At 48.6% G+C, this 71,477-nt stretch overlaps 2 protein-coding genes across 2 annotated transcripts; both read right to left on the reverse strand.

Moving 5' to 3' along the window:
- Positions 1-3,377: 3,377 nt before the first annotated feature.
- THBD (thrombomodulin) lies at positions 3,378-9,314 on the reverse strand. The gene has a single exon (XM_081552335.1). It carries the CDS (start codon positions 6,922-6,924, stop codon positions 5,188-5,190), a length of 1,737 nt encoding a protein of 578 aa, XP_081408461.1. The 5' UTR covers positions 6,925-9,314; the 3' UTR covers positions 3,378-5,187.
- A 20,770-nt stretch (positions 9,315-30,084) lies between these two features.
- Positions 30,085-33,172, reverse strand: CD93 (CD93 molecule). Its single transcript, XM_081552337.1, has 2 exons — positions 31,090-33,172; positions 30,085-30,849 (listed from the first exon to the last, which is right to left on the reverse strand). The coding sequence occupies exons 1-2, from the start codon at positions 33,015-33,017 to the stop codon at positions 30,825-30,827; spliced, it is 1,953 nt and encodes a 650-aa protein (XP_081408463.1). The 5' UTR covers positions 33,018-33,172; the 3' UTR covers positions 30,085-30,824.
- Positions 33,173-71,477: the final 38,305 nt, after the last annotated feature.

Here is a 71,477-nt window from a genome sequence, read left to right on the forward strand (position 1 = left end):
GGCCTTAGGCTCTTCTTTACCTACAGAGAGGAGGACAGCAACCAGGGGACCTGGGGCGGCCGGAATGCCCCTCACGGGATGAGGACACTGCCTTCGCTGAGAGGAGGGAGGTGGCAGCAAGAGCTGGTCTGAGTGACCACTTCAGCCAGAGATTAAGTCCCAGAGGCCTGTGACTCCCTGGTTGGGTGCTGGGTGCCCAGGTTCACAGCCCCGTGTTGGCTCCCTGTAGCAGACAGATGGCTGGAGGGGCTGGGTCCCTCCGTGACCATCATGGACACAGGGCCGGTCCCTTGCTTTGAACTGAAGGTCCTTTCCTCTTCGGCAGGTTCCCCTTTGGTGTGACTAGATGTGGCAGTTGGGGTGGGAGAAGCTTCAGGCTGTGGTCGCCCCTCCTCTGTGGCTTCCCTGGGAGCACAGAGGAGGGGGGAAGGAGGGGACCTGCTCCCTCATTCTTTGAGGGGCCTGTGGGCAGGGAAAGTGGAGCTCTGAGATGGAGTTACACCTGAGGACATGCTTCATCTCTGCTGTGTCACCCTCCCCACCTGCTGCTCTGCCCCATGCCTGAGATCCCAGCAGGATACGTGTCTGGGGGGCAGTGGCCCTTCCAAGTGACCACACGGCACCTGGAAAGAACCCTTGCCACATGCTGGAAAGCTTGCACTTGCCCTCAAGGCACTCCAGATCTCAACACTTCTTTTTCTTTCCCCACTTACACACCCATCATGGTGCATATGTTACGTTACGGGGCACCGATCCGGGCCAGCTCCCCTTGTCCAGTCCTCATACAAACTCCAGGCGGCCATGCCAACACCTTATTTACAGCTTGAGGGTTATTTTTGGCTGGCCCTTGTGGTTTGTGGGATTTCAGTTCTTCAGCCACGGGACTAAACCCAGGCCATGGCAGTGAAAGCACTGAGTCCCAACCACTAGGCCACCAGGGAACTCCCAGCCTTGAAGGCTGTGTGGTGCCTGTGGCCATGTGACTGCTGTGTCAGGCTGTGACTCACATCCAAGAGTGCATGACACCCGCACTCCTTGTCGGCCATGAAGGATGCTTAGAATGCAGACTGTGCGTGTGTTGCCAGTGGGGACATGTAACTAAGTCTAGAAGTAGCTGTGGTCTTCTCAAATGATTTCAGTGGGTAAATGGATCACCCGACGGCTCTTAACGAGACTGACTCCTTGAGTGGCGCATTTGCACAGAGAATAGAATTTAACATGTGGACGCTGACCTACGGCCCCCTTCCACTTTTCTCTCTGCATCCCACCTCTGCAGCCTTGTCGTGGACCCCCTCCTCCTCGCCCACCTTACGCCACACCCTCTGCCAAGACTCTTCCAGCACAAGGTCTTTGTGCCTGTTGTGCCCACCACCCAGACTGCTCTGCCCTGCGCTCTGCCTGGGACCAACCCTGCTCCTCAATCAGCCCAGCCAGCGTGTGTCTGCTGGCCCAGTGGACTCTCCAGCCCTGTCTCTCTGGGCTCCTCTTCCCCGCTCCCACCGCAGTTTCAGAGGCAAATACAGTTTTGCAGCAGTTGGGAGGGGTTCATTGGTTGTATGATGTCTCCCCCACAGGAACTCGAGCTTCTCAAGGCAGGGGGTTGGTCACTGTGTCAGCCACCCACCCCGCAAGACACAGAGCACATGCTCATTATAAATATTTGCTGAACTGACCCAAAGGGTTTGGTCTGAGAAAAAAAAAAGCCACGTGAGCCGTCAGATCAAATTCTGACTCCTCCAGCCTGGCCTCCTTCCCCAGGCCCCGTGAGCCATGGAACACTACCCACAAACACACACCACATACCCTGCTGAGTCCGGGAGGCCTGGATGTCAACCACGTGAACAGAAGGCAGGGCTTACGGCCCATTTCACAAGGGCCACCCACTCTGGTCTGAAGTGCTGAGGACTTGGTTTTAGGGTTAACTGACTTGCTCATAAGGGGTCTTTTTAGAGAGAGGCTGAGGTTTGACAACCTCAAGTTCAGATGAAGCCTGTAGGTGGGGAGGTGCTTCTCCCACGGGACAGAAAGTGAAGGGCCTCAGCAAGGTTGACACCCGCCCCACCAGTGTCCTCGGGTCCAAGATGCCCCGGTGACGGTTCTCGCCTCTGAGTCTTGAGCGCTCGCTTTGGTTATCTTGTGTTCTTGAAAAAATATCCCTCTATGGAGGAAGACATCCTAAAGCAATGAGCCTTTTTTTAAAAAGAAAGACATTTATATGATATTTATTTGGCCACCCTGGGTGGCATTTAAGATCTTAATTCCCCGAACAGTGATGGGACCCACGCTCCCTGCAGAGGAAGCACGGAGTCTTCCTTGGACTGCCAAGGAATGCCAAGCAATGAGCCTTTCAAAATCAGTTTGACAGCTCCTTGGAAGCAGATCCTTTGGAAAAAATAGAAAGCCGGGTAGTGAGGACAATAGATAAGGTGTCACTCTCCCCTCCCCACCCCTAGCACGATTCATTGGCACCTGCTTTGCCCCCAACTCATGGAGTTCTTTCTTCATATGTACCTATTACTGAATCTGGTTTTTTGCTAGGCTTCCAACTACTGAGAGCAACTGCTGCTCTGGTCATCTCAGGAAGGTACTCGCCTGGGACCACCCAACCCTCACCACCATCCCCCACCCCACCCCCACACACACCCCAAAGCCATCTCCTTCATCTAGAACAGTGTGTTGAAATTTTGCATTTCCATGACACCAATTACTCAGATTAAAACTGAGAAATTCAGCAGGATACAAATGTGTAAAAATATTTGGATATTTGACTAAATCCAACTTTCTTCCAACTTCTGCTTTCTGAAAACTTTCAAACACTGCATATAAAATTCAGCTAGTTTCACCATCCCAGGAAGAGGGACCCAAAATATACATGTATTAAAAAGACAGTGTTTGTAATCTCCAAGAGAAATGAGGATGATTTCATACTGCATGAGACCTTGGTTTCTGAGCCACAGGGTGACTTTTGTGTTTGAATATCTCTGAGCCCAGATAATGCTGAACCATTTGTTGAGGGACACAGGGCCAAGATTCTGGAGATGCCCCAAGAAGGACTGCTTCTTTAACTCAGCCCAACAAATACTCCTATAATGTATTCTAAAACACATAGGCATAAGTCCTGTGTATGAAGTTGTCATGGTTACAGAAGAAAAATAAATATTTGTGCACACAGACATAACACGAAGTCCTTCTACAGTGAAAACAATCTCCTCTGGAAAGACCTTCGAAAGTCAGCGATGAGCCAGAAGTGGATGGAGCTAGTAATGGAGTAGGGAGCAGCCTTTAAACGCACCTCTTGGTATCTGCATTTTTCATAAGCCTTGTTTCATAAGCATAAAATTAAGGGGCTGTGGGAGTGAGGTGAACCGACACAAAAATCAAGAGCACTGTTATTTATTTTCTACAAGTGACATCATAAGCAGGAGTTTTGCCTGTGTTCTAGTTTATCTCCAATAAATAAATAACTATGTACAAATGTGCTGAGTTTACAAAACAATAGAGGAAAACCTTTGAATTACAAAAGATACATTTACATGATACATTTTTTTCCATACACTAAGCACTTCATTCCTAGCTTACTTGAACCATAGACCCTGTGTAGCAATGTCTAAAGGTGTGTACCTAGGCTCTTCTACCAGAAAGCAAAGCTATAAAAGGAAAATTCCTCAGTTAATTCCTCAGTTTCTTGAATATAGGGCCTGACTTGGCCTGCTACTTATTACTCATATTTAATCTGTTCCAGAACGTTGGCAGCTGTCTGGAACAGCTCTCCTCAAATATACGGAGCAGACAGCCCCCTGCTGAACTTGTTAAAATGCAGATTCTTGTGCAGTAGGTGGGATGGCGCCTGAGGGGATTTCTAACCAGCTTGCTGGGGCAGCTCCCCCCTCTCAGACTGTGTTCCAAATGGCTGGGCTCAGAAAACTCTCCTCCAAAGTGGGAGAAATCCTAGAGGGCCTGATCAAGAAGAGGCCCTAAGCAGCCATGCTGCAGCCTCCATCCCCAAGTTCCCAAATTCAAAAAACCAGTAGAGCTGGTTTTATTTGGGCCCACAAATGACAAGGACCATGAGAGTCCAAATGGCCACTGGCATGAATTCTGTAGCTGAAACTTTCTTACATTGTCTCCTGGGATGGGCTTCCATCTCCTTTCAATTCAGAGCAACCATTTTCAATATTTTCACAAATAACTGATAATAATCATAGGAAAAGACACTGCATAAGAAGCTTAAGGACGACTACTTTCCAAATCAAAACAGCAACAACAATAGTAAAATTCAGGTTCATTGTTTGAAAATAAAAATGAAAATCTTGGGTTGAATTCCTAAGTCAGTCCAGCAACATGAGTCTAATAAATGCCCTTTATATTTTAACCTTTCTTAAAATGCTATTGCTCTGGAAGCCTGAAATCTCAGGATAAATTAGCAACTCTGGTGAAAGAACAGATTCTCAACCGTTCTTATTTCTAGTGTTTTTCTTTCTGTTTCACATAGCAGTTCTGCCCAGGCAGACAGCTAAGAGCAGAAAAATAGGGTCCAATAGAGACAGGGTGGCTCAGGTAGGTCAGCTGAGTTCCTGGGAGGGGAAAGTTGGGAGAAATGAAAAGGATGAAATGCGGCTTAGCTTCATGAACACAAGAGGGCTGGAAAAACTTCACCAAGATAGTGTAAGGATCCCATAACAAATGGGAGCACACACATAAATAGATAGATCAGGAGGGAGAGGGGAGGGGAGGAAGGCGGGAGAGATACAAAGCAGGTGTTGGAGACACACCGTGTAGGGAAAAAAGCAGAAGAACAAAAAAAATGTTTAAAAAATAAATATTGGGGTCATTATCCTTGACTCAGTGTCACTCATTAGTCCCCTGGAATGACGTCTGCCCCCAGGCTGCCAACCAAGAACACACACCCCCCCACCCTATGCCCCTTGATGAGGGCACAGGACACTTTGCAACCTGTCACAATGAAGCTGTCATCCCTGTTCGCTTGTTTGATGACATCATGGAAGTGGCTGGGGCCGAACTTCCCACACCCCCCTTCCTCTCCTCCATAGCCAAGTGCAGAAGCAGTGAAAGAAGAGGGGCAAGGGGTCTTCTATTCTGATGCCAGCTAAGGTGCTTGGGGCGGGGGAGTGGGAGAGAAAGGCTGCTGGATGGGGAGGTAGGGAGGAAGTCCGGGTACCAGGCTTCTCAGAGTTTCTGAGGTGTCCGCTCAGTCTTCACCTGCTGCAGCACCAGTTCCTTAGTGGGGACCCCACACTTGTACTCCAGCTCCTCCCGCGAGGTGCCCTGCTTCTTGCGCAGGTGGCAAAGGAGGGCCAGAAGCGCCACCACCAGAGACAGGCTTGCGATGGAGATGCCCACGAGCACCCCGGAGTGCAGGGGGCCAGCAGGTGCCGGCGAGGGGCGTGCGGTGGCACCCGGAGTCAGGCTGACTGGGGGCTCCCCAGAGCCGACGTAGTCCTCCTGGCTGCCCTGGTCCTTGTTCACCTGGATGGGGTCGCAGTCGGTGCCAACCTGGCCAGAGAGGGCCGAGTCAGGCCCACAGATGCACATGTAAGTGCCGGGGAGGTTGTGGCACCGGCCAGGGCAGATGTCGTTGTCACATTCGTTGATGTCCGTGCACACGGAGCCCTCGTCTAGGATATAGCCATCGGGGCACCGGCAGATGGTCGGGTTGTGGGGGTCGCAGTCAGCCGGGCACGAAGTCTGGTTGCAGAACATCTGGCACTTGTGCGGGGCGCCGGGGACGGGCGCAAAGCCCTCGGCACAGATGCACTGGTGTTCGGACCGGCCCACCGGCTGGCACTGGTACTCGCATTTATTGCTAAAGCACGGGTCCACGGGCTCCACGCATTCGCCGTCCACCAGGTCAAAGCCAGGGAAGCAGTGGCACTGGAAGCCGCCCTCAGTGTTGACGCAGCTGTGCGGGCACGGACTGGGCACCTGCGCGCAGTCGTCCACGTCCTCACATCGGTGCTGGTCGGCGGCCAGCTGGTAGCCCGCCTCGCAGATGCACGTGTAGTTGCCGAGTCCGTGGAGGTGGCAGAAGTGCTCGCAGAGTTGGTGGCACGGGTGCTCGGCCGGCGGCCCGCAGGAGCGCCCATCCGCCTGCAGGGCGGTGTCCGCCGGGCACAGGCAGTTCGAGGCCCCGGCGCTCGCCTTGCACGCGTGCTGGCAGCCGCCGCGCTCGACGCCGCAGGCCCAGGCGCCCGGGGCTTCCCTGCTCCAGCGCCCCTCAGTCTCTCCCGGCGGCGCCGCGCACTCCAGCTCCACCCCGAGGGGCGCCACGGCGGCCGTGCTGCCCAACGGCAGCGCCTGAAAGTCCGCGCCGCGGGCTCCGAAAGGGGTGCCGTAGGTGATGGAAAGGCCCGCGGCCGCCGTGGCGCCAGGCTCCACAGCCAACGGCCGGCAGGAGGCGGCGAAGTGGAACTCGCAGAGGAAGCCGTCGGCCTCCGCGTCGCACGGCCGCTCCTCCCAGGCGGGCTCTCCCGGTGCCAGCGCCCCAGCCGCCGCCGAGACGGCGACGCACAGCGGACCGCAGAGGCGCGCCCCGTCGTCGCGAGGCCGCGCCCACCTGCTGAAGCTGGTGCGGTTGTCGCCCGTCACCCACTGGAAGCCGCGCAAGGGCCCGGAGTGCTCTGGGTCTTCGCAGCCCTGCGGGCGCTGCAGGCCGATCCAGAGGCGCGGACCGTCGCCACTCAGGAGCAGGGAGATGACATCTTCGGCCACCGAAGAGCGCACGGTCATCAGGTGGCCCTGCAGGCTCTCGCAGACTCGGCTGGCGGCGAGGAAAGTCGCGGGGCCCCGGAAGACGGCGAAGCAGTCGAGATCGACGCACTGGCCGCCGAGGGGCTGCGGCTCAGGGGGCGTCGGGAGCCCCAGACCGGCGGGGGCCAGCACGCCGAGGAGCAGGACGCGCAGCATAGTGTCCGCACGCCGTGCACAGGGGCCCGGCCGGGGTAGAGGGACGCGGGGAGCCCCCGGCGACAGCTGCTCGCGTCTGTCTCCGACCCGGCGCGTCCGGCTGTGGCGAGGCAGTCTCTGACAGGCCACCGGGCTCGGGCCCGAGTTTATAAGTGAGCGGCCCCCCTCCCTGGACGTTCGGGAAAAGGAAGGAAGTGCCTGGTGGGAAGGGCTGATGCTGCGTTCTCGGATTACTGGGTCCTCCGGACGCCCTGCGCCCGCCCTCGCGCCGGGGATCACCTCGCCCAGGGATGAGTAAATTCGGCCCTGCCTGCGAGGTCCTCGGGCGGGGCCAGCCGCGCAGGCTCCCGGGGGGCCCCCGCACCTCTGTCAAGGGGGACCCGCCCCGCCACCCGGCCCCACGCGCGCCGCCCTACGACGGGCCTAACACGCTACCCTCCTGAATCTCCTTGTCCTCTTTTCCTTCATCAGTGTGTTGTTACCAACTAATTCAAGGAAAGCCTGGATTGCGGAGCTCTTGGAAGAAGAGACTGGGAGAGAAGGTCTTAGAATTGGTGGTGGCGGGGGGGGGGGGGGCGCGGTTCCGTAATGCCTAGGACCTGCAGGGCTTCGGGAGAAGGTGCCTGCCACCCAGAGGGTTTGGAGAGGGGCTGCCTAGGGCTTGGCCTTGCGTGCGCGCGCGCGCGCGCGCGCGCACACACACACACACAACCAAAAACGCGCTCTCAAGGGGAGCTAGCCGACCGGATCCTCCAGGGCGCCTAGTTCAGGAGACTGAGGCGCTTGGAGACAGAGGGCGTGGCTGGGGCCACCCTGTGCCAAGGAGGAGGATTGGCCTAACACCCGGACCCTGGGGGACCTACGAGTCCCTGAGCGCAAGCTGCCACAGCCAAACCTCATCTCGTTGCGTAAGAAAGTCGCGGAGACACTGTCAGGGCCCAAGATCTCCTCACCTTTGGGAGGTGGCGGCAGGCGAATTCCTGCGGAGCCCCATAGAGGAGCGAGTTAGCTTGAGTGGCCTGAGTTTGTCCAGCATCTCAGAGGGGCAGTGCAACTCGCACCCCCAAAGGGACGCACGGGGTGCCCTCGCGGGAAGGGTCTGTCTGTTGGGGGCTTTTTCCCAACAGATCAGATGGATACAGGGGCGCACACAGACGCCACTTGGTCCGCAAAGGACACGGACGAGGGGCGATTCAGCGCGCGTGCGGGGTGGGGAGCGCTGGGAGGAGGAGACTGGAATCTGTCACTTTTGCGACCTTATCCGCTTACTCACTTGTCAGGAATGCGGAGGGATCAGTCCAAAGCCCAACGGAGAGTGGCAAATTTGTTTTTTGTTGTTTTTTTTTTAACACCCTGTGCCATCCTCTGCTGCGGTCACTCACAGCGACGTGCCAGGTGGCGGCGCTGTTGAACTCTAAACGAAGCCAAAGAAATTTGGCGACTCCGAAGTTGGGCTGAAAGGGTTCCTTATGCAGAGTACTCTCTCCGGGTAGGACTCGCAGATCCCCTTCTGACCCGGGGGTCGGGCCCCCCACGTCCAGCAGAGCCCAGAACTTGCTAAAGAGCGGGACAGCGTGGCGTCCTCACGTGCAGAAGACAGACACCTGCTGGCGGATGGACCGTACTCTCTGCAGTGACCAAGGGGGCGGGGCGAGGACACCCCGAAAGTGCAAGGGGGCGGGGGGAGGCACGCTTGACTATCCTACTACCCCCGCGCCCCACGCAAAGGGACACGGACCTTGAGGCTTCCTGGATTGGGCCAGACTGCACCTCTAGGAGGAGGAAGGAAAGACACCCACCTCATCCCGCTGCCGCCCCACCCCACTCCCAATCGGAGAGTCTCGCGGCCTAGGGTGCGTCCCGGCAGGCGCTGGCCGGACATCCCATTGGCTTCGGGACCAAGTCAGGGGCCACGACTCCGTGCACGGCCACCCTGGAGAGGTTGTCTCAGTGCAGCCGATCGGAGCAGGGCGGGGCTCCAGACACAGGCTGGAACTCGCTACTTTAGAGACCTCAAAGGTGGACGCCTGAGACAGGAAGGGAGGCAGGGCCAGCCACACCCTCTGTGCAGCTTTTACAAAGGATTTCAGGACTGTGTAGGAGGAAGCCTTAAACAAAGGGTGGGGCCCTCTGAGCCCGCGCCAGCCCTTAAAGGAGTTGAGGGACATTCCAGTGTCAGGTCCGGCCCCCACCCGGGTGGGTCACCTCTTGGATGTTCTAGGTGATTTGCCCATAAATAGCCAAAGAGCTTTATCAAGTGTGGGAGGCAGCTTTTTTTCTTAAGAGACATTAAAAAAACAAAACAAAAACAAAAACCAACGTTCTAATTTCAACATGAACACCTGTTCTTAGGCGTTTTAACCCCTAGGTCCCCTGATGCTTGGAACCCAATCCAGTATTCTTGCCTGGGAAAGCTCACGAACAGAGGAGCCTGGTGGGCTATAGCTACAGTCCATGGGGTTGCAAGAGTCAGACATGACTGAGTGACTAAACCACCAACCCCACCCCCTGGTGCAGATCCTACTTGGCACTGTTTCTCTCCGGAGCACGTGGACAGCTGTCCCTGCTCTGACTTAGAATTTAAGCCTCTGAGATGGGGAGATGGGTGGAAATATACAATTTCAGGTGCTCAGAGCTTCCAGGCTATGAGATGCAGGGCTGACTCCCAATCGTTGGTGATAAAAGCACCCCACCCATGGAAATGACTGTCACTAGCACTTGAGGACGTGGGGGAAGGAGGGATGTATAGCTTATGCAATACAATAGTCATAATACCCTGTGGTTATTTAAACTAAAACTTATTAAAGTTAGAAATTCAGTTTTTCAGTCTCCCTAGTTACTGCAAGCGCCCCACTATAGGGGCTAGTGACTATAAATTAGACGTTACTGCGAAGACACTTGATCATCACAGGAACTGCTTTTGGACCCTGCTGGTCCACACAAATGATCTCAAGAAAGATATTGGTGGGGTCACGTGAGTATCCCTTCTAGGATTCCAAGTACACTATCTTATAATCGTTGTTGTTTTCAAGATAATGGTTGTAAAAACTGTCATCAGAGTCTAGAAGGGAAATGTTAAGAAGAGTGTAGAAATTGTTTTTGCTTTTGTTTAGTTGCTAAGTCCTTTCTGACTCTTTGCAACCTCACAGACTGTAGCACAACAAGCTCCTCTATCCTCCACTATCTCTCAGAGTTTGCTCAGATTCATGTCCATTGAGTTGGTGATACTATCTAACCGTCTCAACCTTTACCGCACCCTTCTCCTTTTGCCTTCAGTCTTTCCCAGCATCAGGGTCTTTTCCAGTGAGTCAGCTCTTTACATCAGGTAACCAAAGTTTTGAAGCTTCAGCTTCACCAACAGTCTCTCCAATGAATAGTCAGGGTTGATTTCCTTTAAGATTGACTGATTTGATCTCCTTGGTACTTGACTAATGAATACATTGGGCTTATCTGATGACTCAGTGGTAAAAAATGCACTTGCCAGTGCTGGAGATTCAGGTTCAATCCCTGGGTCAGGAAAATTCCCTGGAGAAGGAAATGGCAACCCATTCCAATGTTCTTGCCTGGAAAATCCCATGGATGGAGGAGCCAGGCAGGCTACAGTCCATGGAGTTGCAAAAAGAGTCAGACACAACTTAGCGACTGAACAACAGTAAGTTAGTACATCAATATTATGTTTAACCTGGATGTTAACTATAATAATTTAGATATTAAGAAGAAAGACATTTAAAAGGTCAGAATATCATATGTATAGTTCAGTTCAGTCACTCAGTTGTGTCTGACTCTTTGACCCCATGAATTGCAGCACGCCAGGCCTCTCTGTCCATCACCAACTCCCGGAGTCCACCCAAACCCATGTCCATCAAGTCGGTTATGCCATCCAACCATCTCATCCTCTGTTGTCCCCTTCTCCTCCCGCCCCCAATCCTACCCAGCATTAGGGTCTTTTCCAATGAGTCAACTCTTCGCATGAGGTGGCCGAAGTATTGGAGTTTCAGCTTCAACATCAGACCTTCCAATGAACACCCAGGACTGATCTCCTTTAGGATGGATTGATTGGATCTCCTTGCAGTCCAAGGGACTCTCAAGAGTCTTCTCCAACACCACAGTTCAAAAGCATCAATTCTTTGGCGCTCAGCTTTCTTCACCGTCCAACTCTCACATCCATACATGACCACTGGAAAAACCATAGCCTTGACTAGACGGACTTTTGTTGGCAAAGTAATGTCTCTGCTTTTAAATATGCTATCTAGGTTGGCCATAACCTTCCTTCCAAGGAGTAAGCGTCTTTTAATTTCATAGCTACAATCACCATCAGCAGTGATTTTGGAGCCCCAAAAAATAAAGTCTGACACTGTTTCCACTGTTTCCCCATCTATTTCCCATGAAGTGATGGGACCAGATGCCATGATCTTAGTTTTCTGAACGTTGAGCTTTAAGCCAACTTTTTCACTCTCCTCTTTCACCTTTATCAAGAGGCTCTTTAGTTCTTCACTTTCTGCCATAAAGGTGGTGTCATCCGCATATCTGAGGTTATTGATATTTCTCCCGGCAATCTTGATTCCAGCTTGTGTTTCTTCCAGCCCAGCGTTTCTCATGGTGTACTCTGCATATAAGTTAAATAAGCAGGGTGACAATATACAGCCTTGACGGACTCCTTTTCCTATTTGGAACCAGTCTGTTGTTCCATGTCGAGTTCTAACTGTTGCTTCCTGACCTGCATACAGGTTTCTCAAGAGATAGGTCAGATGGTCTGGTATTCCCATCTCTTTCAGAATTTTCCACAGTTTATTGTGATCCACACAGTCAAACGCTTTGGCATAGTCAATAAAGCAGAAATAGATGTTTTTCTGGAACTCTCTTGCTTTTTCGATGATCCAGCAGATATTGGCAATTTGATCTCTGGTTCCTCTGCCTTTTCTAAAACCACCTTGAACATCTGGAAGTTCACTGTTCACATATTGCTGAAGCCTGGCTTGGAGAATTTTAAGCATTACTTTACTAGCATGTGAGATGAGTGCAATTGTGCAGTAGTTTGAGCATTCTTTGGCATTGCCTTTCTTTGGGATTGGAACGAAGACTGACCTCTTCCAGTCCTGTGGCCACTGCTGAGTTTTCCAAATTTGCTGGCATATGGAGTGCAGCACTTTCACAGCATCATCTTTGAGGATTTGAAATATCCCAACTGGAATTCCATCACCTCCACTAGCTTTGTTCGTAGTGATGCTTTCTAAGGACCACTTGACTTCACATTCCAGGATGTCTGGCTCTAGGTGAGTGATCACACCATCGTGATTATCTGGGTTGTGAAGATCTTTTTTGTACAGTTCTTCTGTGTATTCTTGCCACCTCTTCTTAATATCTTCTGCTTCTGTTAGGTCCATACCATTTCTGTCCTTTATCAAGCCTATCTTTGCATGAAATGTTCCTTTGGTATCTCTAATTTTCTTGAAGAGATTTCTACTCTTTCCCAATCTGTTGTTTTCCTCTATTTCTTTGCACTGATCACTGAGGAAGGCTTTCTTATCTCTCCTTGCTATTCTTTGGAACTCTGCATTCAGATGGGAATATCTTTCCTTTTCTCCTTTGCTTTTCGCTTCTCTTCTCTTCCCAGCTATCTGTAAGGCCTCCTCAGACAGCCATTTTGCTTTTTTGCATTTCTTTTCCATGGGGATTTTCTTGATCCCTGTCTCCTGTACAATGTCACGAACCTCTGTCCATAGTTCATCAGGCACTCTGTCTATCAGGTCTAGTCCCTTAAATCTATTTGTCACTTCCACTGTATACTCATAAGGGATTTGATCTAGGTCATACCTGAATGGTCTAGTGGTTTTCCCTACTTTCTTCAATTTAAGTCTGAATTTGGCAATAAGCAGTCCATGATCCGAGCCACAGTCTGCTCCCGGTCTTGTTTTTGCTGAGTATATAGAGCTTCTCCATCTTTGGCTGCAAAGAATATAATCAATCTGATTTCAATGTTGACCATCTGGTGATGTCCACGTGTAGAGTCTTCTCTTGTGTTGTTGGAATAGGGTGTTTGCTATTACCAGTGCATTCTCGTGGCAAAACTCTATTAGCCTTTGCCCTGCTTCATTCTGTACTCCAAGGCCAAATTTGCCTGTTATGCCAGGTGTTTCTTGACTTTCTACTTTTGCATTCCAGTCCTCTATAATGAAAAGGACATCTTTTTTGGGTGTTAGTTCTAGAAGGTCTTGTAGGTCTTCATAGAACCGTTCAACTTCAGCTTCTTCGGCGTTACTGGTCGGGGCATAGACTTGGATTACCGTGATATTGAATGATTTGCCTTGGAAACGAACAGAGATCATTCTGTCGTTTTTGAGATTGCATCCAAGTACTGCATTTTGGACTCTTTTGTTGACCATGATGGCTACTCCATTTCTTCTAAGGGATTCTTGCCCACAGTAGTAGATATAATGGTCATCTGAGTTAAATTCACCCATTCCAGTCCATCTTAGTTGGCTGATTCCTAGAAAGTCGACATTCACTCTTGCCATCTCCTGTTTGACCACTTCCAGTTTGCCTTGATTCATGGACCTAACATTCCAGGTTCCTATGCAATATTGCTCTTTACAGCATCGGACTTTGCGTCTATCACCAGTCACATCCACAGTTGGGTATCGTTTTTGCTTTGGCTCCATCCCATCATTCTTTCTGGAGTTATTTCTCCACTGATCTCCAGTAGCATATCGAGCACCTACTGACCTGGGGAGTTCATCTTTCATTGTCCTATCTTTTTGCCTTTTTATACTGTTCATGGGGTTCTCAAGGCAAGAATACTGAAGTGGTTTGCCATTCCCTTCTCCAGTGGACCACATTCTGTCAGACCTCTCCACCATGACCCATCCGTCTTGGGTGGCCCCACACGGCATGGCTTAGTTTCATTGAGATAGACAAGGCTGTGGTCCGTGTGATCAGACTAGCTAGTTTTCTGCAATTCTAGTTTCAGTGTGTCTGCCCTCTGATGCCCTCTCGCAACACTTACCGTCTTACTTTGGTTTCTCTTACCTTGGGCCTTGGGTAATTCCTCTCACCGCCGCCGCCGCCGGCCCCCAGCCCCCGGCCCAGCCTAGCCCCTGTCGGCAGCCGCCCCTGGCCCCCGGCCTGGCCTAGGCTCTGTCGGCCGCCACCCCAGGCCCCCGGCCCGGCCTAGCCCGTCGGCCACCTCATATGTATAAGCCATAATAATATTAAAATGAAGGCACAAAAATAAAGTCTCTGTGATGATGCAGCAACATATGATTCTAGAAGTGGAAATTAAATGCCTGGTGAGCAAATGTTATTCAATAAACAACAGCTTGGCACCTAGCAAGATGCAGATTTTACTAAATTTTTGCTGTCAGCCAGACTTTCCTCAAGAAGCAAGATGAAAATTGACAGTTCTTTACTGGCCTATTTTTATAAAAGAAAATATGTTGCATCTACCCAAACCCAATATTTGATAACATATTTGATGGTGAAAGACCGAAAGCTCTACCCCAGACAAAGATGCCTGTTTCTGCCATAGGGTGCTGGAGGTTCTAGCTAGATTCTGTCCCGGGCAGTTCTGCATGGAAATGAAATAAAAGGCATCCAGATTTAAAAGGAGGACATAAAATTATCTCTTTATTGATCATATTCCCTTGCTTACATGTAGAAAATCCTAAGAAAACTATCCAAAAACCATAAGATCTAATCAACAATTTCAGCCTTACAGGAAATAAAATCAACACCTAAAAACCATTCTCATTTCTATATAGTAACAATGCACAAATTTAAAATGAAATTAGAAAACAATTTCATTTACAATAGCATTAAAATTAATTACTTAGGAATAAATTTAACAGGAGTGCAAAATTCATACTCTGACAACTACAAACAATGTTTAAAGACATTTTAAAAGACCTAAATAAAGGAAAAGACATTTTATGTTTATGGATTGGAAGATTTAATATGGTTAAGCTGACAAAACTCCCCAAATTAATGTACAGAGTCAATACAATCTCTATTAAAATATCTGCTGATTTTTCTACAGAAATTGTCATGCTGATTCACAAGGAAATTCAAGGGGCTCTGAAAAACCAAAATAATCTTGGAGAAGAGAAACAAGACAGGAGGACTCACACTTTTTTATTTCAAATTTTACTGCAAAGCTGCAGTAATCAAAACAGTGTGGTGCTGGCATCAGAGAAGACCTAATCAATGTCTTTGGCACAGAATTGAGTCCAGAAATAAACCCTTTGAATATATACAGTTGGCCAATAAGCACATGAAAAGATGCTCAGTAAGAAAAATGTTTATATTTAATCAATTTGGTCAACTTTTACAACGGTGGCAAGACAGTTAAATGGAGGAAAGAACAGTCTTTTTTACTGTAGCCATCCTAGTGGGAGTGAACTGGTATCTCACTGTGGTTTGATTTACATTTCCTGCCAATGACATTGAACATCTATCTTCATGTGCTTATTGGCCATTTGTATGTCTTCTTTAGATGAATATCTATTCAGATTATTTTTTTAATTCTAATTTTTTAATTGAAGGATAATTGCTTTACAGAATTTTGTTGTTTTCTGTCAAACCTCAACCTCAATCAACCATAAGTGTACATATATCCCCTCCCTTTTGAACTTCCCTCCCATCTCCCTCCCCATCCCACTCCTCTAGGCTGATACAGAGCTCCTGTTTGAGTTTCCTGAGCCATATAGCAAATTCCTGTTGGCTATCTATTTTACATATGGTAATGTAAGTTTCCATGTTACTCTCTCCATACATCTCACCCTCTCCTCCCCTTTCCCCATGTCCATAAGTCTATTCTCTATGTCTGTTTCTCCATTACTGCCCTGTAAATAGATTCTTCTGTACCATTTTTCTAGATTCCGTATATATTTGTTAGAATACAGTATTTATCTTTTCCTTGCCGACTTACCTCACTCTGTATAATAGGTTCTAAGTTCATCCACTTCATTAGAAGTGACTCAAATGTGTTCCTTTTATGGCTGAGTAATATTCCATTGTGTATATGTATCACAATTTTCTTATCCATTCATCCAGATAAGGGGGATAAGGATAACTTCCTTATCGCCCTTACCCATTCCGTGGGGGTCTGAGAACAGACTTGCAGGATGCTTTGGTAACCTCCCCTCCGCTCCCCCCGGCCAGTGATGGAGTGAGACCATCTGGAGTTGGGCAGACAGGGTTCCTGGGGAGTGAAGGAGTCACAGAGAGCAGCTGTTAGGAAGGAGCTTTGCTCGGGGTCAGGGGCTAACAATACCAAATCCTTCCTTCAGAAATCCCACTCCGAGTCCAGGCCCAGGGGGTGCCCAGGGTTCCGTCAAGCTCTGCGGGAAGGGGGATGGGAGCGGTCCCCCACTGGGAGCTCCTGACCTCACTCACCTGCACCCAGAGCCAGCCCACCCACCAAGGGAGGGGGAAGCATTCAGCCACACCCAGACCGCTGAGAATGCTCTTCAGACTGGGAATAATTCTGAAGCCAGAGCTAAGAGAAGTGCTGGCAAAGGCTTCTCTTTAGAGTTTATTCTCCTTTGGAAGGGACTTTAGGGACATTCAGCAACACCCAGCCTTCTGAGGTCCCTTACAACATCCCTCCCAGGAAAGAGGACCTACCTACCTTGTGTTCCAACAGGTGATGAGGACAGAAGCTTCCTCCTTGGAGCTGGATGCCACTTTTATGCTTCTGGTAGCCAGCTGGCCACTGAAGAACTTGGAGTCAACAGATGCATGGGAAAATCCTGGCAGCATCATCCATGGTGCACAATTAAAACTCCAGCTGGTCCTACCACAGCCGGGATAAATACACACAGCTGGTAACAAGAAAATCCAGAACTTGAAATACGCCGCAGAGACACTTTATGGATGTTTTCTCGCAGTACTTGCTCTTCTGCTGTTTTCCTGTGGTCTTGAGCTTGGACAAGATTTTTGTATTTTATCTTCAAGTCATGTTTCATGGCGAGTTAAGCAGTCTCCGAGTCTGGGGAAAATCATGACTGAAAAAAATATCTATCTAGCTTCCTGTTTCTCAGAAAGTCTTTGCCGCTGTTTTCATTTCTTGTCCAGCATCTTTCCAAAGAGTTGAGAACGTCATTTAAATGAGTCAGTCCCCAGAGCTCAGTGGAAGTGACAAAAATGTGGACTGAACGTTCATGCATTGTCAGCTCTGGTCGACTGAGGAGCAGGTGGGGTCAGAAATAGCCAGAGGGAAAGGAAGGAATCTACTAGCCAAGCGACCACCTTGCTCCCCAACATGAGGTCCCAGACCAGCATCCTTGTCTGGGGACTGCTTCCAACGTGCCATCTCTGATGGGCCCACCCTGTGCTTCCTGAATCAGGATCTGCCTTTGACGAGAACCCTGCCTGGGGGCGTGGGGGGCACACACTACCCCCACCGAGTGGTTGTGCTGGAGAAGGACCTAGCCAGGCAGCAGAATGGCCTCACTGAGACCTTGCAATAAACCAGCCCCTTCCCTGCCCGCCCCCCACAGAGGTTCACTGACCCTCTCTAGTTTGTGGAAAGGAGCCCTGAGACCAGCAGCATCAGCATTACATCTTATCTCTGTAAACACCATTCATCACCTCAGACTTGCCAGAAAGGCAGATTCCTGAGCCTAGCACAGACCTCCTGAGTCAGAAACTCCAGGGCTTGGGCCCAGACATCTGGGTCTATTTGGTTCCTTCACTGTAATCGGATTACTGTTTCGTGCAGCTGACTACCTGCCCAGTTGGTGCAAACATGAATAAATTAAAGTGTAGCTTCCTAGATTGTCATCTCTCTGGTCTAATTTACTTAAACTTACAAGCTGATTTCTATTCTTAGTCAAATATCATCATTAAATAGTGCCTTGTATATGTTCACGAGGTCACATCCCTCAAACCAAAGGTCAACAAAAGGGACAGATAGTTAATATTTTATCACAATGGTGGGCACATAAGATGAACTTGAACAAGTCCAACTGCTCTTAGCTCTGTTTCTATGATAGCTAAGCTCCCTGAGGCTCAACATCTCTTCTCAAAATGAGGATAAGAGCTACATCCTAGGGTTAGATGACAAAATCTGGATCCTGAGATGAATCTTTGAGTCTGCTTCATGGACACTCAGGATGGGCAGGGGAATCAGGCAGATCCGTGGGGCAAGTATTGAGTATTTGTTCCATAAAACAGCTACTGCTATGTATGCTGCTGTCAGCAATCACACTTCTGTTTATACCAATATCCAAGTCTCACTGGCCAGAAGATTTTATGAAGATCCATGGCCCTCAAAACTTCAAGCTCATGAGGACATATGATCACCTTCAAGAATCTACACACCAAGGTCATACACAACTAATGGACTCCTCTTCAATATTAATCTAAAATTAACAGTGTCAACAATAAATAGAGAAACTGAGGCATGGGAAAAAATAAAATTACTTTGTCAAATCTCATTCGTTTAGACAAGACAGAGGAGCATGTGTTTGTCTTGCTGGATGAGGAAGGAAAGTGAGTCAGAAAATGTGAAAAGTCTGAATTAGAGGATGTTTAGGGCAACAAGGCAGACACTCTTAGTTGGCTGACTCCTCCCCCATCCACAACCCTTCACAACCTTGCTCTCTAATGACCCTCCCAGTGCTCAGCCTACAGCCAGTCATGTTGTTCAATTTTAGCCAACACAATATTTTTAAAAACTGCTTGGAGGGCTATCTGGAGGATCCTTCAAAAAAGACAAATATAGGATCTGTTTCTGGTAAAAAAAAAAAAAAAAAAATTTAATTAATTCTGGAAAAAATATGAAAAACAGCTATTTGAAGGCACTGAGTAGTGACCAGCTTCAGAAAGAAACTGGAGGGATTTATCCCTTCAAAGAAGGAAACCACTTTGGGTGAGATTCATATTTATTCACACTTTGTCCCAAGCACACTCTGAATTTACGAGGTGTGGGGCAACTAAGACGCCTTAAGAGAATGAAAGGACAAGCCATGGACTTGGAGAAAATCTTTGTAAAAAAAAGAAAATTGATAAAGGACTGGTACCTAAAATATACTAAGGAACTCGTAAAATTCAACTATAAGAAAACAACCCAATCTTAAAATGGACAAAAGACCTTAACAGACACCTCACCAAAGAAGATACACAGATGGCAAATAAGCATTTGAAAACAGGCTCCACTTCATGTCACCAGGGAAATCCAAATTAAACCAACAATAAGATACCGCTACACACCTATTGAAATAGTCAAAATCCAGAACATTGACAACACTAAACGTTGGGGAGGTTGTGGGGCAGCAGAAACGCTCACTCGTTGCTGACGGAAATACAAAATGGTTTGGTCACATTGGAGGACAATTTGGAAATTTCTTACAACACCAAACACACTCATACAGTATTCAGAATCTTAGGTATTCACACTAATGAATAAAAACTGATGTCCACACAAACACATGGATGTTTATAGTAATTTTATTGATAACTGTCAAAACTTGGAAGTAACCAAAATATCCTCCAGTAGGTAAATGGATAAATAAACTGAGGTGCATCCAGACAATGGAATATTATCAGAACTAAAAAGAAATGAGCTCTTGAGCCATTAAAAGACATGGAGGAAATTTAAATGTTTCCTATGCCAATCAGAAAATGCTACAGGCTGTATGACGCCAAATGTATGACATTCTAGAAAAGGCATCACTACTGTGAAATGTCAGTGGCTGCCAGGATTTGGGGAGAGGGGATGAGATGAACAGGTGGAGCACAAGGAAACTATTCTGCGTGATACATGCAATGGTGGATACAGTTTTCAAAACTCATAGAATGGGGACTTCCCTGGTGGTCCAGTGGCTAAGATTCTATATCTCTACAGCAAAGGGCCAGAGTTCAATCTCTGGTCAGGGAAACTAGATCCCACATGTTGCAACTAAGACCCAGTGCAGCCAAATCTATATCTATATCTATATATAAATATATAAATAAATAAATAAATATATATATATACACACACACACCCATGTGCAGGGCTTCCTTGGTGGCTCAGATAGTCAGGAGTCCACCTGCAATGCAAGAGACCCAGATTTGATCCCTGGGTGGGGAAGATCCCCTGGAGAAGGAAATGGCAACCCACTCTAGCATTCTTGCCTGGGAAATTCCATGGACAGAGGAGCCTGACAGACTACAGTCCATGGGGTTGCAAAAGGGTTGGACAGGACTGAGCAACTGAACAATATACAAGGTACAGTACAAAAGTGAACCCGAATGTAAACTATGGACTTTAGTTAATAATAATGTGTCAATATGGCTCACACATTGTACCCCATGTGCCACACCAAAGCCCAGTCTTAGTAATAAGAAATTGTAAAATGTTGAGAGGTTATAAGGGAACTCTCTGTACTTTCAACTCAATTCTTTTGCAAACCTAAAATTGCTCAAAAAATCTAATAATGAAAAAATAATACTTGATTAACCCAAAATAAAACAAGAAAAAGGCATCAGAAGAAAATAAAAGTGGGAAAGGTAGAAACCAAGTAACCCAAGAGGCTTGAACCTGATAGACTCTGATTTCATCAGTTTGAATTCCTAGAACAGGTGAAAGGACTGAATACGGATGGGAAGCGAAGCAGTGTTGATCTACAGGGTGGGAACAGACTGGGAGGAAGATAGGAGACCCATTGGGTAGCGGAAGGTCTTCCTGACTGAAGCACTAGTTATGGAGTTTGTACTCTTATCACAACTCAGCAAATTGTCAAGTTGGGATTGGTGCCTTTCTCTGCCTATAAATGAGAAAAGAAAGAACTGTCTTTGTCGGGGCATGTGGTAAGCATGAGGATGAAAGTCACAGGCTGGTGATGAAGGACCAAAAAGACAGAAGGCAGCCTGAGATTTCCCATCTCTGGAGCCTTCATCATATGAGAAAATAAACATTATGTTAATCAGGCTTTATTATGGGCAGACGAATTCACCACTGAATACTACAAGTTCACTTAACGTAAAAGCAGAAGGAGAATAAAGTACCCAGCATAGGTATTGAAAAATACTTATTCATTTGCATTCATGTGAGAATCATTTCTAGTTCCTGTCTATTCAACACAAATGGATGTAAACACTGAGATAAGCCCCTGAAGATGAATTTGGTAGGCTACACAGCTCAGCTAAAAATCTCATATGAACCTCATTTCCCCAAAAAAACTTTATTCATTCATTCATCCTGGTTTGTTTTCTTGTTTGTTAAGCTAATGCGTGAGTTGATTCCAGACCATGTGACTCCAACTTTTGAAATAACAAGGCCCAAATGAATCATCTTTTCCTATGCTCAAAAAAGAAAAAAAAATGCCTCATGTTGAAGATCACTTGGCGTGTAACTGAAGTTAACAGAGAGCATTTCATTTCAGCCACAAATCAGTAAGCACCAAATCCTGTCTCCAAGCATCAAAGCCATTCTGGGCATCTGGTCCCCTCTGAAAAAGCCTCTTAAAGAAAGGCCATGACATTACCGCTGACACCAGCGCATGCAGTACCCAGGAGCTTTTCCAAGGTTGTTTTTACTTATGAATTTAAATAACACGATGGTTTCTATAGTAAAAGATGCTTCCCTAAAAGGACAGGACCTGAAGACAAAGGATAGGGTTTGACTGTGGCATTGCTCAGAGGGAAATGCAGTTAGATAACTCGAAGGCCAGGGGATAAAAGAAGAAACGGGACACTATAAACTTGAAAAGAGAACACTTAGCAAGATGTTGGGTGGCGGTAGTCGGGGTGGACCACTTCTTCATGAGGTATGTGCCTCTTGTGATGGAGGCCAGGAAAATGGATGGGATCATGATTCCTGAGCTGCCCTGGAGGGAGGTAGAGAGAAGACTGGGAACAGAAGTTGTGTCCAGGTCCAGGCTCGTGAATAAACCTCCTGTGAATACCTGTGGCCAAGACTGTGAGCATCATGGTTTCATTGCCCTTGAGTAGATATCTAAGACCAGAATTGCCAGGTCATGTGTGTGTACGTTTAACTTTTTAAGAAACTAGCCTGCTGTCTTTGATAAAGCGGCACCTCTGGCATTCCCGTCACTGTGCACAAGGGGTGCAGTGGAGCAGTGGTCTCTGCCAGCAGGATGCAGCCACACCTCCGCCTCCGGGACACACAGAGGCGCCATTGTGACCAAGACAGAGGAAGGCCCCTGTGGGGTCAGTGAGGCTGCAGGCACAGCCCACCCTCAGATCACCGTGGGCCTCAGGTGCACAAGCTCTTATGTGTGTGTGTGTGTGTGTATGGTGTACATGCATGTGTGTGTGCCTGGGGGTTACACAGGCGCAAGAATACAGAGGTGCTCACTTGGACATAAGTTATTATTAGAAGCACCCATCATTGCTCAGTGTTCCACCTTCCTGTCTCACATAGGATGAAAGCCAGCCTGTCTCCTCGGGGGTCTGCTGGTTGACACCCTGAAAGTTAGCCAGAGATGGTGAGACCCAGCAATCCAGGTCTGGCTGTGGGGTTTCACAGCCCTACTTCACCACTTGTCAGCTGGGCAAATTTCCCAGTTTATCTGTCTCCACTTCCTTACCTATCAAGTGGGGAGAGTAATTCTGCCTGTTTCCCAATAAATCAGTTGCACTTTTTATCTAATAGTAGTAAAAGTTTGGTAAATTTTCCTGCCAGATTGCTTTAATAATGTGTCCCAAGAACTGAGATATTCAGGTGGCCTTCTGTTGGCCACATTTGAGACCCAGTTGTGTGTAAAACTGTGTGTGAGGCTCACCTTTCCCTTGAGTGCCTCCTAGCCTCACGAGAAGACAGACGCAGAGCCACTGAGCTGTCACACCAAGAACAAAGGGATGGGGGCCATTAAAGAAATCTGGAAAGAGAGCTCTCTCCTCAAGGTCCCAGCTGCCTCCTGAGGAAATCAGCTGTGACTTTTGGAGAAAGGAAGGGCTGTTTCTGCTCGCTGTGGGGGATGATGAGAACTGGTGGGGATTCACCCAGACCGTTCACCAGAGGCTGTGTCTATGCTCGGGTCAACTTCCATCCTCCCGTGTCTGCATCTCTGTACCTGAAGGCTTCCTCCATCCCAGAGTGGAGCCCCTCTGGAGGTACTAGGAATTACCCATCCCCCTGCAGCAGCCCCATCCACGATAGCTAGAAGTCGGTGTATCAATACCCAGGCTCCCTCGGCCCTCGGGTGGAATGACATTTCCTAATGTTTCCACGGTTGCATCACCTCCCCATGACCCTACTGCTAATGTCCATCCTTCCCATTAAACTACTTCACTGGAATCCTTGTCTCCAGGTCTGCTTCTGCAGCAAAAGGAGCCTGGAGACCAGATGGACAAGACAGCATTGGTCCAAGATGGGGGAGTGGCCTGGGGTAAGGAGCCAGTTAAAGACAAAGGCCATGGACAATATCAGAGATTCAAATAGGATCCGCATTGTCTCCCCCTGCCTGCCATTCTGCTCCAAGACCCCAAGGCAGCCAAGCATCAGACACAAAGTTATTGAGTGCCACTGTGTGCCAGGCTCAGAGAGCATCAGGGACCAGGGACCAGATACAACAACAAAAATTGCCCTAGAGGTGCTTACATATATGTAAGTACAGGCAATAAGTCAACAAATCTTAACCACAGGAAGAAATGATACACCATGTTAGAAGGTGACCAGTGCTTTGGGTAGGACAGGGGTCCCTGGGAGGGCTGGAGCGAAAGTGCGGTTTCACAGCCACCTCGAGAGACAAGAAGGGAGAGGAGCAGGGCAAAGTCAGGAGACTCGGGAAGGAGGCCCCTCCAAAATCACTTCTAGAATAAGAGAGTCAAGAGAGTGGCCAGGAGGGCCTACTCCCAATAATGAGACAAGAGAACCACCCCCACACAGATAGGGCAGAGCTCCTCCGGGGGGCCCCCAGACAAGCCGCAGCAGTCTCCCCAAAAACCCTGCTAGAAATGCAGTCTCAGGCTCCAACCCAGACTTGCCCACTCTGGGCAGAGGTCCTGTGGGAGCTCCAGGCTCCTGAGATGGAGAGAGTGTGCCCAGGGCAGGTCAGGACGGGAACACAGAGTGAGACAAACATAAAGAAGGCTGAAAACAACGATATTTTTAATAGAAATCGTTTGTATTCATAAAATGCCACAAATTAGCAAAGTGTATCAGTTTGGAGATTTAGACAGAATGTAATTGGAGGTGAAGATGTCCAGAAGGTTGTATTTCATATTGGTAAAGAAAGGAATAATGCCAAATGCACATCAATCACCCAATCGTGCAGCTTCGTTGGTGGCTCAGCTGGTAAAGAATCTGCCTGCAATGCAGGAAACCTGGGTTCAATCCCCACCCAGGTCGGGAAGACCCCCTGGAGGAGGGCATGGCAACCCACTCCAGTATTCTTGCCTGGGAAATTCCATGGACAGAGGAGCCTGGCAGTCTATAGTCCGTGGGGCCATAAGAGTCAGACACGACTGAGTGACTAAGCCACCCAGGAGAAGACAGAACTGATAGAAATACAAGGAGTGACAAAGCTGATCCCCGATCCTCATGGGAGATGATGAGAAAGAGGATGGACAAGCTGGTGTGGTAGGCATACAGGGCTGCATGCCCCCCCAGCCCCAGTGCACCCACAAAAACCTTAACCGTGACCATGAGGGTGGGTACTGGGACACACATGGCACCATGCTCTAGTTCAGAAATGACGGGTTTGACAAGGAAGTGAAACATTTAGGTTTGGGACTTAATCTTTTTGAGAAAGGAAGACTCTGGAGAAACAAGGTAAAAGGTACAATTATTTCCTTTCACCTCATAAGTCTTATTATTTTCACTGGATATTTGAACACAGAAGGAGCTCAAGAGAGCAGATGTCATGGACCCAGCTTAAGCCTTTATGATACCAGTGATGAGGGCAAGCGTGAAACGCAGAGGGGACAAGGTAACAGTGCTTTGCAGGGAAAGGTGACAAGAGCCTGATGAGGAGGGTCTTGGTCCTCCACGGGGGTCAGCAGGAAAGAGTCTGGCTGTTTCGCCATGTGACCCAGGAGGTAAGAGATGGCGTGGAGAGAAAACAGCCCTGCGCGGTCTCCAACTGCAAGCTGAGATGTGCTATTGGGGCCCAGTGACCTTCACTTTGACCTTTATCCAGGCATCCCCTACCCCTTTCCCTCCCTCTCTCTCCATCCTTTCTTCCCTCTCTGTTTATGCTCCATCCCTCCCATCCTTCCCTCCATGCAGCTGAAGTCTAAGGATTTTAACCACAAGGGAGGACCGGCATCAATGGTGACAAAACTCAAATAAAAAGCCCAGCAAATAGAACCCGAGGCAGCAGCTCTTGGGGAGCTCTGGCTGCCAGCTCCTGGAGGCTCAGGCAGAGCGTGCTCCCTGCTGTGAAGAGAAGAGCCTCAGGTCAAGTTCATGGGAGAGACTGTTGACCTCGGGCTTATCCTCCAACTTGACCTTTCACTCCTCCCCTCTTTCTTCCCTTTTCACCACTCCTGGTCTTTATTTCCTCTGAAAACAATGATCCAGGGTGTAAAAGAGATGAGACACTTTTCTCTTTTTAAGCAGCTGTAAAGTCACAATATACTTCAAGGAGAGACTGAGCTGAGGCTTTTTGGTTTGGGGTTTATTGTCTCTTCCTCCTCATACTGAATAGATTGAGGAGTCATCTGAGAACAGGATGGACTCTTTCAGTCCATGTTAAAGCCATGGAAGGTACATGATGTGTATGCGGCTCTTTCATGTTAATCTATGGGTTTTCTGTCACAGATGTACTTGTTTTGCACAATAGGTTTAATTCTGTATACATTTTTGTGTGTGTGAATGAATCATATTTGAAAGATTTGCTAGCATTTACATCACTCTAAGTCACTAAGAGGAATTGCTGCTAAAATGTGGCATTTTTGTTCATGGGCTTTTCCTATAAATCAGGAAACCCTGGCCTCAAGGTTTTTCAATATGAAACGGGATGTTAGGATTTTATGTATTTGTGTGTCTCTCTCTTTGTGTGAAAGCTGCTTTTGTGTGTGTGTGTGTGTGTGTGTGTGTATGTGTGTGTGTGTGTGTTGGGGAGGAGGCAGCCATGGTTCTTCATATTAAGATATTATTTCCAAATGGGTTTTGTTAGTGACTAGACAGCTCAAGAATCAGTTTTATTGAGCCCTGGTAATGACTGTTTGTCACAAGTGTCCAGGCCATTAGCATCACCGGAGAGCCCTTGATTCTCCATAAGCCCTGTTTTTACAAAGTCCACAATCTGGAAAGCAAGTCGACTGGGAATCAACCACCATCTGCTGCTCCAGCCTCCAGTCACGGTGAGGTTTATGTGGCAGAACAATGAGAGAGCGGTCGGCCTGTCCAATTAGTTAAATATACTGGAAAATGTTTGGTGCCCAAGTGGTCATAAATGCTCCTGTGATCATTACAGAATGGTGTTTGCAAATCACACCCATTAGACACGTTTAATCCTGCACCAGTTGTCACCCACACAACTAAAACAACGCAGGGAATAGGACAGTGGAGATGGAGGCGTGCAGCGGAGCTCAGGGTTAGAGAGCAGAGTCTAGAAGCACGGATCTGGGCCTGGGGGCCTCCCTACCATGTCCTCCCCCCACCTCGGTGCCCTGAGGCCAGTGTCACCTCCAGTGAGTAAAGAGGCAAGTCGTCAAGGTATCTTTGACAACGGACACAGGTACCTTTGAATGTAGTTCCTGCTGTGTATTTTGAGCTGTTGTGAAGCATATTAAAATATTATAACAGATTGATAGCAATGTATTCCGGAGTTTATTAGGATAAGTGGGTTGTTACCACAAAGGATGACAACCCACTCCGAGGCTGCCCGGAGGTGCCACTCAGCTTTTCAGAGGCCTGAGGGCAGCTCAGTGTCCAGCCCTCCCTCCCCCAGCCTGGGATGAAATGACCCTGTCTGGAAAGCCTGTGATTCCAGCATCAGTGGAACAAACTTCAAATGCACACATTCAAAGAGACTTACATGTTCTCTTCTAGCACTCAGGGAGAGACTGTTGATGTTTACAATCGCATCAATATCGTCATGCAAGACCTCACCTATGATCTAATTCTAGCTTAAGCCAAATTTGAAAAAAGAGCTTCAGGCCAGGGGAACGGTGGGCAAATTCTGCTGAAAGGAAGCACTTGCCCCCTTGCAGATAAGAGGAACAATGAGAGAAAGGGATTCCAGAGTTTCTTCCTAAAACGAGTGGGTGTTATCTCCATGAACAGACCAAACACACTTCATTTTGTTAAAAAAAAAAAGCATTTCAGTGAGTTTTACTCCCAGAATCTGGAACAAACTAAGGTACTTGATTATTGAACACGTGGGGAGTTTGATCATCCTCTTTTTTTTGGTTGACAGGTTCCACAAACCACACAGATTTAAGCCTTGGGTTTTGCAGCCAGGGAAGGACAGATGTTTTCAGGGATTTTCTGTCTCTGATTTCCATGCTAACCCTATTGTTTTCAGTGGTGGAAATATTAGGGGGACATTACACCATTTTGCAGCTGCTGGAAAGCAGTGCTTTCCTGTTTTCCTGATTTAGACAATGGAGAAGCTAAGAAGAAAAAATAATAGGAAAAAGCTTTCCTCTATTTGTTTTTTTAAAAACTGCATTATTTTGAATTTTGCACCTTTTTCAGAGTCAAATCTCATCTCTGTTCTCTTAGTTTTTATAGAAATCTATATGGGAGAGACAGTAGGAATAAAAGTAGCTAACAATCAAATCCACATCTTTCAGAGGTTGTTCAGGGGTAAAATCCAGGCCCTGCACAATGTGCTCAAACAAAGCTCACAACCAGAATATAAAAGACGCAGCTACACCCATGTGCGTGGAAGAGAGAGTTTCACTCCCAACTCTGCTCCTCTTGAAGGCTGCCTGGAAGCACACTCACGTGTTTAGTTTTTTATTTCACTTTTCACCTGATCATGGGGAAAGATGTGAGGACTAACCTTTTGGAGACGATGCTAGTCTATTGGCGATCGGCACTCAGGCCTGAGATGGCCTTGCCGGGCCTGGTGGTCACCACAGGCTGAGTCCCTCCCGGCTTCAGGCCAGAGTTGGTGGGTTCACCCTCAGTGCCTCTGGGGACAGGGGACAGACACCAAAGTGACACCAGCAAGGTTACTTCTGCCTCGAGGCCACCCAGCAGAGCAGTTCTGGGTTCATCATACAAAGGACACTCCCCAGGTCCTCCACGCTCAAGGCGAATTTGGAGAATGGCCCACCCTTGGCTGTCTACACTCTGCTTCCCCAAGGGACTGTCTTCCTGCTTCAGCCCCTCCAAATGGCCAGCAAGAGAAAAGAGCAGTGATTTCAGAGACTGTCCCTGAAATTCAGGAGCAAGGCTGTTTCAGGAGACATCCTCCCTTTAAGTTATCTGCGTCACTCACGTGGTGAGTTTGTCCCAAACATAGAATTATTGAGCCATGGACAGAAACCCAAGTTGTCTTTGAATGTGTTGCTAAGCGGAGCCTCTCCTTGACCCCAGCACCCGGCTTGCTCTGCGACTCGGCAGGTCAGGGGGTCAGGGACAGAACAGTGCCTGGTCGGCCCCGTCCAGCCTGCTGCTGGAGGAGTCCTCGTGTGGCAGAACCCACCTCTCCCCATGCTCCATCTGTGCATTTACCTGGCTGTCATGATCAAGCCACCTGGCTTCTGGATAAATAGATACTTTGTCCATTGGCCTCGAGTTCCCAAAACAAGGATTCAAACCCCTGGATCAAAGCAGGTTCAATGGGAGAAGGAAGCATCCATCTGACGCTTTTCAGCAGAGTCACGGCCCGAGGTCATCCAGCTGGGTGGCGGCTGCGGCGGCTGCGAGGGCGGGTCATCAGCAGAGGTGCCGACTCTGACAGAGCAGGTTTGGAGAGGCTGTTACTTATCCACCCATTTCTCCCCATGGGGATGCTCAGTGGTGGAGGGAAGGGGTGGACGGAGGGAAGGGGGGGACATCGGGCAGGGCTGCGTATTCCCTACGTGGTCCCAGAAGAATTCAAACACAGAAACCAGACGGGGCCGGGCCGTGGAAGAAATCAAATGGCCTCAGCCAATTCAAGGCCGGGGGACCGGGGGGTCGGGGGCAGCCTGGGTTGGGAATGTCCCCCTCGCCCCGGTGACCAGGTGAGGTCTGCAAAGGCCTAGAGCGAAGCATTTCTGTAAGTGCAGATACCAGCCAGCAGCACACACAGCCACAAATGGCCCACAGTCAGCCCCACACAGCACAGTGCCCAGGGACCCCGGGCTGAGGGCACAGCGATCCACCCCTAGAGCATTAAAGCCCAGTGTTCCAAGTGAAAACTGCAGAATATTAGGTGATTTTCAGAAGCAGACACTCCGAACCCTGTGCTGGGCCCCCTCGGACCTCCATCCTTCCTTCCTTCCTCCCTTCCCCCAAACCCTTCCAGTTTTCCTTTTTTATTTTATTTTTTTAATGTGAGCTATGGCACCTTCATTTTGAAATTGGCAGAAGGCATGTACTTGGCTCTGAAGGCCAAGCACGTGGGGTGCTGACCTCTGGGGCAGAGTTTGGATCCCGGAAATGGCTCCCTTGGTCTGTCCTGCAGGAGAAGTTGGGGTATCAGGGAGGGATGCAGCAAGGGGTTCACCCCCAGTCCCATCTTCTCCAGGTGCCCAGCCCTCCTGTGCTGCTCAGGCAGCTTCTAAGGGCTCCGACCTGCAGTGAATTCTGGGCTGCTTTCCAGGGACCCAGGCTGAACTGATGGGGACCGAGCACCACCGACCACAACAGTCTTAGTTGTGGGAAATCTGGCTAGTGGGCACTTACAGACAAGGCTATAAATTAAAACAGCTCTGAGCAGTGTCTACTGTTGCACAAGATCTTAGTTATACTCTCATTCTCTCTCCATCCCCTCTTGTCTTCTTTTTTAAGGAAAAGGGCCAGAGGACACCTGTGCTGTACACAGCACTGGGCCAGCACCCAGGGGACAAGTCCTGACTTGGTTGTGCTGTGTCCACAAGACGGGCTCAGCTCTCAGGAGGCCTCTGCCACCGTGAACTGTGCTAAATGCTGTGACGGCACCTTTTAAACTCAGCCCCTCACGTCGTCCAGAAACCATCAGGGCATCCAAACCCAGGCAGAGTGCAGAGATGGCAGGATGGCATCGGGGGCGTGGGGCCACCTGGCCCCGGAGACCAGTGGTCTTTAACCTTTGACCTCACGAGTGTCTGTCTCACTAGTCAAACACATGGTGGAACATGGGAATATTTATTGAGACAAATTGACTCACGTAGTTTTGAAACAAACCCTGCCTTCTAACCCTAGTTTCCAGAGTCACTTTTTACTCACTTGGTACAATTTTCCCCACATTGTTCAGATTTCATTTGCAAATAAACTGAAGACAATTAGAACCTGAAGAACCAGAGAGATGTGATTTCTAAACGCCCTGCCTCTGCCACCTAGGTGCGTGGAAACACAAGAATGGAAAAAAAATGTCTCCAGCCTGAACACATTCCCTCCATCAGAAACAGAGCTTATTACATAATCAGACATTTGATTGACTCAGGCTTCATCACACCAGAAGGCGCAAACCATTTCAGTCCAAATTTGCCCTGGTTCGCGTCCTCTTACTAGAGGTGTATGTGGGCAGAGAAGCAGTTTAAAGGGAGTCTGTTAGCACCTGACATGTCAAGTCCAATCCAGAATCAGGGGTGACATGAACTCAGTCACATTTGAATTTCAACAGGAGAGGGAAGGAGAATTGTTACACGCATGAAATTCCTGAAATGACACCTGACCCTCCTCCGCTTCCATACCACACACATGTGATACCTGCACGGTTCAAGCTGCCAGGCATTTAAAGAGAAGATTGACAACTACTTGCTAAGATTCCAGTCCCAGTCTTCCAGGAGGATGGGGGTCCTGCTTTCAACGGGCTCCTGGCTCTGAGGACGGTGGTCGCTGCCAGTGTCCAGGGGCCTCCTCAGCGTCAGCAGTCTGTCCCCGGCGTCGGACTATGGGAACAAAGGGCAACACATTGGAAGCTGCAGCCCTGGGGCTGTGCCATTTGGACCCTGGGCGTGGGGACACGGGGCAGGGTGGCACCCCCAGAGGGCACATGTGGGCCTTGAGGTGATCCCAGGGGGGCCCGTGCTTGTCCCTCGCCTCTGCCTGCTGCATGCCATGGTTACTGCTGCCCCCACCCCACCTCTGCGCCTGCCACACTCCCCTTTGGGTGACCCGGCCTCCTTCACCTGTAGGGGTTCTCCGTGGCTCTGCTTTCAGCCCGCTCGGGGACCCAGGCATAGCTGTCTGCCGCATTCTGCGGCTGCTGCTTCTTCTCCTCCCTCTTGGCCCTGCGCTTGCGACAGACCAGCAGCCCTAGGGCCAGAGCTAGCAGGAGCAGGATGGCCACCACAGTGCCGAGAATGTAAAACAGGAGCAGCTGCTGCCCGTCTGTGCCCTGGTCACTCTGCTTGGCTGTGAAATCCTCGCCTGCAGACTCCCTGTGGCCAGTGGTGGCTGTGGGGTGACGGGTGCTGGGCTCCATCCAGACCCCAAGCGTCGCACTGGGGGCCAGCATCACCGGTGGGGGCAGGGAGATGGGGACCCTGGCTGGAAGGGAGGGTCTCCTGTTGGAGGGCGCCACCGTGGAGGTACCCTCAGGGTTATCTCCACCGGGACTGGACATGGTGGCAGAAGACTGGAGCCCCTCTTCTCCATCTCCCGTGTCTTCCCCAAGGGGAGAGCCGGTCGGTGGTCCCAAGGACGTGGGCCCCCCAGTGCAGGAGACGCCGTTAGGGTCCAGCTCCCAGCCTGGCAGGCAGCCACAGCGGAAGGACCCCTCCGTGTTGAAGCACAGGCTGTCACAGAGGCCACCCTGCTGGACTTCACACTCGTCCACATCCAAGCACTGGGTGCCATCCTCCCCAGCCAGCTCGTAGCCCTCCTCACAGGAGCAATAGAAGGAGCCCTCGGTGTTGGTGCAGCTCTGGGCGCAGGGCGAGTGGCCAGGGGCACACTCGTCCACATCCACGCAGGCACCCTCTTCAGGGCCGCCGGGCTCAAAGCCCACCCAGCACTCGCAGCGGAAGCTCCCAGGGGTGTTGACACACTCCTGGGCGCAGGGGGCGTCCCGGCACTCGTCCACGTCCACGCAGTCCCGCTGAGTTGAGTCAAGCTGGTAGCCTGGAGGACAGTGGCACGCGAAGTCTGTTCCGAGGGACCCGGGGAAGCAAGTGGCCTCCCCTCCGCATGGGCTGGAGCTGCAAGGGTTCCGAGAGGCGCAACTGACCAGGTCGTCCAGCAGCCGGAACCCCGGCCGGCAGCCGCATCGGAAGGAGCCGTCCCCACCCTCAAAGCAGTCCTGCTGGCAGCCTCCATTGTTGAAGTCGCAGCTGAACTTGGGGCTGACGCAGAGGGGCCCTGAGCTGTCCCAGTCAAACATGCTGGGGGCCTTCTCCTTGCACAGGAAGTAGTGCTGCCTGCCCTCATCCCCGTCTTCACAGGCCACGCTGGCCATCGAGGCAAAGGGCACGGCCTGCAGGGAAGAGCTGGTGGCCTGGAAGGGGGTCGTGTAGTTCACCTGACCCGGGCCCCCCAGGGTCAGCGGCCGGCACATGCCTTTGAAGCTGAACTTGCACACAAAGCCCTGGATGTTGCTCCCAGGAAACCCGGGGTGCCCACACGGACCATCGATCCACTTGGAGAGGCTGCTGGCCAGGCCTGGCATGGACGGGTCCAGAATCAGGGACACGCAGCGCCTGTGGATACAGGTGCTCCTAACCTCCCTGTACCAGTTGTTGTACTGCGAGTCCTCCACATCGCCCACCCACCTGAAGCCCTTCAGGGGCAGGCTGCTGTCCGAGCAAGTGCCCTTCTCTCGCTGGAGCCCGATCCAGAACTTGCCTATGCGCTCTTGCAGGGGCGCCCCCAGCAGCAGGAGCTGGTCCAGGGCGCCCTGGATGTGCCTGGCCTCCTCCTCGCTCTTCACCGTGGCCAGGTTGCCCCCTTTCTTGCTGCAGTGGAGCTGGGCATCCTCCGCACTCAGCTTGTGCCTATGGGCCGTGTAGCAGGCAGCCCCCGCGCAGACCACGGCTTCCTGGACAGCAGTGCCCTCCACCCGGGGCTGGATTGACAGCAGCAGCGGCAGCAGCAGCAGCAGTCTGGCGGAACTGGCCATCGTGGCCTCTGTGTCCCTCTGGGTGGGAGGCTGACGCCCCGGCAGTGACAGCGGCAGCCTGGGCTGAGCTCCGAGGGGAGCCGAGGGCTCAGACGTGGACGCTTCGTCACAGAGAAGGACACAAAGGCTGAAGGCTTTCCGCAGCCCCCTGACCCAAGGCGCATCCTGCCGCTGCACTTCTTATTCCTCACCGGATACAGGGGCTTCCTGTGCTGAATAGCTTCTGACTCCTGCTGCCTTCATCACGGTTTTGTTGTTCATAAAAGGAGCCAGGCAACGTCGTCGCTGGGTGCGGGCTAAGGAAGTGCAGCGGCAATGGGGGGGAGGGGGGCGTTTGTTTGTGGCTTGCACATACCGGCACCTTTATTTGAGGGTCCCTCCTCCTTCCCATCCATGTGAGGGCATGCCGCAGAGTGAGTAGAGATTGGGGGGTGGGGGCCAGGAGCTTGAGAAATTCACTTCATAACCCATAATAAAATTCCACTTTGGTTTGCAAACAACCAGAAGAGGGAAAGAAAAAAAAATCCTCAGACTTGAGACACGATAGTTATAATTTTCAGCCTTTTTTAGAAGCAAACTGGACTCTCCTTTTGCTCGCTCATGTTCCCTTTGGCTTTGAGAGTCTTTTTTCTCTTATGTCGCCTCATCGTGAACTTTAAATAGATAGGCAATTTTAAAATAGGAACTGGGCCGTGGGAATGTCTGAGTTTCTAACACAATGCCAAGCTCCGTCCTCGAGAACGTTAAACCCAATTGGGTGAAATTTGGCAGTTTTCAGGGTTTCGTAGTGCAAATGTTGTGTTGCGATGTGGCAGCATCGCAGAAAGCATCAGAAAGGAAAGAATGAAGATGTCTTTGGCCTCACAGGCTGAGGCTTGCGTGCCTGTTTTTCCTCAGCTCGGGGTTACCGGAAGGGTGGGAGGTCTGAGCCCAGAATCCATCCAGGCCACAGTTGACCTCCTTCCGCACAGCGACTCACAGAGGCCCTTGAATCGAAGAGTTCTTTTTCTGTGATGACAGAGCGTTCTGCTCCCTGAGACTCTCACCGGTTGGGGTCCCTGAGAAGCAGACCCCAGACAAGGATCTGGGCCACACAGTTTATTTGAGAGGGGAGGAGTGAGACAAGGGCAAGGAAGGGGCCAGCACGGGGTGACGCTAAATTGAGCAGATGACTTGGGTCTCCAGAACTCTGTCCCCTGGGACCCTCAGGAGACCTGCAGACCACACATCCGTCTCCCCAGAGAAGGGAGGGGGCTGGACCCTCCCCCTTTTGCTCCCCCTACCCACTGGCACCCATGACTCTCGGCACTTTGGGTGGATGGTGAGGACCCAGCCCCCAAAGGGAGCGCTCGGTGGAGAGTGGGAAACCTCCAAGTGACTGAGATGGGACACCAGCTTTCCTCAGAGCTTCCAGTAGGGTGTCGTGGGGGTTGGGAACTCAGGGGCTTTCAGCCTCCACAAAGGATAAAGCACTCATCTCAGACTCCAGTCAGAGAGCCCTCAGGGGGTGCTCCTTACATTCTTTTTATTTTAATCAGATGTTTGCAAGAGTCCAGAGATGCTTTCTTAGAATCCATGGAGTTCTCCCTGTGCTCTTTAGTGTCTGTGGAGCTCCATCCATCCACCCACCCACCTATCTATCCATCCACTCATCCAACTATCCACCCATCCACCCATCCATCCATCTTTTTATCCATCTATCGATCCATAACCTAACCATCCATCCACCCAACCAATGTTGATTAAGGCCTTATTGTGTGCTGGGCTCGGCACTGACATTCTAGGAGAAAACTCCTGCCTTCATGACCTTTGACATCTCTTAGAATGGACAGATTTGAACATGTTGAGCAGTTTTAGCTGTGACACGTACCTCAGGGTGTCAGGAGAGGTCCTTGGGATGGACACTTGGGACAGGCTCCTCTGGGAGAGAATGGCAACGAAGCTAGAATTTAAAGGAGGAATAGATAAGAGGGGAAATGGCATTTATGTGGGGGAATAGTGTGTGCTAAAGCCCTGGGGTGGGAGGGCCATGACCTTATTAAGGGAGTAAAGGAAGGGCGATCCTATGAGAGCCTGAGGAGTGGGAGGGAGGACCTGGGGAAGGGAGGAGCCCTGAGAGCGCAAACAGTGACAGCTTGACTTTTATCTGAAATCCATGGGGAAGCACTGAAGGGCTAAGACCTTCATGTGGCAGCCCCCCTCCCTCTGTGCAGAGACTCGAACGGTGTGTGAGAACCACTCAGCAGGCAACCATGGTTTCAGGCTCAGATGGAGCTATGTCGTTCCCCTTTTCATAGAAATAGAGCAACTATAAACATCTTTAAAAAATGAAAAATGAACAAAACTAAAGAACAAGTTAAGAATGAAAGCAACACCCTTGTACCACAGTGTGAGCTACTGCACTGAGCCTCCTGGGTACACTATCCCACGTGTGCAAAACCACGTGAGGACACACCTCTCCAGGGGTGGTTTGTGAGCTTCCAGCTGTTTAAAGGGACAGAACACATCTACCCCTGGTTCAAATCCCACTCTGCTCCTCACTAGCTGTGTGGCTTTAGACGAGCTGTGGGACCTCTCTGTCCATGTATGAGAGTCCATAGCGGTTCCTCACGTCTCCAGGGGGCTCTGTGAGGGCTCCATGGACTCACATCTGTGCAGGGGATTTGGGGGGAGGAGTCACTGTCCCACCAGTACGCTGACAAGTGTTGATCACCTGAACTTGCCTCTGGCATTGGTGCCTTGGTTTGGCTATTTCCTGGCTTTGGGGTGGGACCTAAGCTCTGCATCTCCAGAGGGCTGGGCTTCCTGGTCTGTAAGAGAGGGGAGACGGGAGTCCTGATGCCATCACCCCAGTGAGGAGTCCATTAGGGCAACCAAGAGATGGAGGCACTGGCGGAAGGCCGACCCCACACCGCCCCTCGCCCCCAGTGAGCAAAACTGAGCAGGAGGAAACCTGTTTCACTGGCTGCGGACAGGGAGTTTTTTTTTTCAAAGACTCTCCTCCACCTCTACCCCCGCCCCCACCCCTTGGCTGGTAAGTATGCTTGTACAGCCTTATCAATTTTCCCACATTTCATAAATAGTGTCCTTGTGTAACTTATCATGCACAGTATTTACAGAAAACTTGACTGGGCATTGTTTTTAAGGCTAACTAGTACTCACATCCCAGATCTGACTTTGGCAAGCAAAGTGGTTCATCAACATTTGGAAAGAGATAAACCAAGGAAAGGGTACGGGGCTTTGGGCAGATTCTGTCTCCAGGACAGCTCAGCATGAGACACGAGCCTGTAAATCCTGCTCACACAACTGGCTTGGTGATTTCAGGATCCCTTTAGCATTTACAACACTCTCAGTGGTTCCAATAAGTGGGCATAGAGTTTTGCCCTATTTAGACAATACAGTTTTATGGAAATAAAGATGTCTATATATCTCACATTCAAGATTCAGTTCTCCATGAAAAAAAGCAAGCATACAACAGTCATTAGAAAACACCGAAGTCAGAGAAAAAGAAATTTGTGTATTAACACATATATATAGACTCTAGAAAATTGGTATAGATGAACATATTTGCAAAGCAGAAATAGACACAGACATAGAGAACAAATGTATGGGTACCAAGAGGGAAAGGGGGTGATGGGTTGAGTTGGGAGACTGGTATTGCCACATACACACTACAGATACTATGCATTAAACAGGTGATTAATGAGAACCTACTACATAGCACAGGGAACTCTACTCAATGCTCTGTGGTTACCTAAATGGGAAGGAAATCCAGAAAAGAGGGAAAGCTGTATGCAGGACAAGAAGCAACAGTTAGAACCAGACATGGAACAATGGACTGGTTTAAAACTGGGAAAAGAGTATGTCAAGTATTGTCACCCTGTTTATTTAATTTATTTGCAGAGTCCATCACAGGAAATGCTGGGCTGGATGACTCACAAGCTGGAATCAAGATTGCCAGGAGAAATACCAACAACCTCAGATATGCAGATGATACCACTCTAATGGCAGAAAGTGAAGAGGAAATAAACAGCATCTTGAAGGTGAAAGAGGAGAGTGAAAAAGTTGGCTTAAAACTCAACATTCAAAAAATGAAGATGGTGGCATCCAGTCCTATCACTTCATGGCAAATAGATAGGAAAAAGTGGAAACAGTGTCAGATTTCATTTTCTTGGACTCCAAAATCAATGCAGACAGTGACTACAGCCACAAAATTAAAAGACACTTGTTCCTTGAAAGAATATCTATGACAAACCTAGACAGTGTATTAAAAAGCAGAGATGTCACTTTGCCTACAGAGGTCCATCTGGTCAAAGCTATGGTTTTTCCAGTAGTCATGTATGGATGTAAGAGCTGGACTATAAAGAAAGCTGAGCGCTGAAGAATTGATGCTTTTGAACTGTGGTGTTGGAGAAGATTCTTGAGAGTCCCTTGGACTGGAAGGAGATCCAATCAGTCCATCCTAGAGGAAATCAGTCCTGAATATTCATCGGAAGGACTGATGCTGAGGCTGAAGCTCCAATACTTTGATCATCTGATGCGAAGAGCCACCTCATTGGAAAAGACCCTAATGCTGGGAAAGACTGAAGGCAGGAGGAAAAGGGAATGACAGAGGATGAGATGGTTGGATGGCATTTCTGACTCCATGGACATGAGTTTGAGCAAACTCAGGGACACAGGAGAGGGAAGCCTGGTGTGATGCCATTCATGGAGTCGCAGAGTCGGACACGATTTAGCAACCGAACAACAGCATGTAACACATATACACATAGTTATAGAAAAGGAACAGAGAAAAAATACCAAAAAGTTAATAAAAATTTTCTCCTAACAACCCAGTGAGGTGGGTACTGATATGACCATCATGCTCATTTTCCACCTGGGAAAGCTTAGAGTGGTTAGGAACTTGCCTAGCTTAGTAAGGAGTACAGTCAGAACTTGAAGCTAGTCCAACTGACTCCAGTCAAGGTACAGATGGCCCAGGGTGTGCAAAGAGCCCTCTCAGTTTCTGGTGAGTTCAGCTACTATGGCTACCCTGAGCCTAGATTCACGTGCCCGAGTTTGGGCCCATTTGTCTAATTTTATTTGACTGGTGTCTGTTTTATCATCACCTTCCATTTCCCATAAGAGTTCTGAATTACATCTTATTTCCACCTGAAACCATGAATCACAGCATCTACACCCTACCTGTCTCCAGCACAACCTGGGACATTCATTGCAGGAAACATCCCTGGTAATTTCCTCTGAGGGTCCTGGTTTCTCTTATCTCACTTCTCTAGTGCTTTTTGGAAGTTCACAGCTGGAAAGTGGTCTGGTCCCTAGATCTGGGGACAGTAACGGTGACCTCGGGCCTCTCCTGCAATGTTTGATGTCTTCCAAAGTAGGGGTCCCACTGCCAGTCAGTACAAAGGGGCCACAGCAAAGCCTCATCCCAACTTCCAGATGTTGACCTGTTTATCCAAAGAAGGAGCACCATGGGCTCCAAGTTAGGTCCAGCTCTTCAGTTCAGTTTAGTTCAGTTGCTCAGTTGTGTCGACTCTTTGTGACCCCATGGATTGTAGTATGCCAGGCTTCTCTGTCCATCACCAACTCCCAGAGCTTGCTCAAACTCAGGCCCATAAAGTTGGTGATGCCATCCAACCATCTCATCCTCTGTCATTCCTTCTCCTCCTGCCTTCAATCTTTCCAACCATCAGGGTCTTTTCAAATGAGTCAGCTCTCTGTGAATCAGGTGGCCAAAGTATTGGAGTTTCAGCTTCAGCATCAGTCCTTCCAATGAATATTCAGGACTGATTTCTTTGGGATGGCATGGTTGGATCTCCTTGCAGTCCAAGGGACTCTCAAGAGTCTTCTCCAACACCACAGTTCAAAAGCATCAATTCTTCTGCGCTCAGCTTTCTTTATAGTCCAGCTCTCACATCCATACGTGACTACTGGAAAAACCGTAGCTTTGACTAGATAGACCTTTGTTGGCAAAGTAACGTCTCTGCGTTTTAATATGCTGTCTAGGTTGGTCATAGCTTTTCTTCCAAGGAGCAAGTGCCTTTTAATTTCATGGCTTCAGTCACCATCTGGAGTGATTTTGGAACCCAAGAAAATAAAGTCTCTCACTCTTTCCATTGTTTCTCCATCTATTTGCCATGAAGTGATGGGACCGGATGCCATGATATTAGTTTTCTGAATGCTGAGGTTTAAGCCAACTTTTTCACTTTCTTCTTTCACTTTCATCAAGAGGCTCTTCATTACCTCTTCACTTTCTGCCGTAAGGGTGGTGTCATCTGCATATTGTGTCTGAGGTTATTGATATTTCTCCCACCAATCTTGATTCCAGCTTGTGCTTCATCCAGCCCGGCATTTCAGCAATGATATATTCTGCATAGAAGTTAAATAAGCAGGGTGACAATATACAGCCTTGACATACTCCTTTCCCAATTTGGAACCAGTCTGTTGTTTCATGTCAGGTTCTAACTGTTGCTTCTTGACCTGTGTGCAGATTTCTCAGGAGGCAAGTCAGGTGGTCTGGTATTCCCATCTCTAGAAGTCCAGCTCTTAGACGATTTTTATTAGTCCCATCATGTCAGTAAAAATGTGAATTCATTATCAATATTTAGGACGTGTAAGATTTTACATGAGGATTTGGATTTCTGGCGTCTTTTGAAAAATAGCCTCTGGTGATGCTGACCCTGCCTTGACATGGGAATCAGTGGCCCTGCCAGTGCCTCCTGGGGGCTGCCTGGCTGGCTCCTATATCCCTGGAGACCTCAGTGTCACTGGTTATCCACCCAGTGGCCCACCTGTCTTCATCTAAAGCCACGATAGTAGTTCAGCTGAAAGTTACCTGAGGTCTATTGAGATTCTGTGCGCATTTCTCTCTGTATGAAGTGGGCTGTGGGGGAGATACTCTCTCTGCTTCTTTCTAAGTCAAGCTCACCTGTGTACCTGTCGGCAATAAGCTTCAAGAGATATCAGAAACCCGTCGATCCAGGTCTGAGCCAATGATGGCAAGTCCACCCCCTGGCCAGCACCTGGACCAGGGCAGACATGTGACACAGGCCATCTGCGTGGGTTGAGGCAGAATGCTGGATGCTTCGGGAAACTTCTCCTTGCCCTCAAGCAGAGACATGAGAAATAGACACCCCACACTTGGTACAGTTTTCCGGATGCTGGTTTGCAAAGCTGATGGAGTCTGGATGAGCGGACACACTCAGAGGAGCAGAGCATGAAGATGGAAGGAGGTTGACTCTAAAGTCACCCTGCCAAGACTTCTTATTTGACATTATTAGCATTTTTATCACAGGATGGATGATTTACACTATTGTTCCAGTTTCAAGTGTCCAATAGAGTGATTTAAGATTTTTATAGATTATACTTCAAGTTACTATAAAATATTGGCTATATTGTACAGCACAGGGAATTATTAACATTTTTGTTTGAGCAGTTTATCTGATGGCCATTACTTGCAGCCAGTGGCATTCTTTCCAGACTTTGGGCTATAAAGATTTTACTCTGTGGGACAAGACCTGACCCAGGGGCCTCAGAAGTCGTCCCAGGTCTGCAGGCTTTTGGTCTGTTTGCAGAACCACATTTCCACACAACAGTTCTAGGGGCCTGGGACTTCCTTGGTGGTTAAGATCTCATCTTCCAATGCAGGGGATGTGGGTTCGATCCCTGGTTGGGAAACTAAGATCCCACACGCCTCATGACCAGAAATAGATAAATAAATAAAACAGAAGCAATACTGGGACAAATTCAACAAAGTTTTTTTTTTTTTTAATGGTCCATATCAAATAAATCTTAAAAAAGAATTCTAGGGACCAACCATTCCCCTCCCCCCCCCCGCAACCCACTCCATATTGGAAGAGAGAAAAGGCTTCTGGTTGGGCTCTTTCTGGGGAAAGAGTTGGCCTCCTTGCCTGGTGCTGACTGGAAGGGAGGCGGGGATGGGGGCCCCCTGCAGAGCCCAGGGCAACAAAACTCTGGGGAGACTGGCCTTTCCTGGTCCAAACCCCAGCATTCTGCTGGTACCTCAGGTGCAGCAGGTGCCCTGAGGAGCAGAGGGGAGACACACCCAAGCCAGTTCGTCCCACAAGCCTGCCCTCAGCCTCCTCTTCCTGTGGGAACCTTGTGGGCTGCAGAAAGGAGGGGGAGACTCTGGGCACTCTGGGCCTCAACACGCAGAGCCCTCTCTAGGCCCACATGGGGAGCAGCTGCTTCCTGGCCTGCTTGGGATCACACATGACAACCTCACAGCACCCAGAACGGTGGTGGTTCCACCAGTTTTCTAGAACAGGGTGCAGCCAAGAGCCCGGGGCTGCCAGCATTTCACCTAAGTGATTCAGCAAGTGTGCATTTCTTTTACGCCAGGTGTTTTAAAGGCAGAGTGATTCTGTTGTGTTAATAATTGATCTCTGAGCCCCCCACCAAATTTAAAAAATGAAATGAAAGTCACTCAGTTGTGTCTGACTCTTTGTGACCCCATGGGCTATACAGTCCATGGAATTCTTCAGGCCAGAATGCTGGAATGGGTAGCCTTTCCCTTCTCCAGGGGATCTTCCCAGCCCAGGGATCGAACCCAGGTCTCCCGCATTGTAGGCGGATTCTTTACCAGCTGAGCCACCAGGGAAGCCCAAGAATACTGAAGTGGGTAGCCTATCCCTTCTCCAGGGGATCTTCCCAACCCAGGGATAGAACTGGAATCTCCTGCACTCTAGGTGGATTCTTTACCAACTGAGCTGTCAGGGAAGCCACCAAATTTTAAATGGTGACCAATTTTTAGGAATTAGACTGTCACACAGCAAAAGCAGCTGGTTCCACAGAATTCAGTAAAACAAATGTATTTTGATTCAACACAGAGTTTCTAGTTATGGGTGTTGGGGTAAAGAAACATAGGTATTTCCTTCACTAGGAAACTGCATACTCGAGGTATCAAGTACAGCTTCATAGAGGACATGCAGATTTTCCCTGATGGAGGTTTACTGTTGGGTTCTCCTCCCAGATCCTCAAAGACACAGAGGGTAGCAGACTTCACTCAGTTCAATACATCCTCAGGTCTAGGAGTCTGAATCAGCCCAGCCACAGGCACCCAGGGCACGCCACACCTCCAAAGACCCTGCAGGGCAACCCTTGCCCCTACCCTAGATGATCCTGCTGGCCTTCCTGCCACAGATAGGCTGAGATGAGTAACAGCAACCCTCTCGGAACCAGGCTGTCTTGCCCAAGTTCACACATGGAGTGGTGATAGAGCAAGCAGGATGATGGAGGAGATGGGAGTGATGGGGAGACAGGAGTGATGGAGAAGACAGAAGTGAGGAGGAGACAGGAGTGATGGAGGAGACAGAAGTGAGGAGGAGACAGGAGTGATGGAGGAGACAGGAGTGATGGGGGAGATGGGAGTGATGGAGGAGACGGAAGTGAGGAGGAGACAGGAGTGATGGGGGAGACAGGAGTGATGGAGGAGACAGGGTGATGGAGGAGACAGAAGTGAGGAGGAGGCAGGAGTGATGGGGGAGATGGGAGTGATGAGGGAGACAGGGGTGGTGGAGTAGGTAAGGGCAATGAAGGAGTAGGATTTTCACCCAGACTTGGGAGTGGGGTGAGTGGGAACACGTGGGTGACACTGTTATCTATTTCAACCAGTTGAACCACAAATCAGTGGAGACCATCAGGAAAAGGCAACCACACCAGAGTCCTTTGCTTTCTCTGGGCCACATTCCTCTGAGATAGCTGTACTAACTCTGTGTTCACATGATAACCTACTCACACATGTGGCAGACTGATTCCTAGTGGCCCCAAACTACTAACAACCCAAATATCCTTCAACAAATGAATGGTTAAACAAACTGTGGTCTTACAATACTTTCAATAATATTTTGTAGTAACAGGGCAAAAACTACTGACACACATACATCAATTCCCAGAGATTGAAAAAAGCCAGTCCCAACAGTGGCATGTTGTGAGGTTCCATGTGTAGCTAACCTTGAAATGACAAAAAGGTGGGGAGTGAGGAACAGATTGCTGGCTCCAGAGGTCAAGGAGGGGAGGGGCTGTGAAAAGACAGAAGGAGGTGTCCTTGTGATGCTGGAAAGACTCAGGTGCTGATTGCACAAGGGTCAGAATCCCCTGTGCCTTGTCCTCTGGTTCAGCAGGATGCAGTCATGGGGAAATGACCCAGGTGAGGACTCCAGGAGTCCTTCTGTATTGTTTCTTACAAACTGCATGTTAATCCATAAGGATCTCGAAATTAAAGGTGTAATTAAAAGAAAGAAGAGTGTCTTGGTCACAAGTTTTTCTACACCTCCAAGAGAACTGGACCAAGGGAGCTCCATCTTCTGCCAGCCTCAGGGAAGCCAAACCCACCTACACAGGTCCTCTGGCTTACACCCTGGGTCTTAGGAGCCAAGGCCACATTTGTCCCCTGGCTCCAAGGCTGCAACCTTCAGGCCTTCAGGGATAAGGCCATGGGAAAGTGTAGACCAGCCCTGTGCAGGGGGGAAGGGAGCCATCATATGGGGTTGTGTGACCACTGTAGGGACCAGTGAACAGCAAGGCCTCCATCGAAGAAGATGCCCACTTGTCAGTACCAACACAGCTCCCCGGAGACTGTGTCTCCAGAAGGTTCTGTCCAAGTGGTAACACTCTACAGGGACAAAACAGCTCACTGTCTTCTGATATCCAGGGGCCCCAGCGTTTCCTATAAAGGGCTGGATAGTAGATGTGTTTTCATCTTTCTAGGCCATACAGACCATGTTGCAGCTACTTTATCTCTAGCTTGAAGCAGCCACAGACGTTAAGTAAACAATAAGGCATGGCCGTGTCCAATAGAACTTTATCTACAAAAGCAGGCTTCAGGCAGGATTTGGCCCACAGACTGTGGTTTGCACAACGCCACTTATATTTACACCATGCCTTTGCAGCTTACCCAGCACCTCACCCCTAGCCACTACCACTGGGCCATGGGTCACTTTTAACCAGCTCAGGGGTGGACTCCTTTAACAAGAGGGAAACCCAGGACAGCTGGGGCCCAGGAGAGGACCTGGGATTGGGTGAAGGGAAGTTGAAGGCCCACTTAGATACCCCACATTGTCAGAACCTGAGAGCCAGTGGAACAAAGCCAGGAATGAGGTGGGGTGTTTCATCCATCAGCAAACAGTGGAAAAGGGCCTGTCTCTCCCTCTGTCATGTAAGCTAAGGGTATTCTGCCTGGTTCTGACCTGTGCTGATGCTTGGAATCGTGGATGGAGGCAAAAAATTCTTCCCTGGGGCAAGAGCCCAGATATTCTCCCAGTGTGGGACCTGCTTCCTGGCTATGTGAGCTCAGAGCACTCACTCCCCAGGCAGCACAGCTGGAAACAGGGGGCTCCTCCCTGGAGTCACAGTTCCTTCACGCCTCGAAGAGCTTCCCTCCTGATTCAGCAGGCTCCTCTCTCTCCCCAAGGAGATTGGGTCGAGGTGGCCATGTGTAGAGTCTCACCTTAGGGCAAACTCCATGCATTATTTTCATGCCCTACTTCTCCCAGAACTTTTGTCCAGCTTGGGCCTCTGTCTGGACGGAGGTCCCTGGAGAAGAAACAGAAGGACTTCTAAACCATCTTGGGCACTGAAGTCCTTAGCTAAGGCAGACAAAGACCTTGGGAAATGACTCAAACTCCAGGAAGGAAGTTTAAAAAAAAAAAAAAAAAGAGGGAGCTCATTTAAAGTAAGAACAAAAATAAGGAAAGGCAAGCTAACATAATAAGGAAGGCAGATGACATCAGCACCATTTTTCTAGCAGTGATGCCAGCTCCCAGCCTGAGTTGCTGGGTGAACTTGGCCATGGGAAGTGGGGGATGGAGTGGCTGAAGGTCCTTTCTGGGAAGGTAGGAGAGGTGACTGCTTTGGTGCATTGTTATCTTTGTCAACTGAAAAAAAAAAAAAAGAACCACCTAAATGCTGAGAATTGTATTCTATTTAGGGACAAAACTGAAGACTTAAGCTTATATGACAGCATCTCAGGTCACTCTGAGGGCCTGCTCTGAAGACGTAAGGGAGGAGCCAGGTTATATAAGCATTTTTCCAATAAAAACTAGGTAGTTGGACTATCAAAAGATTACTTTTGAACTCTAGATACTTCAGTTTAATGAATTGAGTACTTTTCTGTGTATGGAACAAAGGAGCCTGGCAGGCTACAGTCCATGGGGTCACAAGAGTGGGACACAACTTAGTGACTAAACCACCACCACCACTGTGTATGGGAAGATGCAAGAGTCTGGACTCAATATGGACTTCAGGTACCTGAGCCAGTGTCCTAACACCTCAGATATCTGAAGCCGGTGTCCCAGCACCTCGGCTACCTGGAGCCGGTGTCCCAGCACGTCTTCCTCCTTCATCCCCTCGCAGTGCATGGTTGGGGTGGCCGCAGTGGTTGATGGCTCAAAGGCCACAACGTCCTTTGTTTACTGACAGGGCAGGTGACCTATTTGGTCTATGTCTCTTACTTGGGGTTAAAGCATCACTTACCCAGTGGGGCACATACTGTAACTGAAACTGTAATTTTCATCAGCTGAGCTCATGAAACTAGTTCTCAGCTTGAGAAACATGACATCCCTTGGAAGCCATGGCAAGGTGGTCCCCAACTCGGACAGTGTGGATGGTGACTGAGTGACTGTGATTAGGTCTGTGGAGGCACCCAGGAGAGTGACCACCCTGCCCCGTGTCTGTGGGGCTCAGGTGTTGGGCGTGGGTGCCTCACCTACATGTCGACTCTATGTCCCACTCCTTGAGGATACCACTGTTCTTAAATCCATTTATTCTATTGAGGAGATTTGGTTGTTTTGGGATTTTTTGTGCACAATCAGGGAGGGATGCATGGCTCTAGAGGCAACTTAACCACTGTGCCTCCTTAGAAAGGGTGAGTCCCCAAGGGGTGCTGTGGCATCAGCAGCTCCCAGATGCCCTGGCCCTTCCTCCCACAGGAGGGGCGGGGGGAGAGGAGACTGGTGCAGGCATGGGCTCCTTCCTCGTCTTGCACTGGGCCAGCCCCGCATCCACTGACCTCTTACACCCCCAAAGGTCCTCCTTGTGCTCCTGCCTCCATCCCAATTGCTGAAGTCTGACACCTCATTATACCATGGGGCGTTGAGATGAAATAGACAGCATTGCCCTCCAGGAGCTCACAGACATGTTAAGAAAATCAAAACAGAGTTTGAGAGATACAATCGGAGAAAATGTGACTAGAGTCTGGGGGAGGATGGGAAGGAGGTACATCAGGGAAATCCCAGAGTCTCAGATCTGAGATGAGTTTCAAGGGATCACGCAGATGTTGACCAGGACACACCTGCCTCACTCAGGACCAGAAACAGCACAGAATTCTGGATTCAGAATCAGGTCCGAACTTTGGAGTAAAAAAAGCGTTGAGCCTGGTAGACTCAACCATTCTCCTTCCACTCAAAGGCAAGCCCACCTTTGGGCTGCTGCTGCAGGGTAAGAGGTGCAGGTGAGGAGCAAGTTTTAGCCATGGCACCTGGGACCTCAGTCCTGACACATGTGCCAGCAGTCTGATGTCCAGGGGCTGCGCTCAGCCTCTGCCTCAAGACGCCACCAACAGACTGTCCTGTGTGTCCATCACGAGCCCTCTCACGAGCCTGGTAGACTCAACCATTCTCCTTCCACTCAAAGGCAAGCCCACCTTTGGGCTGCTGCTGCAGGGTAAGAGGTGCAGGTGAGGAGCAAGTTTTAGCCATGGCACCTGGGACCTCAGTCCTGACACATGTGCCAGCAGTCTGATGTCCAGGGGCTGCGCTCAGCCTCTGCCTCAAGACGCCACCAACAGACTGTCCTGTGTGTCCATCACGAGCCCTCTCACTTGCTGAGTGGCTTTTCCTGCCATCTCTTCTCCTTCCTGGAAGGTGTTCACCTGCTTGTGACACAAGAAGGCTAAATAATCTCACCCCCAAGGACACCCATGCAAATGGTCCCCAGGCCCAGGTCCACGTCGATTTCCTGTGTGCTCACCTGGGGGAGCTCAGAGGACAGAGCTCTGCAGACACAAATCTGGAAGGCCTTTTCTGTGATGGTTTCTGTGTGATATGAGGGCCCCTCCCCCCTGATCCTGTAGGGCCTCCTTCCCCTCACAGCTCAGAGTCAACTTGTGGAGGACGCCAGTGCCCATGTGATTCCCAAGCAGGATCCCACAGCTCCCACAGAGGTGTTCTGTTTGTGGATGGATACCAAATTCAGTTGTTCAAAATGGGAGACCAAAAGGAGGGATATTTTTATGTGGCCATGATGCTGACGTCACTCTCTCTGTAATTCAATCTTTAAGTAATTGTCTCTTCTCTGAAGCAGAGGGAGGCTTAGAGCTGCAGAAAACTGATGTGGGAAGGGAGAGAGGCTGGAACGAGGCTGCAGCCACCTCAACTTTTGAGAGCATCAATAATAGCACATCTGGTGAAGGACAGGGAGGCCTGGCGTGCTGCAGTCCATGGTATTGCAAAGAGTCAGACACGACTTGGCAACTGAACAACAACAACCTATTCTTTGGGCTTCCCAGTGGCAATAGTGGTAAAGAACCTGCCTGCCAAGGCAGGAGAAGTAAGAGATTTAAGTTCAATCCCTGGGTCCAGAAGATCACCTGAAAGAGGAAATGGCAACCCACTCGAGTATTCTTGCCTGGAGAATTCCCACAGAGGAGCCTGGCAGGCTTCAGTCGATGGCATCACAAAGAGTCGGACACAACTGAAGCAACCTAGCGTGCATGCATTCTGAAAAACTACCAACTTTTAAAAATCGGATATAAACATATGTATGTGATTTGAAATTCTAGAAAAATTTTAAAAGATACAAAGAAGTGAGCTCCTTTTCTCCTCCAGAGCTTGGTCTTGGTCTCTGAGGCCCTGGAGGGAGTGAATGTTCCCAAGACAACGGCTCTCTCTTCAAAGATAAACATCTCCATATATGTGCAGTCCTGTCCTGCCCAAGCTTTGTCACTTAGAAACATGTCTTAGAGTTGTCCCTTATCGGGCCCACAGCCTTGACCCTTCTTCCCAAGCATCATCCACGATCTAGTCTAGTACATTCCTCCTCCAGACCCTGAGAACTGCCTGTTTATCTGGGTGGGGAGGAGTGTGTCTGTTTTCCTACAGAGAGTTTGCTGTTTTTCTTACTGAAACATAACACAAATTTACAAAGTCACCACTGTATGTGTGTGTGTGTATTTGTTTCTATTTGCCTTTGGACTGCATTTCTGGCATTGCTTTATTTCCAGAAAATTCTAATTTTTATCTAATTAGACATTTTTACCCATGAGATCGAATTTGTGCCATGCTTGAAAGTGAAAGTCGCTCAGTTGTGTCCAACTCTTTGCGACCCCATGGACTATGCAGTCCATGGAATTCTCCAGGCCAGAATACTGGAGTGGGTAGCCTTTCCCTTCTCCAGGAGATCTTCCCGACCCAGGGATTAAACCCAGGTCTCCCGCATTGGGTCTCCCGCATTGTGGGCAGATTCTTTACTGGCTGAGCCACAAAAAAGCCCAAGAATATTAGAGTGGGTAGCCTATCCCATCTCCAGGGGATTTTCTCTACCCAGGAATCAAACCGAGGTCTCCTGCATTGCAGACAGATTCTTTACCAACTGAGCTATGAGGGAAGCCCTGCTTAGATAGAGTTTTTCTTACCCCATGCCCATTAAAAAAAAAAAAAAAAACGCTTCGATGTTCCCATATTTTCAGTAGTTTCACACTTTTACTTTTTACTTAAAGTTTTGTTTTACATATGGAGTATATTTTAAAGAATGAAGTGAGACATCCAGTTTAATATTTTTCCAGATGGTCATCTAGTTGTCTAATTTCATTTAAGGACCAAATCCTCCTGCTCTATTTATTTTAAATGCTATCTTTTTTATAAACTGAAGTCTAATGCTATTTGGGTCTATCTGTGTACGGGGTTCCCTTCCCTGGTCCATGCGTCTCTTCACCCCTACAAACACTACATTGTTTATACCTTGTGGCTGCAGTGTTTCAGGGCATCTGGAGACTTTTCCCATTTTAATTCATTCTTCCTCTTTTTGGTAAGAACTTCCCATAGATAAAAGTCAGCTTATCTTGTTGAAACAAAATGATCTTTCTATTTTTATTTAGACAACAGTCAACATATAGATTAACTGGAGAAGTTTCCAGTTGATGATAAGGAGTTATCAAATCCCAGAAGATAGGATATCTTTCCATGTGGTCAGAGTATCCTTTTTTTTTTTTTGGTATTTTAAGTTTTTGTCAGAAAGAACATGCACTTCGTTTTTTCTATGGTGTTTTTAAAATCTTTCTGTAGTGCTATCATAATTGGAATGCTTTTTCATTTTATTTTCTGGCTGGTTTTAGTTTTTATAAAGTTACTGATTTTTACAAAGTAAACATGTAACCAGACACCTGACTGGATGGTTTGTTACTTCTAATAATTGTTCAGTTGATTTTGCTCCTCTTTCATACAGAATCCAGCCCATCTGCAAAATGCAATGATTACACCTCCTGTCTTACAGGTTTGAATTCAGTGCGCTCCTCTGGTGAATCACCCTAAACGGATCTTCAACAGTATGGCACATGACATGGTGTCCCCATAGACCTGTGCTGTTCTAGGCTTTCATGGAAAAGTTCCTAGCCTCTCACCACTAAGCATGTTTTTTATCACAGTTTTATCATGTGGTGAAAGTAAATGTCTACTATTGAATTGATTTTTAAAATCAGTAACACATTGAACTTTAGCTAACATTTCCTTGATCTCAAAGGAAATGATGGCACATCTTTCTCCCCTTTGACTAAGCAGGAGATATGCTGGCGGAGCCCCATTCATATCTCCTTCTGGTGGGCAAGCCATCTGCCAGCTGCAGAGAATGTGGTTGACCAAGGGCTTGCAGCTGCTCCCCACCCTGAGAATGGCCCTCAGCAACCCCCCAGGGGCCCTTTCCCCAGAGATCCCTGGGAGGCAGGGGCCCACAGTCTTGCTGGTCTGTAAGGGTGACAAGAACCCCGACTTCTGCCCTCCTGATGAGGCTGGCAACATGGTATAAATCACACTTCAGAGCCCCAGCTGGATGCCGAGGGACTCTTCTTGGCCTCGTTCTCCCTGCCTGCATCCACCCCCTCAGCCTTCTCCTGGGACCTCCCTGCTGGAAGCACCTGCTAGTAATCCTTGCCTCAGGCTCTGCATCCAGGGAACCCACTATGGGCAGGCTTTGAGAAAGTTGTGGGAATGGTAACTGATGTTCTAACTGGATCCAAATTGCATTTTGAGGGAGAACCCTACTTGGTGGGATTTACTGTCTTTAATGCATTCCTCTGTTGTATTTGCTAACATTTCACTTATGACACTTTCATCAATAATCATAAGGAGATCCATTTCTAATTTTCTTCTTGTGTTTTCTCAGGATCTGCTTTCATGGGTATTGAATAAAAATACATGTGAAGTTTTCTTTTTTTTATTGACTTGGAGCATTTTAAATGGCACTGAAACTGCCTGTTACTTGGATTTGAAAGTTTCATTCAATTTCAAAGAATTTATTTGGACCTGGGTGGGGAGGCATACACCTTTAGTGACTGTCTCAGTTGCTCCTTGGTAGCCCATCTGGTTAGATGTTCTATTCCTTTGAGGTCAGAAATATTTTTTTATACATAAGAAAAAATACAAATTCTCTGTATTTCTAGAGTAACACCCATTCTATTTACTCACATGGAGTTAAAATATTCTCTCAAAATTGTTTTTCTTTCCTCAGCTCCTATGGTTAGTTTCTCATCTCATGTATATTTTTCCTTTTTGTGCTTTCTTCTTTATCCTCCTGCTGTAAAAGTAGCTTTGTTGTGTTTTTTTAGTATGTGAAAATGCAAATAGTACAGAAAAGAACAAAGCAAAAAATCACCCCAAACCTCATCCCTCTGAAATGACACTATTAATAATTTGGTGGGAACGTCCCTGGTAGTCCAGTGGTTAGGAACCTACCTTGCAATGCAAGGAATGCAGGTTCAATCTCTGGTCAGTGAGCTAAGCCCACACAGCAAAGCTACTGAGCCCAGGAGTTTTAAAGCCCATGTGCTGCAACTAGAGAACCCACATGTCACAACTAGAGAAAGTCCAAGAACCACAATGAGGAGCCCAAGTGCTGCAACAAAAACCCAGTGCAGCCAAAATAAAGTAAAATCATCATGATGATTCGGTGACTTCTCTTCATTATCCATTTAGGCTTCCACGCCTACAGATATATGCAGTCAACACAAGCTGGACGATACCAATGCTATATTAACTGTAGCCTTCACTCATATGTAAAAGAGGAGTATTTTGTTTTGTTTATCTCTTTTTTCTCACTCCCCTTCTCTCTCTCACACACACACATATACATAGACTTTCACTAAATTCCAAAGTTAGTGAGTTAGTCTCCAACATTGTTGTTTGGGGTTCTTAGTGCTTTTGTTTCTTCAAAGGTGGGGTTCCTTGACACTCGTTTTCCTTGTTGTTTTCATTGATTTGGAGGGAGCAGGACATAGCTGCTGTTATTCTGACATCTTTACAAGGAAGACTCTTGCATCCATCCTCATAGCGACTGTAACAAATTAGCACAAATTTAGTGTCGGAAAACGACACAGGTATGTTGATGTACTGTTCGGGGAGTTCAAACCACGTGGGCAGGGCTGTGTTCCCTCCGGAGTCTCTAGGAGAACGACCTCCTTGTCCACCCAGCTTCTAGAGATGCGTGCATTCCTCAGCTCAGGGCTCTTCCATCCTTTCAGAGCCAGTCATGGGGGTTCAGTGTTTCTCCAACCACGTCGTCCTCACTCTGACCACCCCCCCACCACACACACACACACACCTCCCTCTCTAACTTATAAGGACCCTTGTGATGCCATCCTCTGGTTTATCCACATTAATAAACTCCCCACCATGTTATCAGCTGATCAGCAACATTAATTCACCTGCAGTGCTCACCCCCTTGCCATGTAACAATACTCCCAGGTATGGGCGTCCCAATGAAGGTGTCCTTCATGTGGAGCCTTATTTGCTGACAACAGTTCCCAAACATTTTTCCCCAAATCTACTCGCTCCCACCCTGGGATTTACCCACATGTCCCGACATACACTGAGCTGCATTTGGCAGCCAGTGTGAGTAGGGGACCCATCAGAGACATGATAAGGGAAGGACACAGTCAAGAGGGAGTGACCTTCCCAGGTCTGAGGTTTGCATAAAAGGGAATCCCCCCCTTGCCCACCGCCAAACAGAAGGTTTGCTTGGGCCTCCCTCTCCTTGAACTCCCTCAACCCATATTAGGTCTCTATTTTCCTCACACCCACGGTGAAGGGACTGAGGCCCACAAAGGTTCAGGGTCATGGAGATGCTGCCAGAAATAGAGAGTCTGGGCTCGCAGCCCCCACATCCTGAGTTCCCCAGTGTGCTGGAAATACCCTGGGAACTCACCTCTGGAGAACATGGCCGGAAACCGCTCCTTTCCCCTTATCAAGCCTCTCAGCCAGTCTCCAAATATGGCAGGGGGCAGGAAAGCACTCAAAAGTTCTGTTACAAAAGGAAGCGTCCTCTCAGATTGCCAGGTCTCTGTATATAGCACGGAGCAGGGGGTGAGGCCAGGGTCCCCCTACACACCATCACCGCTCACCATCCCAACATCCAGCTCTGTGCTCAGGGCAGGCTGGGGTGGGGGCACCCAGCTTGCTCACCAGTCCAGCAGGAAAGCACTGAGCTCCTGAGGTGGTCACCTGCTGATAATACAGTCCCGTCCACTACAGAGGAAGGTAGCCAGTGCCCTTCTGAGGTACAGAAACTAGGGAGATGCACCCACCCACGGGTCCGCCCTACAGCCAGCCACTCCTCCAAAGTGACGCCCCCAAGGACGGACCCCTCTCAGCCCTTCCCTTGGCCTCCTTGTCTGTCTCTGCCCATGGAGATGCCACCTTCCGCTTTTTTTAAGCTGCTCGCTGTTTGTAACTTAAACGCCAGGCATCATGCTAAAAACATCAGTGATCCCATGGTTTCCCTTCATCTAAACAGTGAAGGTGGGATATTCTCACAAGGCAGAGCTGTGGGAAAGATACTCACAGAAACGAAACCCTGAAGTCATAGAAGTCTCCCTATCATTATGGAACGACACTCACTCATTGGGAGGTGCTGCCCAAATGGAAGGTTCTGTACAGACACACGGTTAACAATCTCAGAAAAATTTAGAGATGATCACCTGGCAAAAACCTGTTCCCAGCTCATCTCTGAGAACCAAGGCTGGCCATGGAGGCACTGCCCCCTTACATGCCTGTGCCTGGGGCTCCACCATTTAGTGGGTTGCTTCTGCTGTCTCCCCAAAGAGCGAGGGGTCAGAGCAAGGGGCCATTCCACTCAGAGCCTGTGTCCCCACCTCTGTGTCCCCAGCCTGGGGCTTGGTGGGCTCTTGCCCTGCCAGGCCATCCTTATAGAGGAATAGCCCTGGGTGTGTGCATTCTGACCCCCAAAGGGTAACCACAGCTGTTTGCAGGGTGTTTGTGGGCAGAGTCTACACATGTAGGCATGAGGTAGGACAGCTGGACTGGACAGCTGGTGTTTGTCAAACAGTGTGAGATTGCAGCTTTGTTCTCCCCCAGACACTCCAAGAACAAAGCTAGAGGCAGAAGCTGAGCTCTACTGAAGTAAAGCAATAAGATGATCACTCCCAAGGCCAAGGAAACTTCCCAGACTGCACAGGCACAAAAAGACTCTTTGGGGATCAAAAGGGAGGGGACGCCACCCCACAATCAGTGATGCCAAGACTCCCCTAGTGTCTATGGTGAAATCCATCTTAGCAAAAAGATGCACACTCCTGTTGGGCAGGGTCCTAGAACAGGTCAGATGTGGGGAAAGAAACCAGATAACTGGTTAAAGGGAAACAAAGACCCAGAAGAACTGACCTGTATAAGTGATTTAACCCCCTCTTCACTACCTCCCCCTCATTAGGGGGGACACACATGCTCTTTCTCACCAGGAGTATATTTCTGCCTTGATTCTGTCTTAAATAAACTATTTCTCTGTACGCTTTCCCACGTGTTAGGCTGTACCTCTGAATTTGAACTTTGATTTTGTTTCACCAGTATTTGCCTCCTTGAGACATTCTTGCCTTCAAACAGGAGAAAAAAACAGGAACTTTATATCTAGCCTCTGGCCCCTGATGGCCTAGTGGCTAGGATTCTGGGTTTTCATCCAGGCTACCTAGGTTCAATTTCTGGGCAGGAAACTAAGATCTGCCTTCAGGACCACTCACTGCTGTCTCTCCTTGAGACCAGGCAGGCTGACTGTCATGCAGGTGCACATGAGACCCCAGGAAGTGCAGGAAAGCTGGGGGTGGGAAGGGCAGGGAGGCCGTGGGCCAGGTCAGGTTCCACCCAGAAATGTGGAGGGAGGGGTCTGGCAGATCTAAATTCAGTCCTGACTTCCTAGGACATTAGGAAGGCAAACTTTTCAAGGTAGCAAGATAATCCATGTTTTATTCAATAGTTTCTTAGCTCGAGTTAAGAATTTTAAATATTTAAGCCTTCAGTAAATTGCCTAACTCTGGGGCCAGCTGGGAACAAGGTGGCTGGGATGTCAAGAGTGGCTGATGGGAGTTCAGAGGGGTGTTGGGGTTCAGAAACCGCAGAGCACACTTAACAAGCTCGCCCAGGCTGGTGGGCACCAGGCCCTGGTGGCAGCCCCTGCTCCCCAGGAGTTCACCTCCCCAGCTCTGGAAACCACCTTGGCTTGTGACTCCACGGTGACATAGTGGATTTCAGAGACGGTTTTGCTAGGAAACATCACTGTGAGTAATAAAGCCAGCATCTTCAGGGCTAAGGGGAGTTCCTCTGCACAAACCAACTGGAGCTGGCGATCACGGCGCACGGGATCGAGACAGGTCGCTGGGACTGACGCATGAGGCCTGGAGGCTGCAATCTCAGGAGTGAGTGGCCAAGTCCACAGTAGCTGCAGACCGCTGCTTCCAATAGAACTTCCAGGACGACTCAGGGCTCCTCTTGGCTTATCAACAGCGCCCACGTGGTCCCTCCATTGTTGGATGGCTCAACCTTGCTTTGTCTAGTCCTTTTTGAAAACAACTCACTTCTGGACTTCCCTGGTGATACAGTGGATTAGAATCCACCTAGAGATGCAGGGGACATGGATTCGATCCCTGGTCTGGGAAGATTCTACTTGCCACGGAGCGACTAAAGCCTGTGCGCCACAACTACTGAAGCCCTTGTGCCTAGAGCCTGTGCTCTGCAACAAGAGAAGTCACTGCAATGAGAAACCTGTGCACCACAATGAAGGGTAGACCCTGATCGCCAAAGAGCCTTCAAGCAGCAATGAAAAACCAGTGCAACCCAAAAAAACCAACTTAACTCATAGGCCAGACAAAAATAAATATCATATGATATTGCTTATAAGTAGCATTTTAAAAAAAAGATACAAATGGATTTATTTCCAAAGCTGAAAGAGACTCACAGACTCAGAAAATAAACTTATGGTTACCAAAGGAGAAAGGAGGGTGGGGAGAGGAATAAGTTAGGAGTATAAGATTAACATATACACACTACTGTATATAAAGTAGATAACCAACAAGGACCTACTATATAGCACAGGGAACTATACTCTACATTTTGTAATAACTTATAAGGGAAGAGAATCTTAAGAATATATATGTTTATTTATATTCACGTATAACTGAATCACCTTGCTGCATACCTGAATCTAACACGATACTGTAAACCAACTATACTTCAAATAAAACACACACACACACACGGCTCACTTCATGGAAAATCTTCCCTGATGGTGGAACTCAGCCCGGTGTCTTCATGGAAACACGTTCCCCTCTGTGAACATTTCTTGTGTGATTGACATGTTTCCCCCAGATCCCTCTTAGTCCACTAATTCTGTAGCTAAGGCCATGACTTCTCGGTTGAACTAAAGTTACTAAATCAACAAAACAGAATCACATTGATTTCATAGCCTCATGCCTCACATTTTAGGAATGTTCCCACTGGGAAATGTGTCAGAGGCTCTCAAACACTGGTGTGCTTGAGAATGACTAGAGTGGGCCCTTCAGAGGAGAAGCCTGGCCTCCACCCCAGTCTGCATCTCCAGGCAGATGCCTGGCACCTACTGGTCCAGTCAGCACTGCAGGTGATTCTGACCGAAGCCACCTGGGGAGAGTGCAGGGAAATGCTGGTGACAGCAGCACCTCCAGAGCTGGTAAGGTGACCAGAGGGAGGGGGTGGAGGCAAGTTTGGGGGACAAAGATCTGTGTTTTTGAAGAGAGGTGAAAGGAGGATGTTTATACTGGGTAACAAAGGATTATTTAGTTCTAAAGTAAGTGCTAAGATTAAAGATTTCAGAAGCATTTAAGTCTCATTACCTAAGTTCACAAAGATACTAAAAACCAGCTTGAAACAACTAAGCTCTTAGACATTGGTGGATAGACCCTCAGTTCCAACAGTAAGGAGTGAATTCTGCAACAATCTGGGTCAGCTTGGACATTCATCCCTCCCCACTTGAGCCTCTGGATGGAACCAAAGCCCCAGCCAACACCTTGACAGCAGCCTGGGGGCCCTGAGCAGACTCCTGACCACAGACACAGAGAGGAAAGTGTGAACATATGTCGCTGAGAGCGGTTAAGTTTGTGGTCACTTGCTACCCAGTTCAGTTCAGTCACTCAGTCGTGTTTGACTCTTTGGGACCCCATGAACTGCAGCACACCAGGCCTCCCTGTCCATCAACAAATCCCAGAGTTTACTCAAACCATGTTCATTGAGTCGGTGATGCCATCCAATCGTCTCATCCTCAGTCATCCCCTTCTCCTCCTGCCTTCAATCTTTCCCAGCATCAGGGTCTTTTCCAATGAGTCAGTTCTTCGCATCAGGTGGCCAAAGTATTGGAGTTTCAGCTTCAGCATCAGTCCTTACAATGAATATTCAGGACTGATCTCCTTTAGGATGGACTGGTTGGATCTCCTTGCAGTCTAAGGGACTCTCAAGAGTCTTCTCCAACACCACAGTTCAAAAGCATCAATTCTTCGGTGCTCAGCTTTCTTTATAGTCCAACTCTCATATCCATACATGACTACTGGAAAAACCATAGCTTTGACTAGACAGACCTTTGTTGGCAAAGTAATGTCTCTGCTTTTTAATATGCTGTCTAGGTTTGTCATAGCTTTTCTTCCAAGGAGCAAGTGTCTTTTAACTTCATGGTTGCAGTCACCATCTGCAGTGATTTTGGAGCCCCAAAAACTAAAGTCTGACACTGTTTCCACTCTTTCCCCATCTATTTGCCATGAAGTGATGGGACCAGATGCCATGATCTTAGTTTTCTGAATGTTGCATTTTAAGCCAACTTGTTCACTCTCCTCTTTCACTGTCATCAAGAGGCTCTTTAGTTCTTCTTCGCTTTCTGCTATAAGGGTGGTGTCATCTGCATATCTGAAGTTATTGATATTTCTCCTGGCAATCTTGATTCCAGCTTGTGCTTCATCCAGCCCAGCGTTTCTCATGATGTACTCTTCATATAAGTCAAATAAGCAAGGTGACAATATATAGCCTTGACGTACTCCTTTCCCTGTTTGGAACCAGTCTGCTGTTCCATGTCCAGTTCTAACTGTTGCTTCCTGACCTGCATACTGATTTCTCAAGGGGCAGGTCAGGTGATCTGGTATTCCCATCACTTTCAGAATTTTCCACAGTTTGTTGTGGTCCACACAGTCAAAGGCTTTGGCATAGTCAATAAAGCAGATGTTTTTCTGGAACTCTCTTGCATTTTCGATGATCCAACAGATGTTGGCGATTTGATCTCTAGTTCCTTTGCCTTTTCTAAATCCAGCTTGAACATCTGGAAGTTCACAGTTCACGTACTGTTGAAGCCTGACTTGGAGAATTTTGAGCATTACTTTACTAGCATGTGAGATGAGTGCGATTGTGCAGTAGTTTGAGCATTCTTTGGCATTGACTTTCTTTGGGATTGGAATGAAAACTGACCTTTTCCAGTCCTGTGGCCACTGCTGTGTTTTTCAAATATGCTGGCATATTGAAGGCAGCACTTTCAGAGCATAATCTTTTAGGATTTGAAATAGCTCAACTGGAATTCCATCACCTCCACTAGCTTTGTTCGTAGTGATGCTTCCTAAGGCCCACTTGACTTCACATTCCAGGATGTCTGGCTCTAGGTTGGTGATCACACAATCGTGATTATCTGGGTCATGAAGACCTTTTTTGTATAGTTCTTCTGTGTATTCTTGCCACCTCTTCTTAATATCTTCTGCTTCTATTAGGTCCATACCATTTCTGTCCTTTCTTGTGCCCATCTTTGCATGAAATGTTCCCTTGGAACATTTGGAAATTCTCTAATTTTCTTGACGAGATCTCTAGACTTTCCCATTCTATTGTTTTCCTCTATTTCTTTTTTTTTTTTTTATAAATTTATTTATTTTAGTTGGGGACTAATTACTTTACAATATTGTAGTAGTTTTTGCCATACATTGACATGAATCAGCCATGGGTTTACATGTGTTCCCCTTCCTGGACCCCCCACCCACCTCCCTCCCCATCCCATCCCTCTGGGTCATCCCATTGCCCCGGCCCTGAGCCCTTGTCTCATGCATCGAACATGGAATGGTGTTCTGTTTCACATATGATAATATACATGTTTCAATGCTATTCTCCCAGAACGTCCCACCCTCACCTTCTCCCTCAGAGTCCATAAAATTCTTTGTCGGGTGCTGGTTCTAGAAGTTCTTGTAGGTCTTCATAGAACCATTCAACTTTAGCTTCTTCAGCATTACTGGTCAGGGCATAGACTTGGATTGCTGTGATATTGAATGGTTTGCCTTGAAAATGAACAGAGATCATTCTGTCATTTTTGAGACTGCATCCAAGTACTGCATTTTGGACTCTTTTGTTGATTATGATGGCTGCTCCATTTCTTCTAAGGAATTCTTGCCCACAGTAGTAGATATAATGGTCATCTGAGTTAAATTCTCCTAAATTGTCTGATTCTTAAAATATTCACTCTTGCCACCTCCTGTTTGACCACTTCCAATTTGCCTTGATTCATGGATCTAACATTCCAGGTTCCTATTCAGTAATGCTCTTTACAGTATCAGACTTTACTTCCATCACCAATCACATCCACAACTGGGTGTTGTTTTTGCTTTGGGTCCATCTCTTCCTTCTTTCTGGAGTTATTTCTGCACTGATCTCCAGTAGCATTTTGGACACCTACTGACCTGGAGAGTTCATCCTTCAGTGTCCTATCTTTTTGCCTTTTCATTCTGTTCATGGGGTTCTCAAGGAAAGTATACTGAAGTGGCTTGCCATTCCCTTCTCCAGTGGACCACGTTTTGTCAGAACTCTCCACCATGACCTGTCTGTCTAGGTGGCCCTACACGGCCATACTGGGCTGCTTATTACCCACTGAGGGAGAACATCTGCTTCCTCTTTGGAGAACTCTAGAGGAACATCTCTTTTTTGGTTTGGTTTTGTTTTTCAGAAAAAAAAAAATTGATAAATAAAAGGACAACAGCCAAAACATGGAAACTGCCTAGATGTCCATTGATAAATGAATGGATAAAGAAGATGTAGTACATATATACAATGGAATCCTACTCGGCCATGTAAAGAATGAAATAATGCCATTTGTAGCAACGTGGATGCAACTAGAGATTATCATACTAAGTGAAAACGATAACCCTATATGTGAGACAGAATAAGAGACACAGACGCATGCTAAGTGAAGTAAGCCGGAAAGAGAAAGACAAATACCATATGATATCACTTACACATGGAATCTAAAATATGGCACAAGTGAACACATCTACAAAACAGAAACAAATTTACAGACATAGACAGTAGACTTGTGGTTACCAAGGTGGGGCCAGGGGAAGAACTAGAAGTTTGGGATTAGCAGATGTAAACTATTACATATATAGGATGAATAAACAACAAGGTCTTACAGTATAGCACAGGAAACTATGTTCAATATGCCATGATAAACCATAATGGAAAAGAATATAAAAAAGAATGTTTATATGTGTGTGACTGAGCTACTTTGCTATATAGCGGAGATTGGCACAACATTGTAAATCAACTATACTTCAATAGGGCTTCCTTGGTGGCTCAGATGGTAAAGAATCTGCCTGTAATGCAAGAGACCTGGGTTTGATCCCTGGGTTGGGAAGATCCCCTGGAGGAGGGCATGGCAACCCACTCCAGTATTCTTGCCTGGAGAATCCCATGGACAGTGGAGCCTGACAGGTTACATTCCATGGGGCTGCGAAGTGTCAGACATGACTGAGTGACTAACACTTTCACTTTTTACTTCAATAAAGAAAAAAAAAAACAGTTAAAAAAAAGAATCAAGCATGTATCCTGCCTTTTCTATATTACCTGTACATTAAGGTAACACAATAGTTGATTATATGAAAATATTGTAGCTATTAAATAAGATAGTAAAAATGGAATTGAAATACTATTATTTTGTTGCCCCTAATCAAATAATAGCAATGACCATCAATGGCTGTTAACAAAGCAAAAAAAAAAAAAAAAAAGCAGTTTGTTTGGGGGAGAGAGACAAGTGGGCATTCTATACCTCCTGAGAGAAGGACACCACACCTCCCACAAAGGGTCATTGCAAACAAATAACCAAGCAAATAAAGCCATTCCTGAGGCTGATCTAGCCAGAAGATCAAGCTACCTCCTTGTAGACCATACAGGGGATGGAGAGACATGGGGAAACAAACGCACACACACCATGGAGATGGAGCCAACAAATCCAGACCATAGAAAACTGCAGGACAAGTAACTGGATTCTTTCACCAAGTAGAGAGAGGAACCTACAGATGAAAAGAGGCTCAAGAGATGTGTCAGCCAACTGCAGCTTTGCCCGACATTTGAATCTGCACTCAAACAAGCTGTAAAAATGGCCCATACGAAATTTGGGGTAATTAGGAACCCTAATTGGATATTTGATAATGATTATTTTTAGGTAGGTTCATGCTATTAGACTCTATACATTAAAAGATTCTTTACTTGTTGGAGATATTTTGTGAAATATGTGAAGATAAACTATTATCCTTTCTGGGATTTGATCCCAGTGGGCTGGGGGATGGGTGGGATACAGGAGAAATTGGGCTGACTTCAGTGAAGCTCTGAAGCTTGGAGATAAGCACCTGGAGGTCATTATATTATTAATTTGTATTATGTCATTCCCTTGATACTAATATGTGATTGAAAATGTCCATTTTAAAAAGTCAAAATTCCTAGGAAAGAATTGGAAGGCACTGTCCTGTAGGACTAGAGTTTAAGGGACTGACATTTTTTTTCCCCATGAAAACTTCCCTGCATGTTGACATTGAAATGCAGGCAAATTTGTCCTGAAGGAACAAATCTATGAGGTCAGCTACCCTGAACACATTCATTACATGAAATGAGGAGTGACCAAACGATGGCTTCAGTGCAGAATTAGGTAATGATTGTGAAAAAGGTCCTCTCCCTTTCCAATGGCTGGTAACTTCTTTAATGTAATTGTTCTGACTTTTATAATGGCCTGTTGACTAACAGCGCATCTCTGCAAAATCTCACTTTGGAATGAAGGGAGCTTTTGTTGAAATAAAGAGGTGTTTGGAAAACGCAATATTTGTTTGGGTTTGAAGCTGAATGCTGATTCAAGTGCTAATCGCTGTCAGCTCCAGCACTGAACAGAAACTTCCTCTGAGACGGGCCAAGGCGGCGGGCACTATGACTGTCAGGGCCAGGGCCCCAGGCGAGTGGTGGGCAGAGGAGGAATATAGTATGGGGTCTTGGCGTCAGTTTGGCTCCAGAGCCCATGAGGGTGGAGACTGACCCAGGAGTTCCGTGGCACAATTTGATCCCCACGTCACCCTCCTGTTTCCTGAAACAGCAGTAACTTTTACCTCTGATGTTATCTAGGCCTGCTGACCACTCTGGATGCCAGGTTCAGGGGCCCATTCCCATCCCCTAGGGGACCCCATCCACTGCTCAACCACGTGCCTTGCAGCATGCCTACCTGGCCGGACACTGGGCTCCCTCACCTGTGCATTGCCTCTCACAGCCCTGGATGCCAGGTGAGGCCAAGTCAGGTTAAGGAGCCTTCTTGAGGGGGCCAGGGCTCAGCCCCATATCAGAAAGACAGTCCTGAACACTCTGGTCATTGCTTTGTCGTGTCTATTTATCTCCATGGCAATGCTGGGGTACCCAAGCATTGCCCCATTTACAGAAAGGAGATTAAGTGCATGGGAACTAGGCTCTTATGCTGAGGTCATGGATGAGGTGGACTTTGAACTCCAGGTCCTCCTACAACCCCTGGGGACCGCAACTCCTGAAGCAGGAGGCCTAGCATCAGGAGCAGACAGGGCTGGACGAGCTGAAGTGGTCACAATGCTGGTGGAGACGACTCCACCAGTATCTCGGCCACCACTGCCTTCAGACATTCAGCAAGATTTTCCATGGTGAGAAGGTCCAGAGCAAACATGGAGGACTGTGGGAACGCCTCCCTCCATGTATCCAGCGTTGTGCTGGCCCCTGGGAAGACACTAATGACCTCAAGCCAGAGAAGGCAATGGCACCCCACTCCAGTACTCTTGCCTGGAAAATTCCATGGACAGCAGAGCCTGGTAGGCTGCAGTCCATGGGGTCGCTGAGAGTCAGACACAACTGAGCGACTTCACTTTCACTTTTCACTTTCCTGCATTGGAGAAGGAAATGGCAACCCACTTCAGTGTTCTTGCCTGGAGAATCCCAGGGAAGGGGGAGCCTGGTGGGCTTCCGTCTATGGGGTCGCAGAGAGTCGGCCACAACTGAAGCGACTTAGCAGCAGCAGCAGCAGTGACCTCAAGCATCTCCAGGGAGGGACCTTTGGAAATTACTAACTACCTGCTCCCAGGGAGAAGCCCCTCCACATAGCAGTTGCGTCTCTGCTTGGTGTGCATACCTCCACTGCAGGCAGTTTCCATCTGCCCAGCGATGTTGCCAAGCATGGATTAGGGAAGAGATGGGGCCAGCGGCTCACCTCCGCCAGACAGGTGTGCAGGCAGGAGTCAAGCACACATGCAGGAAGTCCTAAAACAATCAGGAAGTCAAAAACATTCACTAATGTAATTTAATTTTGCTTATAGTTTATTTTTGAGACCAGCTGTGTCTGTGCATCTCTCTGTTTTACAGTCATCTGTCACAGGCTGAGGGAGCCCAGACTCAGCTCCCAGGGACGGAGACACAGGCTCCCGAAGTCTGGTCAGATCTGTTTTCACGCCAAGTCACGGCAGGAAGCCATGCTGGAGGGTGGAACGGTTCATCTTAAAACACGGGCACTGGGGACACCGGGTGATCACTTAGCTGAACCCGTCCGGCAGACTGGAGTGGAGGCAATGTGGCCATATCAGCCTAGCGGCGACCCAGGGTTTTCCTCTGCTGGTCCAGGGACAGGAGATTGTCCTGTTGCTCATTCTGTTAAAGTCACGGGCCAGGAAGTGGAGGTGGCCTTGCTGTTCTCAGCATCAATGACCCCATGCCCTCAGTTTGTCTGCTGGGCTGACTCGACTTCCTGTGGGGATCTCCTGCCTGGACCACCGCCAACCAGTAAGAGGAACTAGAGGTGATGCGAGAAGAGGTGACAAGGGCACAGGAGATAAACCAGGAACATGAGAGTTCCGTGGCCCAGGGACCTGGACACATTTTGAGAAGCAGACGTGGCCTGTGTCTGCACTGCCCTCACCAAAGGCTGCATTCACTCTGCTCCATTGTCCTCTCGTCAGACAGCACCAGTTAAAAATCCAGTCAGTCCACTTGGCAGTCCAGTGGTTAGGACTCAGCACTTTTACTGCCGGGTTCAATCCCTGGTTGGGAAACTAAGATCCCACAAGCCGCATGTAGAGCCAAATATTAAATAAATAAATAAAATAAAATCCACTCTCAGAGAAGGTGGGGAGAGGGAAATTGGAACAAGGTGGTCAAAAGGCAAAATCTTCCTTTATACGATAAATAAGTTCTAGGGATGTCAATGCAACAGGATGACTGTATCTCACACCACTGCGTGGTACACACGGAGCTTGTTGAGTCAACCCTATGAGTTTTCACAGAACTTTTTCCCTGTCTTTTTATTGCATCTGTAAGACAGTGGATGTTAGCTGGACTTTCTGTGGTCATCATTTCACAATATATGTAAATCAAACCATGACGCCATACATCTTAAACTCGCACAGGGATGTGTGTCAATTATTTCTTAGTAAAACTGGGGTGGGGGTGGGGGGGAATCTGCTTTCAGAAGGATGACTAGACTAGGAAGCAGAAATCAGTATTATACAAAGCTGGTGGCAATTGTAAGACTCTGAGGGACGCTGGCTTCTACTTGGCCTGTGTCCAATGACACACATTTCCAGTGTTAGTCAGACCTATCTCTACGATGCCCTGAAAGTGAAGCTGGCAAGGTGGAAACAGTTCCTAAACTCAGTTGTGTTAAGACTCCCCAGTTATTTTCGGCCTTACCACCGTCCACATCTGAGTCACCTGCTTCTGACCTGGAGCACATTTACTGACTCTCCCAGGGCTTCAGTCTTGGCACCTGACCTAGTGATAGCTCATTACTTGGGAAAGCTTTGGCAGGTTCCGTCTGGCTCCATAATCCCCACCCCAGCTAAGTGGACTCACCCTTGCTGGCACGAGAAGAAGGGTGACCCCAGAGGTCCGGGCTCCCAGGCTGGAGGAAAGAGTGGTCAGGCCTCGGCGAGAAGGACTGCAGGTGAGCAGTGTGGAGATGGCCAGGTCATCCTGGGCATCAGGACTGGGGCCTGTCATGGGGGTTGGGGTGCAGAGTTTGCAGGAGAGGCGGATTATGAATCCCTGGGAGAGATGAAGCCCCCCACCTCCAACCCCTACCCTAATATTCCTGGAGCAGAGCATGGGGTAGGAGCCTTGCATTTGTTCACTGGGGCTCCTAAAATCCATGCTCACAAACCCACAACCACATCTGCCTATTTATACTTTGTAGCTTCTGGACTGTGAATTTCTTTTCCAGGTCTAAAGCGAGGTACATGGGGTACTTTGGAGAACGCTTTCATTTCTGGGCCTTCACTCAGGGCCTTGTGAAAAAATTGGGTCAAAAGTGAATGAAGGGACTTCCCTGGTGGTCCACTGGCTAAGACTCTGGGTTCCCAATGTAGGGGTCCTGGGTTTGATCTCTGGTCAGGGAACTAGATCCCACATGCCACAACTAAAAATATCTTGCATGCCGCAACTAAGAGCCAGCACAGCCAAAATAAATAAATATAAAAAGTGAATGAAAAGAGGCCTTGACAAATGATCTTCAATATTTCATGCTGTGCCAGGCAGCCTGGCACCAGCTTCTAACCCCTTTCACCACCATGAGCCATACTCAGGTCTGTGGGAGGGCAGCTTTGGAAAAACCAGACCAGGCCCATGTCCACATGGGTCTTGGACACTAGAGAATGTGCAGTAGAATCAAGCTTTTCTTCTGGATGCTCTCAGTGGTGGTTTTCAGACCACCACCCTTCCCAGTCCATAGCCCTCAGATCTGGGCATGAGGAACACACATCTCTACTTTGAGAAATCCTGGAGGCATCAGCCATGCCAGGGTCACAGGCTGCGGAGTAAGCCTGAGGCTGTGCTATCTTCTAATTAAAAAATAAGGCAAAACTTAAGTGTTACGAAGTTTTCTCATGTGGATGGACAGTAGTACTTAGTTGTAATTTCTAAACAAACATACATAAACTGGGGATGATGTGAAAAATGGTTAAAAAGAGGAGCTTACTCACAAACCCTCTAAGGCCCACTCAGACATGTGTCCACTAAGGAAAGGGCCCCCACGCCAGCATGTCCAGGCTCGCTCCAGCTAGAGGGAACTTGAGGTCACTTGCTCTGACCCTTCATCTCCCAAACGAGAGGATCAGATCCAGAAAGATTAAGTGACCAAGGAGAAACATCTGGTTTGCTGTAGGAACCAAACTAAATCCAAGACACTTGTATGTGTATGTATGTCTGAGTGGAGGCATATGCGTGTGTCTCTGGGTGTGTCTGAATCTGTGCGTGTGTCTGCGTGTGTGTGTGTATGTGTCTGTGTGTAGAACAAAACCAGTGTTCTGCATTAAGAACATGGAACCATTATTGAAAGAAATAAACAAACAAATTATTGTCTCCATCCAACAAAAAGAGTCTGGTTAAGTAAACTCCTGTAACCACACAATGAACTGTTGTGTGTAAATCATGTTTACAAGGAGTTTATACTCACAGACAGAAATGTCCATCTTTTAACACTCAAGGTTTAAAAGTCTCACTGATTGAATGCAATTGTGCCTGAAGCTGTGCAGAAATTCCTGCTCTGCCCATAGGGAGCCTCTCTGGGTATTGGCACATGGGTGACATTTTTGTCTTGAATACTTCTCTGTCTTTTCCAACTTTCTATAAGAAGTATTATACAGGACATTTTTAAAACTGAAAAGAAAATGGGAATTTGTGACTGGAGGTTTGCATGTCAGGTTCCTAACCCGGAGCTCTTTCGGGGGACACTGCCCATGTTCCAGCTTCTGGTCAGCTCAGTGGGTGCTCCTGGGTGCCCCAAGGCCAAAGCAGGGCTGCCTGCCTAAATTGGCCTCTTTCTTTAAAGTCCAATGTTCTGGTTCTGGATCGAGCTTGGGTCTGGAGTCCAAGGGTGGCTCTGAGGTTGAAAGTACCATTTCCCCTGCCTTCCACCTCCACCCTCTCCCTGCGCCACCTCTTCAACCACACATGGCATCATTGTAGGGCCTCAGGCTTGGGAGCAAACAGGCTGCCCAAGACAGCTGACCTTGAACTCTTCTTTGTTTATTTCCCTAAACTCTACTATGTATGGATGTGAAAGTTGGACCATAAAAAAGGCAGAGCGCTGAAGAATTGATGCTTTTGAACTGTGGTGCTGCAGAAGACTCTTGAGAGTCCCTTGGACTGCAAGGAGATCCAACCAGTCCATCCTAAAGGAAATCAACCCTGAATATTCATTGGAAGGACTGATGCTGAAGCTGAAACTCCAATACTTTGGCCACCTGATGCAAAGAACTGACTCCTTGGAAAAGACCCTGATGCTAGGAAAGGTTGAAGGCAGGAGGAGAAGGGAACAACAGAGCATGAGACTGTTGGATGGCATCACCGACTCAATGGACATGAGTTTGAGCAAATTCCAGGAAAGAGTGAAGGACAAGGAAGCCTGGTGTACCACAGTCCATGAGGTTGAGAAGAGTTGGACATGACTGAGAGACTGAACAACAAAAGCCTGGAGAAGCCACACACCCATGGCTCTGCTATGACTCCCATGGGCTTGGGACACACAGCCCACCAGAGAGGGAGCAGTCCCCACCCCTAGTCCCAGGCCTGCAGGGGGAAACTGGGTTTTCCCTTTATAGAACAGCAGTCTGGCACAGTTAGAAAGTGGCCAGGGCAGATGCTGGCCACCTGCTGTCTCGAAACTGAATCCTTTTCTGAGGCCATTGGCTGTGGGAAAGTGGAGTTTTATGAGCTAAACCACTGCCATTTCTGCTCTTCCCTTCATGATGTGGAGGAACTTACTCAGAGAGAACAGCCCTGTCCTTTGTCAGTCACCACCACCTGTTTCACCAGGGCTCGGCTGATCAAGGGAGAGCGAGATGAACCCCTTTCCTGCTACATCAGCAGGGCTAACCAGAGCATGAAGACCCTGCGATAATAAACACCCTCATACCACTGTTGGGGGAGCAGAAAAGGAGCTAATTTAAGTGCCAGGGAAGTTATTTGAAACAACTTGACCCAGACTGCTCTGGGAAAACCTGCCCACTGTGTTCATCACCCATCCCAGGCAGCAGCACACAGCTGAATGCCTCTGGACACAGAGCCTCTTAGTGGTCCTCCTTTCACGTCCAGAAACTCAGACACATTTGCATGGGGCTGATCAGGTGGGGCTCCAGTGGGGTTCCAGGTAGAGCAGAGACAGACGTGCAGAGTGTCGCTACAGGTGGTGCGAGCAGCCCCTGGCAGGCTCAGCAGCAGGGACTGTGACCTCCTTGGTGAGCAGGAGGCCCCGGGTGATGCTTGTTCCCAGGGCGTGAGGATGGGGTTGGGTGTAAAAGCTGAGCTGGAGCATCCTGGGTCCCGGGGTGCAGGTAGAGGAGGGTGTGCCTTTGCACAGAATGGTGGGGCACTGGAGGAGGCAAGGGAGGCAGGGTCTGGGGAAGCTGGGAGGTGGCACCTGCAGGGAAGGGTTGGAGGCCCGCCTAGAAGATGGTCTCTCCACATGCACGTGTGCAGTGGGCAGGGCTGACCTGGCCCAGGGACGATCAAGGCAAGATTCAAACCTGGAGCATCAGCATCACCCAGGGGTCTGTTAGTAACGCTGATTCTTCACACCCCACCCCTTATGTTAGTTTCCTGGGGAGCCTGTATTTCAGCACACAAACTGGGGGACCTAAAATAACAGAAATTCTTTCTGTCACAGGTCCTCAGGCTGAAAGTCCTGAATCAAGGAGTTGGCAGGACCGTGCTCCCTTCAGGCCTCCAAGGAAGGATTTTTCCTCACCTCCCCCAACTTCTCACAGCCTCGCATGTCCCCTGGCTTCTGGCCACATCACCCCCATCTCTGTGGTCACTCACTGGTGTCTCCCCACTCCTCCGTCCTCTTCTCGCAAGGAGACCAGTCACCCTGGATGATGGTTCACCCTAATAATCTCATCTTACCCTGATCACATCTGTAAAGTACATTCACGGGCTCTACAGGTTCGACCCAGAAGAAACACAGCCATCTCTGGGGGAGGCACAATCATTGGCAGAAGCCCAGTGGGCCTCAGCAAGCCCTCCCATTTGAGGTACACTGGTCTGGACAAGCGGAAGCTGTCCCCGTACCTCCCCAGCCACGCCCGGAGCCCCAGGCTGCAGAACATATCTGCTGTTTGAACCTACAAGGTCAACCAGAGTCAGGCTTGGGGCCAGCAAGGGTCAGGTTCAGGGACATGCTGAGTTTATCAGTAATAGGACTCCTAACCTTTTCTCCACATCTCCAGGTCACAAAGAGCCTCTGACTCCTCTACGTGCATGGCCAGGACCTCACACAGCCCACCTGAGACAAAGACCTGGATGCACAAATTACAACTAGGTACTACTGTCCATCCACACCTGAAAACTTCATATAGTTTAGTTTTTGTCTTATTTTTTAGCTAGAAAAAAGCACAGCCATCTTCATGCTCTCTAGAGTGTGACCCCAGCATGACTGGCACCCCCTGGCTTTCCCAAAGCAGAGGCAGGCATTCCTGGAGTCCAGAGTTGGCAGCCACAAGCTCGGGAAAGGTGGCAGCTTGAACACCACAACTGAGAGTATCGAGAAGAAAGCGCAATTCTACTACACGTTCTTGAATGTCCAAGACACTCAAGTGTTTCAGGTGAGGCTGAAACTGATGTGTGGACAGGAGGGCTTCATAAAGTTGGAGTGACCAGGAAGTCCTGACCTAGAAGTGATGGAGATGAGTGTCCTCCGGGCCAGGAACAGACCCTGGGCCCTTGTTCCAACAACTCAAGCTCTCTAGAGCTAATGTCTGCATCCCCTGGGCTTCCCTTCTCCTGGAAGAGTCAGGAGCTGACATCCCTGGGGGCTGCCCAAGCCAGTGGGAAGTGAGAGTCAGAGTTACCCAACTTTGTCATGTGGTGGCATGGTGGCCCAGCAGGACCAAGAACCCAGTAGAGCTCTGCTCCCTAAAGCACATGGTCCAGCTTCCTCACCCCCAGTTTTGCCCCCCACTTCCCACCTGATACTCCCCAAGTTTGTCTCCCAAATTTATCTCAGGGGCAGCGTATGGGGTTCTAACCTGAGGCACAGGTCCACTGTGATGTAGCCCACCCTGGACCTACAGATGGAGATGGGCGTAGAGGTCATATCCAGCCAGTCTTTGGAGGATGAATCTCCAGCTCACACACGGGGCTGAGATGAATGTGATCATCAGCCTAAGAGAAAAGAAGCAGGAAAGCAAACCTGCCCAAACATTCACAAGGCTTGTAAAACTTAAAGCTCCTTCTGCTTGCCCGGGGATTTTGGCTTCCTGTGAAACCACAGAACAGCATGGAACCGAGGGCAGTCTTCAAGTGGCCCCGAGCTCCAGGCTTCGCCAGTCACAGGCTAGGGAAAGCATAGACCTGCTTGAGCTTTCTGAACAGGATGCGGAGGTGTCCGAGAGGTCAAGAGACATAAATCCTAACAGATTTCCTCTCACTCCACTTCCCTGATGAGGATCCAAATGCCACAGCATAAATCACACCCATGTGTCCAGCTAAGGACAACTCAGCCTAAAACAGCCCTGTTCCAGCTTTTCCAGCATTATTTGGCAAGCGTTGGTCCCGGACCATATATTTTTTACAAGTTTGTAGATTTTTTTCATTTATTAAACAGGACAGTCTCGGTGTTTTGTCAAATAAGTCTGGATCTAGCTGCACACTCAGCCCTGATCAAACATGTTAAAGGCACCAACAACTCCTAAATAATAAAGCTACTTTATTTTAAAGTAGCGAGCTTTCCTGGTGGCTCAGTGGTAAAGAGGCTGCCTGCAATGCAGGAGATCCGGGTTGGATCCCTGGGTTGGGAAGATCTCCTGGAGGAGAGCATGGCAACCCACTCTAGTACTCTTGACTAGAGAATCCCGTGGACAGAGGAGCCTGGTGGGCTGCAGTCCATAGCGTCGCCCAGAGTCGGACACGACTGAAGCAACTAAGCAGCAGCAGCAGTAGCAGCAGTGTTTTTCAAAGTCAATGAACCATTCAACTTTTTTTTTTTAAGTAACATTTATGAATATCCTACAGGACAGGATGTTGGTTTTGGGAACCCTGAGCTTCACACGTCACGCCTTGAGTGCCCTGCATGACCTGTACAGGGCTCAGGGTGGGTGAGTGGAGTCATCTGCAAGATCTGACGCCTGAGTCTTAACCCAGACACCTGGCATCTTGAAACACATGGAGAAGCCAGCATCCACAGTTGTGTCTGTGCTATTGAGCCGGGAGGGGATGGGAGAGACATCTCCCTCTCTATTAGGCATTCTGAAGGTACACCGGAGAAGAGTCCAATTTTCTATCTTTCCATGAACTGATGTTTATTTCTGCCATCACCAAAAGATCCAGCCACACCAGCCCTGCTCCTGAGTGTTTGTGCAGTGGCCGCTACAGTATTGGTCAGGCTGGCTTGGTATCGAGGAGGTCAAACTGACCTTAAACCTCAAGAACCTTCTGATCATCTGACCACAAGCTGGAAACATGCCAACAGTCAGTCAGGCCTTCTAAGAATTCCAAAGAACTTCTAGTGACCTGCTGCCCCTATGAGCCAGCAGCAGGAACTGTCACCACTGTCCTTTCCCTTTATCCAGTAAGTCCCTCTCCTTGTCATTGTACTGTCATCACAAATTGTTTGCTTTCTGGTTGTGTGGATCATGCAGTCTTTAATTTCCTT

The sequence above is a fragment of the Giraffa tippelskirchi genome, chromosome 13 (assembly GCF_054371585.1).
Source record: "Giraffa tippelskirchi isolate mGirTip1 chromosome 13, T2T-mGirTip1v1.2.pri, whole genome shotgun sequence".
NCBI classification, from domain to species: Eukaryota; Metazoa; Chordata; class Mammalia; order Artiodactyla; family Giraffidae; genus Giraffa; species Giraffa tippelskirchi.

Bases quoted from the DNA above. Each gene is read 5' to 3' on its own strand.
- THBD (XM_081552335.1), bottom strand. From the start codon at position 6,924: ATGCTGCGCGTCCTGCTCCTCGGCGTGCTGGCCCCCGCCGGTCTGGGG.
- CD93 (XM_081552337.1), bottom strand. From the start codon at position 33,017: ATGGCCAGTTCCGCCAGACTGCTGCTGCTGCTGCCGCTGCTGCTGTCA. The intron at 30,850-31,089 runs GTGAAGGAGGCC...TTGTTCCCATAG, and splicing joins GCCACGGAGAACCCCTACAG to TCCGACGCCGGGGACAGACT.